The sequence below is a fragment of the Triticum urartu genome, chromosome 6 (genome assembly GCF_003073215.2).
Source record: "Triticum urartu cultivar G1812 chromosome 6, Tu2.1, whole genome shotgun sequence".
In the NCBI taxonomy this organism is placed as follows: domain Eukaryota; kingdom Viridiplantae; phylum Streptophyta; class Magnoliopsida; order Poales; family Poaceae; genus Triticum; species Triticum urartu.
Genome location: NC_053027.1, coordinates 7,680,498 through 7,752,099, shown reverse-complemented (window position 1 = coordinate 7,752,099; position 71,602 = coordinate 7,680,498). Strand labels below are relative to the sequence as shown.

At 45.8% G+C, this 71,602-nt stretch overlaps 4 protein-coding genes and 1 pseudogene across 9 annotated transcripts; 3 read left to right on the top strand and 2 right to left on the bottom strand.

Annotated features, from left to right (window-relative positions):
- Positions 1-21,520: 21,520 nt before the first annotated feature.
- On the bottom strand, positions 21,521-25,516 carry LOC125516289 (activating signal cointegrator 1 complex subunit 2 homolog). 3 transcript variants are annotated; one of them, XM_048681770.1, is made up of 5 exons: positions 25,303-25,516; positions 25,156-25,204; positions 22,517-23,876; positions 21,984-22,431; positions 21,521-21,904 (listed from the first exon to the last, which is right to left on the bottom strand). In XM_048681770.1, exons 3-5 carry the CDS (start codon positions 22,763-22,765, stop codon positions 21,639-21,641), a joined length of 963 nt encoding a protein of 320 aa, XP_048537727.1. In that variant the 5' UTR covers positions 22,766-23,876; positions 25,156-25,204; positions 25,303-25,516; the 3' UTR covers positions 21,521-21,638. The 3 variants fall into 3 exon arrangements, with proteins under 3 accessions (XP_048537727.1, XP_048537725.1, XP_048537726.1); XM_048681768.1 differs by having other exon boundaries at positions 24,357-25,204; positions 25,307-25,516; XM_048681769.1 differs by having other exon boundaries at positions 25,307-25,516.
- A 4,045-nt stretch (positions 25,517-29,561) lies between these two features.
- Positions 29,562-30,410, top strand: LOC125516138 (receptor-like protein EIX2). The gene has a single exon (XM_048681615.1). It carries the CDS (start codon positions 29,562-29,564, stop codon positions 30,408-30,410), a length of 849 nt encoding a protein of 282 aa, XP_048537572.1.
- Positions 30,411-31,281: 871 nt separating this feature from the next.
- LOC125516137 (receptor-like protein EIX2) lies at positions 31,282-32,421 on the top strand. The gene has a single exon (XM_048681614.1). The coding sequence runs from the start codon at positions 31,282-31,284 to the stop codon at positions 32,227-32,229; it is 948 nt and encodes a 315-aa protein (XP_048537571.1). The 3' UTR covers positions 32,230-32,421.
- Positions 32,422-34,271: 1,850 nt separating this feature from the next.
- Positions 34,272-46,338, top strand: LOC125512210. Of its 4 annotated transcripts, none has more exons than XM_048677295.1 (14): positions 34,272-34,435; positions 34,508-34,727; positions 34,856-34,900; positions 34,996-35,047; positions 35,192-35,240; positions 36,248-36,318; positions 37,430-37,488; positions 37,599-37,697; positions 38,218-38,275; positions 38,598-38,734; positions 38,821-38,877; positions 45,522-45,619; positions 45,789-45,970; positions 46,086-46,338. In XM_048677295.1, exons 2-14 carry the CDS (start codon positions 34,686-34,688, stop codon positions 46,154-46,156), a joined length of 1,020 nt encoding a protein of 339 aa, XP_048533252.1. In that variant the 5' UTR covers positions 34,272-34,435; positions 34,508-34,685; the 3' UTR covers positions 46,157-46,338. The 4 variants fall into 4 exon arrangements, with proteins under 4 accessions (XP_048533252.1, XP_048533254.1, XP_048533253.1 ...); XM_048677296.1 differs by having other exon boundaries at positions 34,277-34,435; positions 34,514-34,727; XM_048677297.1 differs by lacking the exons at positions 45,789-45,970; positions 46,086-46,338 and having other exon boundaries at positions 45,522-45,623.
- A 10,261-nt stretch (positions 46,339-56,599) lies between these two features.
- On the bottom strand, positions 56,600-62,500 carry LOC125512143 (annotated as a pseudogene).
- Positions 62,501-71,602: the final 9,102 nt, after the last annotated feature.

Below are 71,602 nucleotides of genomic sequence, written 5' to 3'. Positions count from 1 at the left end.
TTCGAAGGTCCACAAGGACACGTTCCGCACCAAAGTGGTACGGCAACCCTGTCTAGGAAAGCATGTTGTTAGACAACAGTGAACCTTCGAACTATGAAGAAGCGATGGCGGGCCCGGATTCCGACAAATGGCTAGAAGCCATGAAATCCGAGATAGGATCCATGTATGAAAACGAAGTATGGACTTTGACTGACTTGCCCGTTGAACGGCGAGCCATAGAAAATAAATGGATCTTTAAGAAGAAGACAGACGCGGATGGTATTGTGACCATCTCTAAAGCTCGACTTGTCGCTAAGGGTTATCGACAAGTTCAAGGGGTTGGCTACGATGAGACTTTCTCACCGGTAGCGAAGCTAAAGTCCGTCCGAATCATGTTAGCAATTGCCGCATTCTACGATTATGAGATATGGCAAATGGACGTCAAAACGGCATTCCTTAATGGTTTCCTTAAGGAAGAATTGTATATGATGCAGCCGGAAGGTTTTGTCGATCCTAAGAATGCTGACAAGGTGTGCAAGCTCCAACGCTCGATTTATGGGCTGGTGCAAGCATCTCGGAGTTGGAACATTCGCTTTGATGAGATGATCAAAGCGTTTGGGTTTACGCAGACTTATGGGAGAAGCCTGCGTTTACAAGAAAGTGAGTGGGAGCTCTGTAGCATTTCTCATATTATATGTAGATGACATACTTTTGATGGGAAATGATATAGAGCTTTTGGACAGCATTAAGGCCTACTTGAATAAGAGTTTTTCAATGAAGGACCTTGGAGAAGCTGCTTATATATTAGGCATCAAGATCTACAGAGATAGATCACGACGCCTCATAGGTCTTTCACAGAGCACATACCTTGACAAGATATTGAAGAAGTTCAATATGGATCAGTCTAAGAAGGGGTTCTTGCCTGTATTGCAAGGTGTGAAATTGAGCTCAGCTCAATGTCCGACCATGGCAGAAGATATAGAAGAGATGAGTGTCATCCCCTATGCCTCAGCCATAGGGTCTATTATGTATGCCATGCTGTGTACCAGACCTAATGTAAACCTTGCCGTAAGTTTGGTAGGAAGGTACCAAAGTAATCCCGGCAAGGAACACTGGACAGCGGTCAAGAATATCCTGAAGTACCTGAAAAGGACTAAGGAAATGTTTCTCGTTTATGGAGGTGACGAAGAGCTCGTCGTAAAGGGTTACGTCGACGCTAGCTTCGACACAGATCTGGATGACTCTAAGTCACAAACCGGATACGTGTATATGTTGAATGGTGGAGCAGTGAGCTGGTGCAGCTGCAAAGAGCGTCGTGGCGGGATCTACATGTGAAGCGGAGTACATGGCAGCCTCGGAGGCAGCACATGAAGCAATATGGGTGAAGGAGTTCATCACCGACCTAGGAGTCATACCCAATGCGTCGGGGCCAATCAAACTCTTTTGTGACAACACTGGAGCTATTGCACTTGCCAAGGAGCCCAGGTTTCACAAGAAGACAAGGCACATCAAGCGTCGCTTCAACTCCATTCGTGAAAATGTTCAAGATGGAGACATAGAGATTTGTAAAGTACATACGGACCTGAATAGCAGATCCGTTGACTAAACCTCTCCCTAGGAGCAAAACATGATCAACACCAGAATTCCATGGGTGTTCGATTCATCACAATGTAACTAGATTATTGACTCTAGTGCAAGTGGGAGACTGTTGGAAATATGCCCTAGAGGCAATAATAAAAGCATTATTATTATATTTCTTTGTTCATGATAATTGTCTTTATTCATGCTATAACTGTATTATCCGGAAATCGTAATACACGTGTGAATACATAGACCATAATATGTCCCTAGTAAGCCTCTAGTTGACTAGCTCGTTGATCAACAGATAGTCATGATTTCCTGGCTATGGACATTGGATGTCATTGATAACGGGATCACATCATTAGGAGAATGATGTGATGGACAAGACCCAATCCTAAGCATAGTACAAAGATCGTGTAGTTCGTTTGCTAGAGCTTTTCCAATGTCAAGTATCTTTTCCTTTGACCATGAGATCGTGTAACTCCCGGATACCGTAGGAGTGCTTTGGGTGTATCAAACGTCACAACGTAACTGGGTGACTATAAAGGTGCATTACAGGTATCTCCGAAAGTGTCTGTTGGGTTGACACGGATCGAGACTGGGATTTGTCACTCTGGATAACGGAGAGGTATCACTGGGCCCACTCGGTAATGCATCATCATTATGAGCTCAAGGTGACCAAGTGGTTGATCACGGGATCATGCATTACGGTACGAGTAAAGTGACTTGCCGGTAACGAGATTGAACAAGGTATTGGGATACCGACGATCGAGTCTCGGGCAAGTAACATACCGATTGACAAAGGGAATTGTATACGGGGTTGATTAATCCTCGACATCGTGGTTCATCTGATGAGATCATCGTGGAGCATGTGGGAGCCATCATGGGTATCCAGATCCCGCTGTTGGTTATTGACCGGAGAGTCGTCTCGGTCATGTCTGCTTGTCTCCCGAACCCGTAGGGTCTACACACTTAAGGTTCGGTGACGCTAGGGTTATGAAGATATGAATATGCAGTAACCCGAATGTTGTTCGGAGTCCCGGATGAGATCCCGGACGTCACGAGGGTCCTGGGGGCCCACCGGGTGGGGCCACCTGTCCCGGGGGGCCACATGGGCTGTAGGGGGTGCGCCTTGGCCTTCATGGGCCAAGGGCACCAGCCCTACTAGGCCCATGCACCTAGGGTTTCCACCAAGGAGGAGTCCAAGTGGTGGAAGGCACCCCGAGGTGCCTTGGGGGGGAGGGAAACCCTCCCCTGGCCGCCGCACCTAGGAGATTAGATCTCCTAGGCTGCACACCCCCCCCTTGGCCCTCCTATATATATATAGTGGGGGAGAGGAGGGATTTCATACCTCAGCCTTTGGTGCTTCCCTCTCTCCCCGTTACGTCTCTCTCTCGTAGTATAGGCGAAGCCCTGCTACTGTGACGCCCTGCATCCACCACCACGCCGTCGTGCTGCTGGATCTTCATCAACCTCTCCTCCCCCCTTGCTGGATCAAGAAAGGAGGAGACGTCATCCGTTCCGTACGTGTGTTGAACGCGGAGGCACCGTCCGTTCGGTGCTAAGATCATCGGTGATTTGAATCACGTCGTGTTCGACTACATCATCCCCGTTCTTTGAACGCTTCCGCTCGCGATCTACAAGGTACGTAGATGCATCTAATCACTCGTTGCTAGATGAACTCCTAGATGGATCTTGGTGAAACCGTAGGAAAATTTTTGTTTTCTGCAACGTTCCCCAACACCAAGTAACTGAATGGTAAAGCACCTAATTCGCATCCAAACAATTGTTTGTAAATATGTTCCTCGTCTTTGGCCTTCCCAAAACAGAACACCTCGCTCTTATGGAAATTGATCTTTAAGCCAGATAATTGTTCGAATAGACAGAGGATGAGTTTCATATTACGTGCCTTAGCCATGTCATGTTCCATGAAGAGAATAGTGTCATCAGCATATTGTAGAATGGACACCCCTCCATCAACAAGATGAGGAACTAGACCTTCTACCTGACCACGTTGTTTGGCCCTGCCAATAATGACGGCCAACATATCTGCCACAATATTGAACAGCAGGGGTGACATGGAATCCCCTTGTCTCAGCCCCTTATGCGTCTGGAAATAGTGACCAATGTCATCGTTCACCTTAATTCTGACACTACCCTTCTGGACTTGAGTATCCACTTGGTGCCTCCAGGTTTCACTAGAACCCTTCATGCGCATTGCCTGCTGAAGAAAAGACCATTTAACTTTATCATAAGCCTTCTCGAAATCCACTTTTAAGATAACCCCATCTAGTTTCTTCGAGTGAATCTCATGAAGAGTTTCATGTAAGACAACTACTCCTTCGAGTATGTGTCGTCCCGGCATGAATGCTGTCTGACTAGGTTGAACCACTGATTGAGCAATTTGTGGCAATCTATTAGTTCCAACCTTTGTGAAGATTTTAAAACTCACATTCAGCAAGCAAATGGGTCAAAATTGTTCTATCCGGACCGCCTCATTCTTCTTTGGTAATGAAGTTATCGTACCAAAATTTAGGTGAAACAACTCCAAATGGCCATCGAAAAAATCATGAAACATAGGCATAAGATCATCTTTAATGATATGCCAACATTTCTTATAGATTTCAGCTGGAAACCCATCTGGTCCCGGTGCTTTATTCGGCTTCATTTGAGTGATGGCCAAATGAACTTCTTTTTCAGTAAACGGTGCAGAGAGAACATCATTCTCCGCTGCCTGTAGTTGAGGTATATCATCAATCACAGACTCATCAAGAGACACCGTGGAAGTATTAGGAGGTCCGAACAGACTTTTATAATAGTTGGAGATATATGTTTTCAAATTTTCATGCCCCACGATTGTTCCCTCGTCCTGTTCAAGCTGTATGATTTTCTTCTTCCTGTGTTTACCATTTGCAACCATATGGAAGAACTGTGTGTTGTCGTCCCCTTGGACAACCTTAAGCGTTTTCGCACGCAACGCCCACTTGAGCTCCTCCTCTTTCAGGAGAGCACGTAGGGCCTGCTCAGCCTCAGACTTGGTTCGATGTTCATTGACTGAAAGAAGAATGGTTTCAGCCTTTACATCGAGTGCCTCAATTAGTTGCGTGAGGCGCTCTTTTTTCTGCTTATAAATCCCACTCTCATTCCTGGCCCATCCTCTCATAAATTGTCGGAGATGTCTAATCTTGTTTTGCCATCTCTCAATATATGTCCTTCCCGTAACCGGCCTGGCCCATTCACGTGCAATCATCTCCATGAATCCTTCTCGCTCAAACCAGCTTTGCTCGAAAGAGAAGGTATTTTTGTTTGCAACATGGGTAGCCTCTCCCGAATCTAGAAAGAGTGGTGTATGATCCGAGATCGCTCTTTGCATCGCATGAACCATCACCAACGGATATTTTTGTTCCCACTCCACACTAGCAAGTACCCTGTCCAGCTTTTCATAAGTCGGAACAGGTAACGAGTTGGCCCATGTGAACTGTCTACCGGTGAGCTCAATTTCTCTCAAATTGAGGCTCTCGATAATCATGTTAAACATCATAGACCACCGTCCATCGAAATTGTCATTATTCTTTTCTTCTCTTCTCCGGATTATGTTAAAATCCCCCCCGACTAGTAGTGGCAGATTTTCACCTCCACAAATCCGCACTAAATCGGCAAGAAAATCAGGTTTAAATTCAGGTTGCGCTGCCCCGTATACCGCAACTAGCGACCATCGGAACCCATCCAATTTCGATCTCACCCTGAATTTAACTGAAAAATCTCCCTGGACCACATTAAGCACCTCTAGCGTTTCACACCGTACTCCTAGTAAAATCCCGCCGGATCTTCCTCTAGGTGGTAAAATGTGCCAATCAAAGTCGATACCACTGGAAAGGGTTCGAAGGAATTGGGATGTGAAATTATCTCGTCCAGTTTCCAAAAGTGCAATGAAATCTAAGTGATGTTCTAATGTTGACTCTGCTAAGAATCTTTGTTTAGCCAAGTCTGCTAGACCTCTGCTATTCCAAAAGAGTCCTTTCATAAGTCATCATGGAATTTTTTTCTTATGTTTAACTCTAAGACTTCGGCGCACTGCCGAAGCGAGATAAATTTTCCGCTTCCAGGGTCTTTTGGGCTTCTCCCCAACACCCTCTGGAACGATATTAGTATCCATAACAGACACTGCCTCCTCCGTCAAGGAAGGCTCTACTGTATCTGTGTTCTCAACTTCCTCCTCATCTTCAGTCTCGACAGTAGGCAATAGATTATTACAGATATTGGCAAGCTCATTAATACCTAAATTATTCATGTCATTGTCATTCATAGGTTGGATAGAGGCAAGATTACGAATGATCTCGGAAGCTCTCTCCGCTTCCATGTCTAAAAGATCATTAACGGATTTGACGACCTCGGTTTCATTTGTTCCCAAAGAAATGCCTAAGTCATTTGCCTTATCAACTAACTCTTTCTCAGAGAAGTGTAAAATTGAACAACTTATATCAAATGACGTACCTGCAGTAGTCTCAGCATGACGAAGCATGGCAGCCCTCTTGGCCCGCGCTAGCTGAAAGTCATCCGCATCCGGCTGTCCCTGGATCCAGTTGCTGACACGCCTGCCAGCTGTCACCGGATCCGTAATCCCACCAAAAGCGATGAGCTCCTCAGTGGTCCTCTTGCGTGGGGTGCGGTTAGGACTCCCACGCCCCTCCGGTATCGTCGGTGAAGGAGGAAAGGGCGTGGTGGAGTGAGCTGCCGGTGTGGGTGACAAGGGGAAGGATGACCGTGGAGCCGCCTGCTCACTGATCTCGTCCCCCTTATCATCCGTGGAAGTCATCGTACCTCGGCGACCTTGCTCGGTGCCAACTTGCAGAGGGGTTACAACACGGGGCTCCTGCCCGCATCTCACCCCCAACTCGGCCGGAAGCGTAGAAGTGGACGGCACGCCATAAAACTCCTGTCCATGCGCCGCTCCCGCCGACGAAAGGTCAGGCAGTGGTGTCTGGGTGTGGTAGATCTCCCGCCCAGGGTCTCCCAAACCTGCGGCCATCTCAACATCAGCCACCATCGCACCGGGAGTAGGCTCCGTGGTCGTCACATTGCCGACTAGACGTGGCACTGGTGGCAGCTCAAGCTCCGTCGGGTCGTCTGTCTCGACCCTGGCGCTCCATAACCGACTAGGAGCGGAGCTCGATACAAAAGAACCAAAGTGAAGCGTGTTCATCGGAGTGGTGGACGTGGGAGCCACTTTGGTAGAACTATCTACCTTATCAGACTGCTTAACAGGCCTCTTATCCGACTCCGGCATAGTGTCATCGGGCCCCTTCTCCTGGTCCCTAGGTGCACCGCCCCCTTAGTAGTATCCATGTCCTGTGTCTCATCTCCAGCCTCGGAAACTGCAGTATCCTCATTCTCAAGCTCTAAGAGATAAGTGACACCAGCATGTGTCCATCTGACAACATCTGGTATGTGCTCAACGCTCACCACACTGACCAAAAGCCTCGCAGCGTTATGTGCGCGAGTGAAAGGCATGTCCACCTTTTCTATCTTACCAATCAAACCACCCAAACTCCAAGCAATCAGAAAATGTTTTACATATTTAGGTGGCACTCCATAGAAACGAACCCACACCTTCTCCAAAGGTGTTCCCTCAGGATCCTCCTGCTTCCACTCGTCGAAAGCGATAACAGTGTTTGTGCTCGTAACTCTACATAGACCCCACTTAAGAACATGCATCTGATCCTCCTTAGTGGGAAAGTCAACCTTGTAAGACTGGCCTTCTAACTGCTCCAGGTTCCACTGATAATTACCCGGCACTAGCTCACGTAGCTGTCTGACGATCTGCGCCTCGGTCAACTGACCATTAGTAACTTTGATAACTGCCGGGAAGGAGCTCTCAATCATCTGTGGTAGAGGATCCACCTCCGGGGTCTCAAAGAACATCAATTCCTTACAACAGACCCCAAAGATATTAATGCCAGGCTTAGGACCGGAAAGAAGAGGGCATTCCCCGGTCACATGCTGAGAACGGAGGCAGTAATCACAAAGCTCGTTCGTACACTCTGCCACAAAATGACCCGGTTCACCACATCTATAACAGGGCAACTTTTTCTTTTTAGCTGCCCATTTAGAGAGCTTTTCGCCCTCCGCTTTCTCCGACCCTTTATCAGACGCACTATCCTTAGGCTTAACACCACCTGTAGTCACCGGAGCTTTCACTGCTGCGAGAGCCCGAACCGTGTCCAGTGCCACCGCGGGTAGCGTGGATGTGCCACCCACCCCCTCAGCTGCATGCTAAAGCTCCTCCTCGGAAGGCATCTCCGAAACAGGCGGTGGTGGCGGTGGGTAATGGCGAGGCGGTGGTGGTCATCTCCCTCTCCAACCACGACGATAGCCACCTCGGAATCGATCGTTGGGTCCGGCTACACCTTCCATAAAATTACCCAGTGGACCTTGAAAATGTCCCGTGTTATCAGGATTGTACCGATTATACCCACGGCCGCCACCGGACGAAGATCCACGGTGCAGCCCCTCACCATAAGCATCATAGCCGTCGTCTCCCCACTGACCGTATCGGTTGTAGTTCTGACCATCCCTGCTGTAACCAGTGTATCCATCACGCCCATGCCCGCCACGACCCCTTCCTAGGGCCATCGCCTTGGCGGCCGGTGGCTGCGCCACTTCGTCCGACCGGTGCATGTTGTTCTTGGGCACAACGGCCCCCTGTCGCTCGGAGAGCTGGGTATCTCGAGCAGTCCCGGCGGGAGGTTGTACCCCTGTTGTCACCGGTCCCGTTGCCATCTGCTTTGGAAGAGGTGCGAGACCCCTTCCACCACCACCACCCTGGGCTGTACGTCTGACCGCTCCCGCCGTAGCAGTGTTACTGGTCTGGCCAGGAGCCGAGGTGCCGCGGCCAACACCAGCAGCGGCAGCGGCATTCGGTGCTGCACGGGCGGCCGCGCCCGCCGCGTTAGCGATCGGCAAAGCGCCACGACCAGCACCGCCAGAAGCCGGGGCGGCAGCGGTGGTAGGTGGCCCGCGCTTAGACGGCGGCAAACCGCGACCAGCCATGCCGGCGGCTGATGAGATCCTCCTCGCCCGTCCCGTTCCCAATGAAGGAAATCCTGGACTCCAAGCCCTAGACCCAATCGATGGATGGACTGTCGAGGGTAATTCATGCACGTACGTCCGCACTGGGCTGCGCGAGGCTTGGGCCTCTGGTTGGGACTCGCCCGCACCATGAGAGCCCACGACCGTCGCCACACCCAAAACCCTATCCAGCTCAGGCCCACAGCCCAATAATGCATTCAAACGAGCCCGTCTGGCCGCTCGAACATTATTCGCCGATCGCACCACCGGCGATCTTGGCAGCGGCGGCGGCCGGCAAAGGTTGCCTTTCTTCTTCTTCCGCGTGACAAGAGTCCAATTATCCGGCAAAAAATCAGACAAAGTTAAAGGTTCTCTCATCACCTTAGGAATCGGGCCGATCCACGGCTTCATAACTGACTTTGGATTCGAAGTTTTTGAACGACGCCGATCTCTTGTGCACTTGGTTGCCGGCAATGGACGGACATCCGGTGAAGTCGAAGGCATTCCGGTGACCGTGGTGGCGGTGGGGATGTGGCAGTCCACCTGATCTTCGTCGTCACTCTCCAAGAGTGCCCAAAAACGTCCACCCGGTCGTGCATGTACCTCCGGTTCCGTCAGATCAATCATCGCCGGTTTCTTCGTTCGCAAATCCAGCTGCACACACTCGCCAACAACGACGTCAAAAACATCAAGTTTGAAATTCAATCCTACCTCAATCATGCCGCCTTCCGGTAGATAGTCGCCGGCGAGGATATCGTTCTCCAGATCTAGAAGAACCAACCACCGCGAGTGTGGTGTGAATCGAAGCCGTCCGTCGATCCAGACGCCCGGATCCGTCTCGTCGGAGAAAATCACATGCCATTGTGTCCATCTTCCTTCTCTGAGCCCGATCGCGCCGTGCGGCAGATCTCTCCGCGCGCCGTCCGAACTCGTCGACCCTCCGTCACCTCCCAAAGGCACCGCCGCTCGGATGCCTGGAGATCGCGGATGGGCCAGATGCGGCTCCCCTACGATTCCATCCAGTGAGGGTGGAGGGAACGGCGGTGATATTCCGGCCGCCTCGGGCGGCCTTGTCTCCGCCTCGCTCTCTCTCATGCCTGTCACATCACTTGGCTCCTCATGACAGTCTCCTTCTTTAAAAATGGGGGAGAATTTCTCTTCCCCGGCCTCTGCACCAACTAGGGATGCATACAACCATTTTAGTATGAGTACCAAGATAAACATGATCCTCTTTCTAAGAGGTATGCTTCTATCTCAACAATTGATTTGCATCGGAAGGCGTAAACCATTTTCTGTCAAAATCCAAATAATCTTGTCAAAAATCCTCAACGCTGGCAAAATTTCAATCAACATCAAGTAAACTTTTCCAGTTGGTGCTTTGCCAAAATACAAACTTAGATTTCCCGCCAAAAAAATACAAACTTAGATAAATGATTTAAAAAAATTCAGTGGTGTCTAAAATATTTTTGAAACCGAGATTAGAAACCATGCTTACATTTGCTGCAGAACAGACATACTAACTTCTGATTTATGACTTGACAAGCAACAAATCTGAAAGCATTATAAGATACATGGTTCCGTTTACAGAATTTCACAACAACGTATACGCAAGCACAAAAACTGCACACTCGTGCAATTCTAGCGACGACACAAAGCTTATTGCCTTATTAGCGATACCAGCAAGAGAGCACCATACAAATCAGTGGTGTGATCCCAGAATACCACATAACACCTACAAATCATGCCTTTGGTGGAGCCAAGCTTGCGCTGAGCTTCTTGATTGACGGCCTCGCCATCAGTCTCTCCCACCATGCCTTCACGTAAGGATACGAGTCGAAGAGGACCGCGTGAGGCGTCGCCATGAAGGAGCAAGTGTGGGGAAAATGGTTGATATCAGCAAAGCTGATGAAATCCCCCGCCAAGTACTTGTGCTTGGACAAATGCGCCTCGTAGACCTCCAGCACCTTCTTCAGCTTCTCCAGGCTTTCGTCCACCACCTTCTAGTTGGTCGGTATGGAGTTAATTGCTCAAAATCACCAGATTTGAGGCTAGGGTACTCCAAAACTACCGCTTATGACAAAAATTACAAAAAACCACCAACTCTGTGGCAAGTGAGTAACAAATGCCACTGATTTGCATATTTGCCGTGACTAACAGCAAAACTGACAGGTTAGGCCCACACGTCAGGGTGACATGGAAGACCTATGTGGATAAGATGCTGAGGTGGCCACGGGACCCACATGTCATCCCCACTGTCTTCTTCCCCTTTCTTCCTACCTCATCTCTCTCTCCTCCGCTTCCTGGTCGCATCGTGCCGCTGCTGTTGCACCCTCCTATGAACGCCGTCCATCTCCTGGTCGCGTCGCGCCGCCATCCCTTCTAGTCCACCGTTCAAGCGCCATGGCCGGCGAGCCAGAGGTGGAGCTCGCCTTGCCCGGCCATCCCCTGCTCGATCCGGTCGCCGACCTGGCCGCCGCTCCTAGCGCGCCCGTCCCTCCTGGTCTGACCGCGTCGGCCTCGCCGCCACCTGCGCATGCAGTTCCGCTGCCCGGCGCTTGCAGTGCTGCCACCCACCGCCTGCAGTTCCGCCGCCCGGCCCTTGCAAGCGCCGCCGCCTCGTGCTCGCCTCTCTGGCAAGCCCCGCCCTGCACCCGCCTCATCCCGCGGCTGAGAGCCCGGATCACGCTAGCAGGGGCGCGGGCGTGCGGGGGCTCGGCCTCGCCGCAGGGAGAAAGGGGCACGGGCACGCGGGGGCTTGGCCTCGTGGAGCGGGCAGGGGCGCGAGCACAGGAGGGTTCAGCCTCGCCGGAGCGGGCAGGGGCGGGTGTGGGGGGGAGGAGGCTCGGCCACGGCGGAGCATGCTGGGGCGCGGGGGTTCGGCCTCGCCGAAGCTAGCAGGGCCAGCCGCTGCTGCTATTCCTCCACCGCTCCTGTTGGAAGGAAGGAGGAGAGGAGATAAGAGAAGGAGAGAAGTGCTGACAGGTGGGACCCCCGTCCACATCAGCTGGTCAAAGATCGACTAGGATTAGTCTTTTCCATATCGGCGGTCCCACCCATCAGGTTTGCTGTTAGACGCGCTCAATTTCGAATCCGTGCGATTTGTTATCCACTTGGCACAGAAGTGGTGGTCTTTTGTGATTTTCTGCAAAAGCGGTAGTTTTGGAGTACCCTAGCCTCAAATCTGGTGGTTTTGGGCAATTAACTCGTCGGTATGCCGAGCACGAGCGGGTTTATGAGGCATTTGTACACGACAGGCAAGATGGCTGGGTTGTACACAAATCACAAAGCATATAATCTCTCCCCCCTGATTTCAGGTGGGGGTGGATAAATGCTTTGTGATTTGTGAATGCCACGTGTCATCCATCAGGATGAGTCTCACCTGCTAACCCTGAGACCTGGTCTCATAGAATTATTTTCCACTAACTACTCGGTCCTTTAAGAGCTAATTTTTTTAAATAATACATTTTTTTATTAATTTGCACAAATATTACACCGAAACAATAATTTTCAAAAATAATACACCGTCGGCCCGCTGCTGGCCGACTGGACCTAGTCGGCCCACAGCAGGCCGACTAAGATCCTATCGGCTAGCTGCTGGCCGATTGGCCTGTCGGCCAACAGTTTGGGCCCAGTCGGCTAGTAGTGGGCCGAGAGGGACTAATCGGCCTACTGTGGGCCGACAGGGACTAATTGGCCTACTGTGGGCCGATAGGGACTAATTGGCCTGCTGTGGGCCGACTAGTGCATGCCATCATTTTTTTCCCGAACGATCCCCTGATTTTTTTTTAAACTATGACGTATTCCGCACAACCCTTTCCCGCAATATTTTCCCGCCATATGTTCCCGCCAACTCTTTCCCGCCATATGTTCCCGCCAACTCTTTCCCGCCATATGTTCGCGCCAACTCTTTCCCGCCACCCGTTTCCCGCCATATGTTCGCACCAACTCTTTCCCGCCACCCGTTTCCCGCCACCCGTTTCCCGCCAACCCTTTCCCGCCATACCGCAGTCGTTCTTTCCCGCCATTTCTCCTCTCTACCTATAAAACCCCCTTGAGACAGAGGTGGATAAGCATTCCAGTGTAGTGTAGTTGAGATGTCCCATTATCCTTTCGATCGTAGTTTTCACCCTGGGATGAGCACGACTCTTCTGAGGCTAGCTACCGATTTCAGGATGGACAATAGGATAGTTCCATGGGACGAACTCACCGGTAGTGACACCATAATGAATGAGTTGGCTCACTAATTACGTAGGTCTGGGTGGCCTGAAAGGACCTATGTGTTGGAAATATGCCCTAGAGGCAATAATAAATTGATTATTATTATATTTCCTTGTTCATGATAATCGTTTATTATCCATGCTAGAATTGTATTGATAGGAAACTCAGATACATGTGTGGATACATAGACAACACCATGTCCCTAGTAAGCCTCTAGTTGACTAGCTCGTTGATCAATAGATGGTTACGGTTTCCTGACCATGGACATTGGATGTCGTTGATAACGGGATCACATCATTAGGAGAATGATGTGATGGACAAGACCCAATCCTAAGCATAGCACTAGATCGTGTAGTTCGTATGCTAAAGCTTTTCTAATGTCAAGTATCATTTCCTTAGACCATGAGATTGTGTGGTGCAACTCCCGGATACCGTAGGAGTGCTTTGGGTGTATCAAACGTCACAACGTAACTGGGTGACTATAAAGGTGCACTACAGGTATCTCCGAAAGTGTCTGTTGGGTTGGCACGAATCGAGACTGGGATTTGTCACTCCGTGTAAGCGGAGAGGTATCTCTGGGCACACTCGGTAGGACATCATCATAATGTGCACAATGTGATCAAGGAGTTGATCACGTGATGATGTGTTACGGAACGAGTAAAGAGACTTGCCGGTAACGAGAGTGAACAAGGGTATCGGGATACCGACGATCGAATCTCGGGCAAGTATCATACCGATAGACAAGGGAATTGTATACGGGATTGATTAAGTCCTTGACATCGTGGTTCATCCGATGAGATCATCGTGGAACATGTGGGAGCCAACATGGGTATCCAGATCCCGCTGTTGGTTATTGACCGGAGAACGTCTCGGTCATGTCTGCATGTCTCCCGAACCCGTAGGGTCTACACACTTAAGGTTCGATGACGCTAGGGTTATAAAGGAAGTTTGTATGTGGTTACCGAATGTTGTTCGGAGTCCCGGATGAGATCCCGGACATCACGAGGAGTTCCGGAATGGTCCGGAGGTAAAGATTTATATATGGGAAGTCCTGTTTTGGTCACCGGACAAGTTTCGGGGTCACCGGTATTGTACCGGGACCACCGGAAGGGTCCCGGGGGTCCACCGGGTGGGGCCACCTGCCCCGGGGGGGCACATGGGCTGTAGGGGTGTGCGCCTTGGCCTATATGGGCCAAGGGCACCAGCCCCAAGAGGCCCATGCGCCAAGAGATAAGGAAAGGAAGAGTCCTAAAGGGGGAAGGCACCTCCTAGGTGCCTTGGGGAGGAGGGACTCCTCCCTGGCCGCACCCTTCCTTGGAGGAAGGGCCAAGGCTGCGCCCCCCCTCTCTCCCTTGCCCCTATATATATGTGGGGGGTGGGAGGGCAGCCATACCAATGTTCTGGTGCAGCCCTCCCCTTCTCCCAAGTACTTCTCTCCCGTGGTGCTTGGCGAAGCCCTGCAGGATTGCCACGCTCCTCCACCACCACCACGCCGTTGTGCTGCTGCTGGATGAAGTCTTCCTCAACCTCTCCCTCTCTCCTTGCTGGATCAAGGCGTGGGAGACATCGTCGGGCTGTACGTGTGTTGAACGCGGAGGTGCCGTCTGTTCGGCACAAGGATCTCCGGTGATTTGGATCACGACGAGTACGACTCCATCAACCCTGTTCTCTTGAACGCTTCCGCTTAGCGATCTACAAGGGTATGTAGATCCACTCCTCCCTCGTTGCTAGATGACTCCATAGATTGATCTTGGTGACACGTAGGAAATTTTTTGAATTATTGCTACGTTCCCCAACAGTGGCATCATGAGCAAGGTCTATGCGTAGTTTCTATGCACGAGTAGAACACAAAGTAGTTGTGGGCGTTGATTTTGTTCAATATGCTTGCTGTTACTAGTCTTATCTTGATTCAGCGGCATCGTGGGATGAAGCGGTCCGGACCAACCTTACACGTACGCTTACGTGAGACCGGTTCCACCGACTGACATGCACTAGTTGCATAAGGTGGCTAGCGGGTGTCTGTCTCTCCCACTTTAGTCGGATCGGATTCGATGAAAAGGGTCCTTATGAAGGGTAAATAGCAATTGGCATATCACGTTGTGGTTTTGCGTAGGTAAGAAACGTTCTTGCTAGAAACCCATAGCAGCCACGTAAAACATGCAAACAACAATTAGAGGACGTCTAACTTGTTTTTGCAGGGTATGCTATGTGATGTGATATGGCCAAAAGGATGTGATGAATGATATATGTGATGTATGAGATTGATCATGTTCTTGTAATAGGAATCACGACTTGCATGTCGATGAGTATGACAACCGGCAGGAGCCATAGGAGTTGTCTTAATTTATTTATGACCTGCGTGTCAACATAAACGTCATGTAATTACTTTACTTTATTGCTAACCGTTAGCTGTAGTAGTAGAAGTAATAGTTGACGAGACAACTTCATGAAGACACAATGATAGAGATCATGATGATGGAGATCATGGTGTCATGCCGGTGACAAGATGATCATGGAGCCCCAAGATGGAGATCAAAGGAGCTATATGATATTGGCCATATCATGTCACTGTTATTTGATTGCATGTGATGTTTATCATGTTTATGCATCTTGTTTACTTAGAACGACGGTAGTAAATAAGATGATCCCTCATAATAATTTCAAGAAAGTGTTCCCCCTAACTGTGCACCGTTGCGACAGTTCGTTGTTTCGAAGCACCACGTGATGATCGGGTGTTAGATTCTAACGTTCACATACAACGGGTGTAAGACAGATTTACACACGTGAAATACTTAGGTTGACTTGACGAGCCTAGCATGTGTACAGACATGGCCTCGGAACACAGAAGACCGAAAGGTCGAGCATGAGTCGTATGGTAGATACGATCAACATGAAGATGTTCACCGATGTTGACTAGTCCGTCTCACGTGATGATCGGACACGGCCTAGTTGACTCGGATCATGTAATCACTTAGATGACTAGAGGGATGTCTATCTGAGTGGGAGTTCATAAGATGAACTTAATTATCCTGAACATAGTCAAAAGGTCTTCGCAAATTATGTCGTAGCTCGTGCTTTAGTTCTACTGTTTAGATATGTTCCTAGAGAAAATTTAGTTGATAGTAGAAATTATGCGGACTAGGTCCGCAAACTGAGGATTGTCCTCATTGCTTCATAGAAGGCTTATGTCCTTAATGCACCGCTCAGTGTGCTGAACCTCGAACGTTGTCTATGGATGTTGCGAACATCTGACATACACGTTTTGATGACTACATGATAGTTCATTGCGTAATGCTAAATGGTTTAGAATTGAGGCACCAGAGATGTTTTTTGAAACGTCGCGAAACATATGAGATGTTTCGAGGGCTGAAATTGGGATTTCAGGCTCGTGCCCACGTCAAGAGGTATAAGACCTCCGACGATTTTCTTAGCCTGCAAACTAAGGGAGAAAAGCTCAATTGTTGAGCTTGTGCTCAGACTGTCTGAATACAACAATCATTTGAATCAAGTGGGAGTTGATCTTCCAGATGAGATAGTGATGTTTCTCCGAAGTCATTACCACCAAGCTGCTAGAGCTTCGTGATGAACTATAGCATATCAAGGATAGATATGATGATCCTTGAAATACTCGCGATGTTTGACACCGCGAAAGTAGAAATCAAGAAGGAGCATCAATTGTTGATGGTTAGTGAAACCACTAGTTTTAAGAAGGGCAAGGGCAAGAATGGATACTTCATGAAACGGCAAATCAGCTGCTGCTCTAGTGAAGAAACCCAAGGTTGAACCCAAACCCGAGACTAAGTGCTTCTGTAATAAAGGGAACAGCCACGGGAGCAGAATTACCCTAGATACTTGGTAGATAAGAAGGCTGGCAAGGTCGATAGAAGTATATTTGATATACATTATGTTAATGTGTACTTTACTAGTACTCCTAGTAGCACCATGGTATTAGATACCGGTTCGGTTGCTAAGTGTTAGTAACTCGAAATAAAAGCTACGGAATAAACGGAGACTAGCTAAAGGTGAGCTGACGATATGTGTTGGAAGTGTTTCCAATGTTGATATGATCAAGCATCGCACGCTCCCTCTACCATCGAGATTGGTGTTAAACCTAAATAATGGTTATTTGGTGTTTGCGTTGAGCATAGACATGATTGGATTATGTCTATCGCAATACGGTTATTCATTTAAAGAGAATAATGGTTACTCTGTTTATTTGAATAATACCTTCAAATGGTCTTATACTTGAAATGAATGGTTTATTGAATCTCGATCATAGTGATACACATGTTCATGCCAAAAGATAGTAATGATAGTACCACCTACTTGTGGCACTGCCACTTAAGTCATATCGGTATAAAACGCATGAAGAAGCTCCATGTTGATGGATCTTTGGGCTCACTCGTTTTTGAAAAGTTTGAGACATGCGAACCATGTCTATTGGTGTATATGCATGAAGAAACTCCATGCAAATGGACCGTTTGAACTCACTTGATTTTGAATCACTTGAGACATGCAAATCATACCACATGGGCAAGATGACTGAAAGCCTCGTTTTCAGTAAAATGGAACTAGAAAGCAACTTGTTGGAAGTAATACATTTTGATGTGTGCAATCCAATGAGTGCTGAGGCATGTAGTGGATATCGTTATGTTCTTACTTCACAGATGATTTGAGTAGATGTTGAGTATATTTACTTGATGAATCACGAGTCTGAATTATTGAAAGGTTCAAGTAATTTCAGGGTGAAGTTGAAAGATCGTCGTGACAAGAGGATAAAATATCTATGATATGATCATAGAGATGAATATCTGAATTACGAGTTTGGCACAGAATTAAGACATTGTGGAAATTGTTTCACAACTAATACAGCCTGGAACACCATAGTGTGATGGTGTGTCCGAACATCATAACTGCACCCTATTGGATATGATGCATACCATGATGTCTCTTATCGAATTACCACAATAGTTTATGGGTTAGGCATTAAAGACAACCACATTCACTTTAAATAGGGCACCACGTAATTCCGATGAGATGACACCATATGAACTATGGTTTAGAGAAACCTAAGCTATCATTTCTTAAAAGTTTGGGGCTGCGACGCTTATGTGAAAAAGTTTCAGGCTGGTAAGCTCGAACCCAAAGCGGATAAATGCATCTTCATAGGACACCCAAAACAGTTGGGTATACCTCCTGTCTCAGATTCAAAAGCAATAAGGGATTGTTTCTGAAATCGGGTCCTTTCTCGAGGAAAAGTTTCTCTCGAAAGAATTGAGTGGGAGGATGGGGGAGGCTTGATGAGGTTATTGAACCGTCTCTTCAACTAGTGTGTGGAAGGGCACAGGAAGTTGTTCCTGTGGCACCTACACCAATTGAAGTGGAAGCTTATGATAGTGATCATGAAACTTCAGATCAAGTCACTACCAAACCTCGTGGGATGACAAGGATGCGTACTGCTTCAGAGTGGTACATAATCCTGTCTTGGAAGTCATGTTGCTAGACAACAATGAACCTACGAGCTATGGAGAAGCGATGGTGGGCCTGGATTCCGATAAATGGCTCGAGGCCATATAATCCGAGAGAGGATCCATGTATGAAAACAAAGTGTAGACTTTGGCAGAACGGCTCGATGGTCGTAAGGCTGTTGAGTACAGATGGATTTTAAAAGGAAGACGGACAATGATGGTAAGTATCACCATCAAGAAAGCTCGACTTGTCGTTAAGATGTTTTCCGACAAGTTCAAGGAGTTGGCTACAATGAGACTTTCTCACTCGTAGCGATGCTAAGAGTCTGTTGGAATTATATTAGCGATTACTGCATTATTTATGAAATCTTGCAGATAGGATGTCAAAACATTGTTTCCTCGATGATTTTTGAGGAAAGGTTGTATGTGATACAACTGGAAGGTTTTGTCAATCCTGAAAGATGCTAGTAAGTATGCAAAGCTCCAGCAATCCTTCTAAGGACTAGAGTAAGCATCTCGGAGTTGGAATGTATGCTTTGATGAGATGATCAAAGATTTTGGTGCATACAAAGTTTATGAGAAACTTGTATTTCCAAAGAAGTGAGTGGGAGCACTACAGAATTTCTGATGAGTATATGTTGTTGACATATTGTTGATCAGAAATGACGTAGAATTTCTGGAAAGCATATAGGGTTATTTGGAAAGTGTTTTTCAATGGAAAGCCTGGATTAAGCTACTTGAACATTGAGCATCAAGATCTATAAGGATAGATCAAAACGCTTAATAGTACTTTCAAATGAGCACATACCTTGACATGATCTTGAAGGTGTTCAAGATGGATCAGTCAAAGAAGGAGTTCTTGCCTGAGTTGTAAGGTATGAAGTTAAGACTTAAAGCTCGACCACGGCAAAATAGAGAGAAAGGACGAAGGTCGTCCCCTATGCTTAAGACGTAGGCTCTACAGTATGCTATGCTGTGTACCGCACCTGAAGTGTGCCTTGCCATGAGTCAGTCAAGGGGTACAAGAGTGATCCAAGAATGGATCACAGGACAGCGGTCAAAGTTATCCTTAGTAACTAGTGGACTAAGGAATTTTTCTCGATTATGGAGGTGGTAAAAGAGTTCGTCGTAAAGGGTTACGTCGATGCAAGCTTAACACCTATCCGGATAGCTCTGAGTAGAGATACCGGATACGTATAATGGAGCAACAATTTAGAATAGCTCCAAGTAGAACAGTTATTTGGAATGGCTCCAAATGTAGCATAGTAGTTGCATCTACAAGATGACATAGAAATTTGCGAAGTACATACGGATCTGAATGTTGCAGACCCGTTTACTAAAACCTCTCTCACAAGCAACATGATCAAACCTAGAACTCATTGAGTGTTAATCACATAGTGATGTGAACTGGACTACTGACTCTAGTAAACTCTTGGGTGTTAGTCACATGGCGATGTGACCTGTGAGTGTTAATCACATGGCGATGTGAACTGGATTATTGACTCTAGTGCAAGTGGGAGACTGTTGGAAATATGCCCTAGAGGCAATAATAAATTGATTATTATTATATTTCCTTGTTCATGATAATCGTTTATTATCCATGCTAGAATTGTATTGATAGGAAACTCAGATACATGTGTGGATACATAGACAACACCATGTCCCTAGTAAGCCTCTAGTTGACTAGCTCGTTGATCAATAGATGGTTACGGTTTCCTGACCATGGACATTGGATGTCGTTGATAACGGGATCACATCATTAGGAGAATGATGTGATGGACAAGACCCAATCCTAAGCATAGCACTAGATCGTGTAGTTCGTATGCTAAAGCTTTTCTAATGTCAAGTATCATTTCCTTAGACCATGAGATTGTGCAACTCCCGGATACCGTAGGAGTGCTTTGGGTGTGCCAAACGTCACAACGTAACTGGGTGACTATAAAGGTACACTACGGGTATCTCCGAAAGTGTCTGTTGGGTTGGCACGAATCGAGACTGGGATTTGTCACTCCGTGTAAACGGAGAGGTATCTCTGGGCCCACTCGGTAGGACATCATCATAATGTGCACAATGTGATCAAGGAGTTGATCACGGGATGATGTGTTACGGAACGAGTAAAGAGACTTGCCGGTAACGAGATTGAACAAGGTATCGGGATACCGACGATCGAATCTCGGGCAAGTATCATACCGATAGACAAGGGAATTGTATACGGGATTGATTAAGTCCTTGACATCGTGGTTCATCCGATGAGATCATCGTGGAACATGTGGGAGCCAACATGGGTATCCAGATCCCGCTGTTGGTTATTGACCGGAGAACGTCTCGGTCATGTCTGCATGTCTCCCGAACCCGTAGGGTCTACACACTTAAGGTTCGATGACGCTAGGGTTATAAAGGAAGTTTGTATGTGGTTACCGAATGTTGTTCGGAGTCCCGGATGAGATCCCGGACGTCACGAGGAGTTCCGGAATGGTCCGGAGGTAAAGATTTATATATGGGAAGTCCTGTTTTGGTCACCGGACAAGTTTCGGGGTCACCGGTATTGTACGTGTGTTGAACGCGGAGGTGCTGTCTGTTCGGCACTAGGATCTCCGGTGATTTGGATCACGACGAGTACGACTCCATCAACCCCGTTCTCTTGAACGCTTCCGCTTAGCGATCTACAAGGTTATGTAGATCCACTCCTCCCTCGTTGCTAGATGACTCCATAGATTGATCTTGGTGACACGTAGGAAAAATTTTGAATTATTGCTACGTTCCCCAACACTATGAGGAGGTACGTAAAGAACTTCTTAGGTTGGATGAAAGGTGGAAGAAGGTAGTGGTGCCGAAGAGTGAAACTTTCAGAAGGACTGCAGCAAATAATCCATGTTTATGGACTAAGGAGAGCGAGGATGAAGATGATATCTTCATGCCACCGCTTCCGGGTTCTTCATCGTCGAAGGGCAAGGTTTCTGCTTCGTCGAAGGGCAAAAGTTCTTCATCGTCGAAGGGCAAGGTTTCTGCATCGTCGAAGGGCAACAGTTCTGCATCGATCGAGGATGACGATGATGACTTCATGTAGTTATTATGATGTACGTTGTGAGTTCAGTCGTACGTACCATTTAATTTAGATGTAGTTCTATCCAGTTGTTTGTAATGTGTTGTTGTATGAGCATTATGTTCTATCTAAATATGATCGTGTAGTTCGGATAACAGAGTACTAAAATAGAGTAGGCATATGTCTCATACATAAGTACATAGTCATTTGTCTCATACATAGAATAGACATAAGTCTCACACATAAATAGATGGTAATGTCTCTACTGATAGATAGAAGCGTCAGTGACGACGTCTGGCCTGGCGGGGATGCGGATCTGGAAGCGGCGACCATCCCCACCTGTCGGGTGGCCTAATGTGACTAGGAGGAATCTCAGACTCTACCTGGTCATGCTGTGCATCCTGTGTGGGGCCTGGTGGAGGAGTCGAAAACATGTTCATCCACTGGGTGTGCTGCGACATCTGAGCCTGTATGTTCTCCTCGGGATGTTGATCACTCCCCCACGTATCATGTGATGCCGACATAGACGCCTGATATCCGTAGGCTCCTGCGTGATGGAACGTTTCATCATGAAGAATGAGGTCGCGTCAATTAATATTGAAAACAATAAATATGAAGACACATACCTGCTGGCTGTGACGGCTGCTCTGGCTCAAACACGAAGCTAGACGAGGGACCGTGCTGCTGTGGCTGTGGAGAAAACACGAAGCTCGATGATGGACCGTGTTGCTGTGGCTGTGGAGAAAACATGAAGCTCGACGTGGGACCATAGTGCTGTGGTTGCTGCCACGTTGAACTGCCAGGTTGATCAGGACGGGGTGGCCTGGTTGTCGGTTGAAGTGCTAGACGTGGACGTGGTTGATGTCGGTGCGTGGAGTGACGCGGCTGCTGCTGCTGGTGCTGAACAACGTCGGTTCTCCGGGTGCACGTGATAGCCTCGTACACAATCCGTATCTTGTTTTGAATTCGTTCCAAGAAGGGTTGTAGCAGTGGACGGTGCTGAAGAAGAGGTCCAGACGACAGTGATCGTCCAAAGGTGGTCATGTCGTTGTAGATATCGTGTGTCAAGGAAGCCTACAAATTTCCATGACGATTAATAATGTCCGTCTCTTGCACGTCAAAGTATGTGATAACATTACTTAAAGAAAATATATCTTACCGCGTACTGCCTAGAGCCCGAAGTGTCATAGCTCGGGTACATATCCCACGGAGTAGGATCCGGTATCTCCTCTGGGTGGGAGTGCTCAACAATGCGTAACCGTGTTCCGGTCATGTAGCGCCGCAAATAGAGATTGAATTCATTGAGATCAAAATTGTGATTCTCGTGCCATAGATTTGTGTTTGCTGTCTCCCATTCTATAACATACGGCTCTAGTCTAACTAGCCAGTCAGCAGTTGTCCTGTTCATGCCCTTCCTTGTCGTCCTAAAATTGTGGTGTGTGTTCAACAATTACCTAAAGCTTCGAATGGAGTACTATGAAAGATAATGCAACATTGAAAAACTGGTTAATACATGATCTTGAGGGATGCAGGGAATAAGACAAGTGTGATTAACTAAGTCACTTATCACCCAACTTGTGCCATACTTAGGGAGAAAGCCGTGCACCCTGGCGGGACAATCTGCGTTCTTGCATACCATTGTCAGGAATTTCTGACTGGACACCTGAGCTGTGAAAACCCTTTGCGTGGACATTGCCCAATTAATTATTGCATCCTTCAGGGCTTGCTTGTTTGGATACATAGCACCCGTTGCAATATTGTTCTGGTGATATTGCCAAGCTGAATCATGTCCATCATTCACGGTCATTGCAGATGAGAAGTCATGATTCCACCATGCAGGATTCGGGACCTCCTCTGCATTTTCTTCTTCATCTGACTCGTCAGAATCATGGGCATGACCCCTTTCAACATCGGTGTCTTCTTCTTCCATCTAGTCCTGCATGTGCCCATCTACCTCGTCAGCGTCCACCTCACCATTGTAATCACCATCGGCATTTCCTCCTTCTACCTGACTACTCTGCCCTGGTTCATAACCATAAGCATTTCCTCCTTCTACCTGACGGCTCTGTCCTTGTTCGTAACCATCATCTCCAGCATTTGACATAAATAACTGCCTCCCTACACTGCTATGACCAGGATCGTAGCCACCCTCGCCTTCATGTGCAGTGACCTCCTTCACGACGGGAAGCACTAAAGCAATAGGATTGCATCCCCTTCGTTCACAACCTTATAACCACCGCACCCAATCGGAGTCTTGCTCTATCGGCCTCAAATAAAAGTAAATTATTGTACTTGACCGTGTCCATAATGCATGAACACCGATGGTGTGTGTTTCAGTATCAAGACCTAAACTTGCTGCAATCCATTCTTTCACCTGACTGACTGACCATGTTTGAGGTGCGCTCATTGGCACCTCTATGTGAGTAAATTCACTCAGATCTGCTCCCATCTCAGTTGTTTGGACAGTACCAGGACCGTAGTAAAATCTGACCTTCACTACATCAGACATCCCCGCTCACCTATTTTTTTTCAACAACGAAATACAATTCACTAACAAATATTAGACATGTCTATATATATATATATATTACAGAATATTAACGGAGCAACTAATACAATTCACACACCTACAAGTATATTACAAATATTTGCCGGAGCAACTACAAATATTTACAGATTTTAATATTTGACTGCCTACATCTACAACTATATTACGGATTTTACCGGAGCTACTCCAAATACTGACACTCCTAAATACGGATTTTACCGGAGCTACTGCAAATACCGACACTACTAAATACTTCACATCCACATATAGTACGGAATATCACCGAAGCAACTACACATTTTTACATAAATAATTAGTTGACATCTAAATATGTTTACGTATACTACGGGGCAAATAACAATAATCGCACACCTAATTTATTTCACATCGAAACATATTAACAAATACTACCGGAGCACCTATGAAAAATAAAATGTTTGCTGAAATATACCCTTGAAGCGTGCATGCGAACGAAGAACGACGAACGGCGGCCAACAAACTGCCCGTGCTCCGCCTCCAACGACGAACGACGAACGACGAGCTTCACCTCCACCACACTGCCCCAACTTCACCACCACCACACCGCCCCAACTTTACCACCACCACCTCCACCAAAATGCTCACCACAACCACCACGAGCTACCCCATCAGTAGATCGACACCTCTTTTGGCTGCCCTAACTAAGTTGAATCCATTCACGGTGCCAAAACCGCAAAAAACTGGCTTATTTAGGTGTAGAAATTGGTGCTATTTCTTTACACAGAGAGGAGAAAGTAAGAAAGAAGAAGAACAGAAGAAGAGCAGCAGCTTCGGCGTGGAGCTGAGAGGATAAGGCCGCAGGGAGCCGGGCCAGCGCGCGCGAGGTGGGGCCGCACCCTGTCGGCCAGCAGCAGGCCGATCGGCCCGCGGCAGGCTGACAGGGGCGCGCCCGCGCCGACAGCTCCCTCTCTCCCCCTCGCGACGTGGTCAGCCCAATCCGAGGCCGACACGTGCCAGGCAGGCCAGCTGTCGGCCGGCTACTGGCCGACTGCTCCCACTCAGCTCGCTGCGGGCTGACTAGGCCCAGTCGGCCCGCTGCGGGCCGAGGTGTATTATTTTTGAAAAATAATTTTTTAGCGTAATATTTGCGCAATTTAATAAAAAAATGTATTATTTAAAAAAAAATAGCCCTTTAAGATGCCGCGAAACAGAGCTGGCCTCTGCACCAAGTCACATTTATTTTGACAAGGACAAAAGCAAATTGATCATACCGAAGAGAATCAGATCCCCATCCTGGAAAGCAGGGGTTTGCCCGAACGGCTGCAAGAAATTAAAACGTCCGTGCAAAAAACATCAGTTGAAAAATGGCCGAAATCAAGGAAGAGGGAGCAGAGGATTTGAGTCGCCGGGGAGCTTACGTACGTTTCTGGTGAGATGCTCAGGGCTCTTGTGCTCCAGGGCCTTCAAATCCATGTCGACGACCTCGTACTCAGCGCCAACCTCCTCCAGGCACACCAGCACCCGGGCCACGTTCCTCGACTTGGCCGGCCCGAACACCTTCACCGGCGCCATTTTTCTTGGCCTGCAGGCGAGAGGGACTGAGAGACGATTGTGTACCGGCGTCCTAGCGGTGTGCAGCATGACGCCGACACCTTACCTCTTTACTCGGCATCTTCTCGGTGGTTGGTAAGATTTTGACGTGCGAGCTGTGGTGCTCTCCAGAAGAACGAAGATAAACCATGAGGTGATCTTTTTCCCAACAAGAAATATACGCGGTCGTATTCATCAAACTGTAAAAGTGCAAAGACATGTACAGATATGAGTACATGTAGACCGACATAGCATGGACAACAGCCATCCCACTATGCACAGAGAACCCGCAACCTTTTTTTTTTTAGAGAAAAGGCAAATACCTAACTTTATAAATAAAGCCATCAGGTAGAGTTCAATCAATCAAACAGCCCTGCAGGTGATATAAACAAACAAACATAAGTTCTTAAAGGGCACGCAGGCCATAATCATATACCTACTCCCAGAAGGCCGATACAAGCAACACCAGCCAGTAAGAGACGATCCTCAGGGACCTAACAACCGTGCAAGGGACTAGGAAACTGTCGGTTTTCAAAGGCGATCTCGGTTTGCCCAGTGCGACCAGCCTTCCAACGCCACTACTGGAATCAATATTTTTAGCCTAGTGCCTGTAACTTCGCTGAGTTTTTTTATCGAAAACTTGGCGAAGAAAAACAATGTCGAGTGCCCTCTACTGGAAAATCGGTCATTGTCGAGTTACACGGTCTTTGCCGAGTTCAGTTCCACGGGATCACAGCGAACACACTACTTGAGAACAAAAGCCGCCAAACATGCAAACTCGGCAGATACTAAAGTTTGTCGAGAGTCGTCTGAATCGAACCCGTCGTAATAAAAATACTCAGCCAATACGCAATTTGCCGAGAGCTCAACACACCAAACTCGGCAACAAGGTGCCACGTGGCATGACCATTCGGGATTGACGGCTCTGTTACGTCGGCGATGCAGTTGGCGAGTACCCCGCACACGTCACTCGACAAAGATTTTTGAAAATTATTTTTCTTCATGCAGAAAAGATTTGCCGAGTCCTCTGATAAGGAACTCAGTATAGTTGTAAAGGTGTTTCCAGGTGCCGCCACGTGATCTGTTTTGCTGAGTGGCGTGACTCGGCAAACAATTATATATTTTTCAAATTATGAAAGACCTTTGCCAAGTTCCCGCGACGAAAACTAGGAAACTCTTGTTGAATGTTGACACTGAAAGTCAGGCGCCGCATCTACTCGGCAAAAGTTACCGGAAGTTCTTTCAATGATTGGATTTCTCTTAAGCCTTGCAAATAAAAAAAATTATCGACAAGTTCACAAGTCCATACCAACAACAAGTTCACAAGTTTGATATTCATACCAACGAATCCACATACCAACAATAAGTTCACAAGTTTGATATCCATACCAGCAACAAGTTCACATACGAATAACAAGTTCATAAGTTCCGCAAATTGGTTTGGCATCCGTACCAACAAGTTCACAAGTCAAAATCACAACAAGTTGTCACAACTTCAACAAGTTTGATAAGAAGTTCACACGTGACATAAAACCAAATGGATCATACAATTTGTCAACACGACCTCTCGGCCCTGAACATCAACTCCATGGATCATGAACACTACGGTTGTGGAAGAGGAGTAGGAGGGGCATGGATCATAGCTTCCCGAAAAGCCCATAGGAAGACCTCCTAAAACATAGTTCAGAACCCCCTTTCCCCACCCCCGCCGCCGCTCCCGCGAGCGGGCCGGGGGAAACTTAGCTCCGCCCTCAGGCTCCCCTCCTCCGGCTTCCTCCTCCCTCGCCGCCGCCTAGGGGTGCCGCCGGGCGAAGCCCGGTCGGCGTGGGCGGCGGCGGGGTCGCTCCCTCTCCTCCTCGTGGAGCTCCTGGCCGGCATGGGACGGCAGGCTGCAGGAGGCGTCGGGCTGTGGCGGGGCTCGGCGGCGCGGATTCGGGAGCTCCTGGTGGTGCCGGTGTGTCGGCCCCGCTGGTGCTTCGTGGTGGCGCGGCCGCTGCCTGGTGGGGCGTGCGTGGGCATGACTCAGCAGCGGATCTGGCCAGGCGGCGCGGGCCGCGGGCGGTGTAGGCGGCGGCTGGGGTCCGGCTTCGGGCTCCCGATGGCTGCGATGGTTCCTCTCAGCCGCGGGCGTGCGGCGGTGGTGCGACTCGGTCGGTGGCGGACCGACGACCTGGTGGTGGTGGCCGGCGGTGCACGTGGTGGTGGTACTTCTACTTGGCGGCTCGCTATGCGGGGAGGCAAGGGAGCGGCTTGGACAGGGGCGGCGGCGCCGACGGTGTGCTGGCTGCAGCGCAAAGGCGGGAACTTCACGGGCCTCGGAGATCCCGACCGGGCTATTGCGTCCGGTCAGCTACCGTCGTCAATGGTGGAGGTGGGGCCCTCCCGCGTGCCGACGGTGCTGCTGCCCTAGTCCCGGCTCCTCTTCTTCATTGTGCAGGCCATGCTTCGGGGTGCCGTGGTGAGACAGCGCGGGAAGCTTCATGTCCGGGTTGGCGCAGGGTGGTGGTCGGTTTGGTGGCGAGCTCCGGAGTGCCGGAGGTGAAGGTTGGGATCGGGAGAAATCCCTGTTGGCTTGGCCGACATCGACGCGGTGGCGCATGAGGGTGCCGCCGGACCTTCCCGGAGGGCGTCGAGGCTACCCTTCCTCTCTCCTCACCGCGTACCGGGGGAAACCCTTGGCAGCAGCGTCGTCATCGTCGCGTCCCTTCTTGGAGGTGTTGATTGGTACCGGCGCTTCGGAGGCTCGGAGCTTGGTGGGCGATCTCCGGTGGCTGCAGCGGCCACGAGGATTCTTCTTTTTTGTCGATCCGCCGTTGTCGGCATATGTTTCTCTTGTATTTTCTCTTTCATTTCTTTTGAGCGTGACTGTGCTGCTTCCGCCCCAGCACTTATTGTTGGTTGTCTCGGTTGGTTGCTTTGTATACAAAGCGGGGGAAACCCTTTTTCGGCAAAGCCCATAGGAAGAGGAGGAGGGACACCTCAGCATTGTATCACAGTGGTCGATCGGTTAATATGGTGCTTATTATGGGAAAATTAGCCTTGAACTCATCTTCAAGCCTCTCTCTAGCTGCCACTTCTGCCTGCAGCCGTGCCACCTGTGCGGCCTCAAATTCCTCCATTTTCTCCTTTCTTCTTCCATCTCTATGGTCTGTGCGGATTTTTCTGGTTCCGACGCGGCCTATAATGTCACTAATCCAAACAAATGGAACTATTTTCTAAACTGTTATATGTAGTTATACATGGTTCATGCATGTCACTTATATTGATGAATGTGGCAAATATTCTCACTAAGAGATCCATTAAAATTTGTAGTTCTTTCGACTGATATGTCAATGGTTTAAGACATGGTTTATTTCATTTTAGTTATTCTTGGTTGCAATCATTTTAAGTCACTCTCTTACATGAAAATAAGAAAAAACTCAATATCACTGCATATGCACATTTATGTTTGTGGCTCATGTTAATTTTTCAATATTGGCATCGTCATAATTATAATTGTGTCCGTTGCGGTTGACACCGACATGGTGAACCAACTTTAAGCGGAATACATGCTATATCTTTACAAAAAAATGTTAATAATAATCATGATGGTCTTCCAAAACAAGCAGACACGGCTGGTCAGAGGACGAACAACGCATCCCTATTGTCTGAAGGAAGTCCCGCGACTGAACGACGACTCCAAGTTCTGAATTGCCGCAGTGCCGGCCGGTTAACTAATTCGAAGGTGCACCCTGATGTCAAAAAAAAAAGAAAAAAGAAAAAAAAGAATCGAAGGTGCACCCAAGCCTAACCGCACTTAACTGCTAGCTACATGAAAATTAAAGAAGGACCAACCGCACTTAGCTACAGGAAAATTATAGCCGGACCAACCGCAGTAAACTAGTACATACAGTAGCTAAGTGCCTAATTAAGTGCACCGTCACGTACGCTCCTGCCCATGCCTTCTTAAGTGCACCACACCATCGATCGTGCTACTCCAACTCGCAGCAACCGAAACCCACTCCTTGAAAGCCACACCGATCTGTGTGATCAGATCATTACCACCAACGCCATGGATCACTCGCCCGCCAAGTTCGTCCTGCTCCTCATGGCGGCAGCGGCAGCGGCAACCTGGAGCAGCGTCTTCCCCGTCGCCGACGCGCGGTCGGCTCGTGTAATCACCACGGGTTGCACACTGCGCGAGCGGGAAGCCCTGCTGGCCTTCAAGAAGGGCATCAACGACACTGAGGACGACCTCGTGTCGTGGCACGAGGGGAACCAAGATTGCTGCCGATGGGAAGGCATCACCTGTGACAACGCAACCGGCCATGTCGTGGGGCTTGACCTAGGCTTCTGGACTTCTTTCTTGGCCGACCAGATAAGTCCTTCCTTACTTTCTCTTGAGCACTTGGAGAGCCTCAGCCTCCAGTACTCGGGGCTGTGCGACGATGCACATCATATTCCAGAGTTCCTGGGTTCTTTCAAGAATTTGACACATCTCACTCTCTTCGGCATGCTTTGCCATGGCGAAGCGCCTCCTCACCTCGGCAACCTGTCGAAGCTGGAGCATCTCGTCCTCTCCGCCCCCGCTACCAGCAAAGAGAGGGACCTAAAAGATATCTCATGGTTAACCCGTTTACCTCTCTTGTCATATCTTGACTTGAGCTATTTGGACCTCAGCTCAGTTGTTGATTGGCCTCTTGTGGTGAGCATGATCCCCTCCTTGGAGTACCTCGACCTTTCTAACTGCTCACTTCCAAGTGCAGCCCGGTCCCTCCCACACCTAAACACCACAAATCTTAAGCACCTTGACCTCTCCCGTAACTACTTTGGCCATCCGGTTGCATCCTGTTGGTTTTGGAACATAACAAGCGTCGAGTACCTCGACCTCTCAAATACCACTCTATATGGTCCATTTCCTGATGCACTGGGAAATATGACCTCCTCCAGTGGCTAGATTTGAGCAACATGGGTAACAGAGCAACAATGACAGTGGAGTTGGGAAACCTATGTGATTTGGGAACACTACGGCTAGACCGGAGTCTCTCCTATGGAAACATAATAGATTTTCTGGAGAAATTGCCAAAGTGTTCGTCCAACAGATTGCAAGAATTGACGTTGAAGATCAACAATATGGTTGGAAAGCTGACGAATAGGATGGGACAATTAAACAACTTACCTATGCTTGACCTTTCTTACAATAACATTACAGGAGCAATACCGCTAGGCATTGATAAGTGCTCTTATTTATGTCACTTTGACCTTTCTTACAACCATCTTACTGGAGCTATACCATCATGGTTGGGGAACTGCACTAGATTGTGTTATTTTTGCTTTCCAACAACCAGCTCACTAGAGCTATACCCACGGGGTTGGGGAATTGCACTAGTTTAGAGCAACTTTATCTTTCAAGTAACCATCTTACTGGGCACGTGTCATCCATGATTGGTATGCTCTGTCATTTGTGCGATCTCGACCTTAGCAACAATAATCTTGATGGCATGATCACAGAAGAACACGTGTTAGCTCTAAAGAACTTAGAGTACATGGATTTATCACACAACTCTTTCTCGGGACCTCTACCATTACGTTTTGGATCTCGATGGTTACGAGAACTGACTTTGTCCTTCAATTACTTCAATGTCCATATTCCTAAATATATTTGTTAGTTAAAGTTCCTATTTGTGTTGGAACTATCATACAACTTTCTAGACGGAGAACTCCCTCAATGTTCTCACGCGCCTAGCTTGGTTTTCCTCCTCTTGAGTAACAACAACTTTTCCGGCAAGCTTCCATCATCACTCCGAAACTACTCGAGATTGAATTTCATGGATCTTTCAAGGAATAATTTCTATGGTACACTGGCGTCGTGGATTGGAGACTTGGTAAATTTAAGATATCTGCAACTAAGCCACAACTTGCTGCATGGAGATATTCTACCGAATATCACCAATCTATATTGCCTTCGTCATTTGAATTTAGCCAGAAATAGTATATCTGGAGTTATACCATCCTCTTTGTCAAAATTAACTGCTATGACACAAGCAAACTCAAAGAAACATGGGACCGACAAGTCTTGTAGGTCCAACAACTACGGAGGTATGACAAAAGAAGTTTGGCTTGTTGTAATGAAGCGCCAAGAACTTGAGTATGGCATTGGATTTTTTGATGTGCTTAGTATTGACCTATCGCTCAACAAATTAGTTGGTGGAATTCCAGACGAGTTAACTTCTCTTAATGGACTGTTGAATTTAAACTTATCATGGAATCACTTGGCTGGTCAAATTCCTTCAAGGATTGGGGCTATGGAGTCAATTGAGTCACTGGACCTCTCAAGGAACAACCTTTGTGATGAGATCCCGACAAGCTTGTCAAATTTGACATATTTAAGTTCATTGGACTTGTCATATAACAAGCTTGCTGGAAGAATTCCCCCAGGCAGTCAACTTGACACAATCTACTCCGAGAACCCGTCCATATATACTGGTAACATTGGCCTGTGTGGCCCTCCTCTCGAAAGGAATTGCTCAGGAAACAATGGCGTTGAGCATGTCAATCAACAAAACAGTGAGAAGATCTACGACCCGGTGTTATTCTTTTACTTTGGACTTGGGTCTGGGTTTGTGGTTGGCCTCTGGGTCGTATTTTGCACTCTACTATTCAACAAAGCATGGAGAGTTGCCTATTTTCGACTCTTCGACAAGTTGTATGACAATGCATATGTGTTTGTGGTTGTTACTTGGGGCATGATAAATGACGAGGAAACTACAGGTTGAGCACTCTTAGATGACAAGCAGATGGTGTTGTCATCATAGTATGTAGTGGGCTCTATGAATAAGTGATGTTGACCATGTATTTTCTTAGTAGTTGGCACTAGTAGGTGCTTTTTTTTATCCTCTAATAGTTCATGTAATTGATTGTTCTTGGTTTGTACACTGAATAAGACCCAACAGATACAACAAAATAATCATCCATCACTTTTTGGCCGTTTGCATGTACTCCCTCCATCCCAAGATAAGTGACTCGACTTTGTACTAATTTTAGTACAAAGTTGAGTCACTTATTTTGGGACAGGGGGAGTAGTTAGGTTATCCCAAAGAAGACTATACATCTCTTTTTGTGTAAGAATTTTCAAATGAAGCACGAGCACAACAATTTTCCATCGGTTTGCAAACGAACTGCACAACGTTTTGTGTGCAATCATTTTGTTTGTGACCCATGCCTTCTTGCACGAGGGCCATCATCGGGGCCGGTCCTGTGATTTCAGGGGCCCGGGGCGAATCCAAACCTTGGGGCCCCTAGTATAAATGTCATATAACAACAATAAGCAAAATCTATGTATACGATGTTACCGGTAATTTTTTTATCACTGATGTATATACATGTTCTTCGAAGCACCAATGATCCACATGCAGTTCCCTTCCCTTTATTTTTTTTTCTACTAGAAGCATACTTTGTAGATGACATGATGACAGATGACAGAAGCGCTAGGATTTTTGTGCATCGAAAGGTTGCACAGTCTTGTAAATTACTACTCCCTCTGTCACTATTCAGTAAGTACGTACTGTTTTTCATAGACAAAATCAATGCTGCTTAGCCTGTTACCACGAGGCTATGTATTGGGCCAGGGTCATGGGCTAGCTGCTGCATAGGGCCCCCTGGCGCGGGCCCTGGATTTCGGGAGCCGGGGCGGCCGTCCCCCCCCCCCCCCCCCCCCCCCCCCCCCCCCCCCCCCTCCCTCCCCTCTCCCTCGCAGGACTGGCCCTGGTCATCATGTACCAACAATGTTGTCATGCCTTAAAAATTGGGAAAAGCTTCCAAACAACCGACTGATTTTACATATGCGCCCATCACGCGCTGTGCCGTGCGATGACACTGATCACATCTTTTATGTTGGGCAGTGCAGGTAGGAATTTGGATTGCAGCGTTGTCAGAAAGTTTTTCTATGGCATCACATATGTTTCAAAAGTTCTTTCCACAACAATACCTATGTTGCAAAAGTGAAGACTACAAGCAGAAATTTTGCAACATCACTTATGTTGCAAAAAAAAATCTACAACAAAACTCTGTTGCAAAAAAAAATTCTGCAACAAGACGTCTATTGCAAAAAAAAATTTGCAACAAGGCATGTGTTGCAAAAAAATACGCAACACAACTGATGTTGCAAATGCTTCTGCAACAAGATCTCTGTTGCGAAATAGGGAAAACCGTTCACCCATTAGATTGCGTTAGGTTCGACGGCTTTTAAAAAATCCGCCGACCGATGCGTAGCAGCCCCCTCCTAATATTTTTGTTCTCAAAGTCATAATTGCTTAAACTCTCAAACTTTTTGCAAATTCGGAAACATCTGTTCGATTTCACAGATTTTTTTTTCAAGTTTGCAAACAATTTCAGAACTCCTGGGAATTTTCAAGCCCACAAGCCTTTTAAAGTCCATGAATATTTTTTTTTGTTTCTCCAATTTTCCCCAAAATCAACAGAAAAGGCCTGCCAATTTCGCACGAAACAAACAGAAAATGCCATCCGGATTTTTTATTTTTTTCCAAATGGAACACTTGTACTCCATCTAAGGCACGGCAGAATCGCCGGTTACAACACGGGTTACATCAACAGGGAAATTATGAACCCAGAAACAGCAAATGCCATCCGGATTTTCCTTGGACGGATGGCGCAGCAAAAGACGAGCGAGAAACATTAGGAGGAGGATTACTGGGCCGAGCGAGCGGGATTACTGGGCCGATGCAATTTTCTTTCCGAGTTAGGCCCATTAGGAGTCGGAGCTCCCGACTTGGCCCATCTCGTATCATAACACTGAATCTCTCTGTAGCTGAATCGGCGTCCCCCTCACCCCTAACCGGCGGCGGCGGCGCTCATCCCTAACCGGCGGCCACCGGCGACGCCCCGACGGCCGGTTCCCCACCTCAGCCCCCGTCCACCGTCTTCACCCCGGCGGCCGTCCATCTCTCCCGCCGCGGCCGATAGGTATGTGGAGCACAACGCGGCCTCCAAGCCCTAATAATCCCACAAATTGCCGTCCTAAAATCTCCCCTGCAGCTGCAGGTCCGCCACCGCTGTGCCGCCGCGCCGCAGCTCCGCGTCGCCGCCGACGGCTCATCATCTCCGCGCCTCGCGCGCGTGGCCGCCGTCGCCCGTCCCCGTTCCGCCCCGCCGCGCCCCTGCTGCCTCCGCCCCGGCCATCTAGATCCGCCGCCCCTGTCTGGCCTCGGACCGGATGGACCTCTCCGTCACGCTGGCCCTGAGCTCCCCCACGGAGGTACGGCCGGCCGGAAACCTACCTGCCTCCCGCTATTCAACACCGCGTGTTGCTGCATTCACCGTGTCTAATCTAGCTGAATTAATGCATCATGAACTTCAAATTTCACGATTCTTCATATTTTGCAGCATGGGGAGCAGCTGAGGAGGCGCCAGCACTCATTATCAGAGCTGGTATACTATCATTTACATATATGGTTTGGTTTTGTAAATCTTCGTTGTATATGTTTTGGCTGGTGTTAATTGCCTTGTCTTTCCACAAACTGCAGACTTATGCAAGAGATGAAGACGCAACAAAACTTGAGACCACGCGTGCACGGCGTAATAACCTTTCTCTTCAGTAGTTGTAGTAACTATTAATATCTCTACTCTCAAGGAACCTTGTACCCCTTCCCCACATGTTATCGATTGTGCGAAGCATCTTGCCCTACTATCTTACCCATAGTTGCCCTTTTATTTTTGCAGTGTTAAATGTTCTCAAAAGGCATGAAGATCTGAAAGAGCGCCTCTCGCGGTACTCCTTTCTCTGCTCTTTTTTTTTTCTGTCCAAGCGTTTGGATTCTAATAGCTTGTCGGATGTCGACTCAGCTGGCCAACTGAGTGTTTATCGATTTACGATAAATACTGTACAGATTCCTTAGCATGTGACATTTTGCATAATCAAAATTTCAACAACTCTGTTCAAACTGCTAGCTGATTGCTTGCACACTTATGATTCCTCTTTTATGATACTTGATCAGAGCATTAAGCCTTTCAACAGTTTCCAATGTGGGAAACTGCGACGTCATCCTTGTGTAGCTTTCATTTAAACTAGAACAGTTACAATTTCCTTGGCCCTTTTCGTTGGCAAAATTTTATGCTCCCAATATCTTTGCAACTGCATCGAATTCTCTGAATGATCCTTACTGTTTAACTTCCTATGGATGTGCTCAACTTGAAGCAAATAATAGTGGTCGAAAAATGATACATGCAAAAGAAAGGGGGGAGGAGCTCAAGTTTATCTAAATTCGACATGTGCAAATGCATTTTTTCATTTTTCTGAACTATAGTACCATTATCGCGATACTAAAGAGATTATGTTTCAAAGAAGTTAAAGTGAAGTTACGATCTAAAAGTACCAAAAGGTTAAGGAAGGACAGTACTGCTGATTGCTAAGTTCCATAATGAGCCTGTTTTCTAATGCAATATTCATGCGCATCTGCTGCAAAATTGCAGAATAATGATTCTACCAGATTTTTAAAAACACCTATATTCTATATAAGCAATGAAATGTGTTTTCAGATATGTTAGTCTGCAAGTTTAAAAACACATATATTCTATCATCTTATCCCTAGCATATTCGGGTCATATCTGAGATGATTTTTCCTGAAGTATAGTGGCATTTCTGTTAGACATCTGCATCCCCCCCCCCCCCCCCCCCCATTACTGGTTGTCTCATACTGTTATATGCAGATGTTATCTTCAAATATGTGGACGCATGATTAGTAAAACATTTTTTTTACATTTTCACTACTATTTTAGGGATTCTGATAAGCTGATTTTTGAGCGTCTACAGAAAGAATTTGAGGCTGCACGAGTTGCACAAACCGAAGGTACAGTTTGCTTCAGCACCTTTGGTGTTTACCTTCTAGAAAAATACGATTGTCAGCAACTTCCAGTACCAAATAGTATGTGGAACTTATTTGTTATATTATCTCCTTCTGCAATTTTTCGGGAACTCAGGAGCCTTTGTTTACTTTCCATGCTTAGACAAACTAGTTGTCATTTAAAAAATTATATGCGGCTTTAGCATCAAATTGATAACTTGTTAACCCACACAAAGTCTCCACCATTTTTGCGAAAACACTCACAGATCTTTAATGATTATTTCCAGTTCTATTCATTGTTGAGGAAATCGTTAACTGGTAGCTGCTCGGTTTGCTAGCGAGTAGGGGATTAATCGGCTAATCGGCAAGTTAATCGGCCATTTAATCAATTAATCGGACGATGTTTTGGTTTATCGGCTACTCGGTGACCCTATGAGTAGGGATTAATCGGCAAGTTAACTGGTTAATCGGATGAATTCTTGAACAAGGGTTCTATTTGACCAGAACTAGCGTTCATTATGTAGGAACTTAAGCAGCCTTAGCTATTTACTAAATGCATAGCATAATTAATACTCCCTCCATCCCAAAATAAGTGTCTCAACTTTGTACTAGCTCTAGTATAAATTTATACTAAGCTCAAGACACTTATTTTGGGACGGAGGGAGTACTATGTTAGTAGTACTTTGATTCTCTGAAATTGCTGCCTCTTTTCTTTAACGATATATGTACTGAAATTCATAGATCTACTTTGCTGGAAAAATCTAAAACCATATTTGGGTTAACATGAACCAAAACCTTTCATTCCACACTTAGTTATAAAGTACTCATCTGTAATTAGTTGGAAATATTTATCTGACTGATTGTTTCACACTTACGTATGTGTGGTATGCTGCTTTGCACATTGCTGCCTCTTTTCTTGAGGATAAAATGGCAGATCCTTTATTTACTATCTTGTATTTCTTAGAAGTATTTTCATATTCTTGTATTGTGTCGTTACAGCCAGTATGACACATATTTAGTCTTCTCATACAGTCTGATAGAGTGATAGTAGTATAATTTTAATCAGTTTTTATCCTACAGCTTCATTTCTCAAACTTAGGCTTTTGCATTTTTGTAGAGATTTCAATAGATGATGAGCAGTGGAATGATGGCTTGCTGGCAACTATCCGTGAGAAGGTACTTAATCTAAAGTACCATATTGTTCTCATATTGATTCCACATGAAACGTACCGTTCACTCTATGCATTTTGAGTTTATAACAAGTTTGCTTTTATCTCATAGACCAGGTCCATATAGAGGCTGAAAGGAAGGCGATGGTCAACCTGGCAAATGTTCCAACAGACTCTCAATTTCAATCAAGGACGACTTATAGAATCAGAAATAAGGTAACCTTATTCTCTAGATTTCAGCTTTGGCTACCATAAAGACTACTCTTTATACTGTAGTTTATCATTGGGTGGTTGATATTTTCATCTGCTGCCAATGGCTTGTGTGTGGGTGGGGGGACCAGGGTTGATGTTATTCCAAAATGGTTAGTTAATCTGGATCTGAGATGTAGTTGGTATATTATAGTGTTCTGTGATCAGTTCATTCCAGTTCACCTAACTCTTTTTGCTACAACATGAATGACAGACCAATAGTGTCGGTGAGGGCCAGGGTGCACTGTGTCACAATTTCTCATTCTTGTTCTCTTCCTAGGATTGCTACAACCATACAAGTGACCACCAAAACTAAATTTAGCATTCAGATCATGTTTCATCTACCTTGTAACATGGCATTATGTTGTTGTCTTCCTTGTAATGAAATTATGTTCATGACTTGGCATGTTATATTGAACTAATGCACCTATTCCATTACTTCTATTATTTTGTCAGTTAATCTGACTAATTATTTTCTATTTTGTAGGTTATCTATTGTTTGGATGGTGCCAGAATTGGTATACAGTATGAGACATTCTTCGCTGGTGATTATGCTTAACGTTTTCAGTATCATATTTTTTTCATGAAATGTCTGAATTGTACCATGCAAAGCTTTGTGTAAGATATGCGCAGGCAATGTTTTGCAAATCAGTCAGTATGTAAGCACCAGTATGTTATTTCATAGAATTAGTTTGTTTCAGATCAGAACATACTTATTTCACTGTGCAAACCCTGACATTCTGAATAATGCTATTACAACATAAGCATGATAACTTGATAAGTTATCAAAAATTACGAAGATAAGAACATAGAAACTCTAGACACATGGTTTGCTGCACTAAATAACATGCACATCATATTTTGCAGGAGAGCCTTGTGAAATTTATCATTGTGTTTTGGAGAGCAAGTCATTCCTTGAAAAGATGACTGTGACTGAACACACCTTACCTTTCTTTCTGCCGATTCGAGAAGTAGAAACTGATCACCTGTCATCTAACGCCATCGTAAAGTTTCCTCATGGGCCCCTTGCATTTTCTTTTCAATTATTCAAATAGTTATATCTACTTACATGGCTCCTTTTTCCTTGCAGAGGTTTATTGATCATCTTGAAGAAATTTTGCAGTCGTATATTGACAGGAGAGAACAGGTCAGTATCAGATTTAGGAATTTCTCCCAAATGTAAATTGCCTGTACACACTACCTCCATTTTATTATATTATCCATTGTGAAATGCAAGAAATCAGGTGATAAAACCTTGTATGCTTATGCTTGAATTATAGGGCTGTAGTTATGATGTACTCATGTTGTTTAAAAACAGATCTTGGACATCATTGCGTTATGTGAGCTGTGAAGCAAACTTATGCCGTATCCATATTCCTTCTATTAGAGATGGAAATTTCCATGTACTTGAAAGACGCCCACTGCTATGTGACCTTTAATCTTTCTATATGTTGGGAATAACAACTCATCGCTGTTTTCCCATCCAAAATCCAAAAGGACCATGGCAACTCTGCACTTTGGCTAAGGTGACCCTCTCCAAGACTAGCTTCTCACACAGACCCTCGCTTCAGTCGCTTGCAACACAATGCTTCCTGTTGAATCGGGAGATGGGTACCTTCAGACAGCGCCTCCCTTCCTGTCTTGTTGCCTGCGTGAGTGTGTGTCTCAGATGTGGCGGCTCACTCGGGACAGGGGAAGAGGGGCTCCTCTTCTAGGTCAGCACCTCTCATGGGCTTGGGCCCAAGAGATAGATCTTGATGGGCTAGGGCCCATACCGGTTCAACACTCCCCCTCAAGATGGGTGGCAGATATCTATCATCCCCATCTTGTCACACGCCAAGTTACAGTCCTTTGTTCCCAGTCCCTTTGTCAAGCAATCCGCAAACTGCTGCCCAGAGCTGACATGAGTAAGGCTGATGATCCTAGCATCAAGTTTCTCTTTAATGAAGAAGCGATCAATTTCCACATGCTTCGTCCTATCATGTTGAACTGGGTTATTAGCAATGGCTATAGCTGGCTGATTGTCACACCACACCCTTAAGGGTCCCTTTCTCAAAAGTTTCAACTCGCATAGTAGGTGCTTCACCCAGAGCATATCACACAACCCTTGAGATAATGCTCTATATTCAGCTTCTGTTGTTGATCTAGACACAACAGTCTGTTTCTTGCTTCTCCATGACACCAAATTTCCTCCCACAAACACACAGTAGCCTAAAGTTGATCGTCTATCATCTTGACAGCTAGCCCAATCAGAGTCACTATAGCCATCCACCTCAAGATGTCCACTCTTCGCAAACCACAACCCTTTACCCGGAGTCCCTTTAAGTATGTCAGGATTCTATGAACAATATCAAGATGCCCACTCCTTGGTTCATGGATGTATCTGCTCACCACCCCCACGGCATACGTAATGTCAGGCCTGGTATGACACAAGTACAATAACCTCCCAACCAGCTTCTGATAATCTTCCTTATTCAGTAGCTCACCTGATTATGCTGTTACTTGATGATTTTGTTCAATCGGAGTAGGGGCTGCACGACATCCCATCATGCCCATGTCACTCAAAAGATCCAAGGTGTATTTTCGTTGGCACAAAGATATTCCCTTCTCTGTTCGAGCCACTTCTATGCCAAGGAAGTACTTTAGATTTCCCAAGTCTTTTACCTCAAACTCCTTGCTCAGACACCCCTTCACTCTCTTTATTTCCTCCTCATCATCTCCGGTGATGATGATATCATCAACATACACTGCAACAGTGGTGATCTTCTTATCAGTGTGTTTATAGAACACCGTGTGATCACCATTACATTGGCCATACCCCATATTCCAAACAACTCATCTGAACCTATCAAACCATGCCCTCGGCGATTGCTTCAGACCATACAAGGATTTCTTCAGCCTGCATACCTTCCCCGTAGTCTGTTCTGTGCCAAAACCTGGCGGTATCTCCATGCATACCTCTTCTTTCAAGTCACCATGTAAGAAGGCATTCTTGACATCTAACTGGTGCAATTTCCATCCAAAGTTTGCAGCACACGAGACCAATACCCGTATTGTGTTCATCTTTGCAACCGGAGCTTGCCTATATCCTCTGGCGACCAATCTAGCCTTATACCGTTCCACCTTGCCCTCAGGATTCTGTTTCACAGTAAAAATCCACTTACAACTCACTGCTTTCTTTCCTGCCGGCAATGTGGTTAGCACCCATGTCTTGTTTTTTTTCAATGCTTCTAACTCCTCTATCATCGATTCACGCCACTTCGGATCTTGCTTTGCAGCCTTCCAATCCTTAGGGATAGACACAGTTTGCAGATAGGCAACAAATGCCTTCTATGATGAAGGTGACAAAGCCTTGTAAGACACAAAATTGCCAATATCAAGGTCATCACAAGCATCATCCTTTGGCAGAGCCTTCCTTGCTACCTCACCCTTCCTTGCCGCTTCACGTGTAGGTTTTCGCAACGCAATGGGCAGCTCCACTGTGTCAGATGAGCTTGCCTCACTGCCTTGCTGCTCCCTCTGCACTCTTGCCTCACTGCCTTGCTGCTCCCCCTGCACTCTTGCCCCCTGCCTTGCTACCCCCCTGCACTTGTGGTTGCCGTTGAGAGTACACCAGGGTATTCGTCTGCCATCGATCCCGAACAGGAACCTGGAGAGCACCAATCTTAAGTGTATCGACAGTTGGCTCAACATGAGCTTGCACATCATCATCAGTGGTGGTACTAACCGGAATTGTACCCACTATTAGTTGAACCTGAGCCTGCACACATCATTATCAGTGTTAATGTCCACAGAATCACCGTGAGTATGAGACACATCCCTCTCCCCCTCTTGACCATCATGCACAGGGTGTGTAGGTGGTCAAGCTCTGCAAACAGCAGACTGAGATCAGTCGGCTCACCATAGAATGGCTCAAACTCCCTGAACGTAACGTCCATACTTACAAACCTGTGTTTTTCAGAGGGACACCAACATTTATACCCCTGCTGACTCGACGAGCATCCCAGAAAGACACACTTCACTGCCCGAGGATCAAGCTTGCCAACTGATGGTTGGTGATCACGAACAAAGCAGGTACTGCCAAACAACTTTGGGGGAACAACAAACTTATTATCTCCAATGAGCAACTCAGACGGAGATTTCATGCCAAGTATTTTGGAAGGTGTCTGGTTGATCAAGTATGTGGCTGTCATAACTACATCATCCCACAAGAACTTAGGCACATTCATGGTAAACATCAACGACCGAGCAACCTCAAGAACATGACGATTCTTCCGTTCGGCCACTCCATTCTGAGGGGGGGGGGGTGTCCGGACATGAAGTTTGATGAAGAATCCCATGGTCAGCCATGAAAGCCCCAAAAATGTTGTTCAGATACTCCGTTCCATTTTCCGTCCTGAGCACCTTGACCTGTACCTGAAACTGGTTCTTTACAAGAGCATGGAAGTTCTGAAAACAGCTAAACACCTCATCCTTGTGACGCATCAAGTAAATCCAAGTCATGCGAGAATAGCAGTCAATAAAGGTAGCAAAATACTTCTTTCCATTCAATGACACCACTGGGCTAGTCCATACATCCGAATGAATAAGCATAAAAGGAGATATGCTCCTGAGCCCCTTACTCACATATGAGGCACGCGTGTGTTTTGCATATTCACAAGCATCACATGTCAGCTTGCCTTTGCCTATTCCACACATAACATCCGGAAATATTCTACTCATCTTATCAAAAGATACATGCCCCATCCTACAGTGATGGATCATCGCCTGCTTCTCCTTATCCTCCATGGTCGCAGCACACACCAAGTCCGGCTGCACCTCCTGATCCATGTACCAGAGCCCCCTACGCCTGGTGCCAGTCCCAACCGTCTGGCTCGTTTGGCGCACCTGAATCAAGCAACTGAACTTGTCAAGGATCACCTGACAGTCCATTTGATCAATGGGCGCACTGAAAGAGACCAAATTGACAGGAAAGGCTGGCACATGTAAAACTGACGATAGGGAAATGGTCGGAGTACACTTTACTGTACCAACCCCTATGACTGGTTGTTTTGTGCCATCAGCCGTTTGTATAGTGCCCGTGTGAGAGGGAGGATGCTTAGTGTAAGATTCGAACACACAGGAGTTACTAGCAACATGCTTAGATGCTCCAGAGTCAAGAACCCACTCTGGAGCACTCTCATTAGTAGCAAGAGATGCTCTTTCCTGATTACCTTCATCAGTGGAGGCCCAGCGAGCAAAGTCTCCATAGACAACATCATCCACATCTTTGCCTTTGGACGTCCCAGTGTCTCCTGCAACGGCCATGTGAGCCCTCTGACCCCCTGAGTGTCCTGAGTAGCCACCTCTGCCTCTAGAAGCCTGGCCCCATGAGGTCTCTGAGTATCCACCTCTGCTCTAGCACTTATACCTCTGCCTGTTCCCCCTCTGTTATATCCCCTGCCTCTGCCACGAGTTGGACATTCTCTCTTCCAGTGACCTACCTCCCCACAGATATGACATTTGGTGGGATCTCCCCACTCCATGCGCTCAGTGACTGCAAATGTCGAAGCTGGCACAACCTTCACGTCTGCATGCTCAAGGGATAGGCGCACCTCCTCTTGAGTCATCGCTGCAATAGCCTCGGGAATGGTAGGCAGACTAGGTTGGTGCAACAGGGAAGCCTTCCTGCCATCAAAGCAACCTTTGAGGCCAGCCAAAAATTTCAGCACACGCCTGCGTGCCATCCACTTATGCCCTGACTCGATTGAAGCCGCGTCATAGAGTTCCAGGGGATCACAGTTATCCTGGTCAGCCCACAAAGCCTGCAGTTCTGCCACGTATGTCATCACTGACATGCCATCATCTTGGCGCAGCAACCTAATCTTGTCCTCAGTCTGAGCAATGAGCATGACATTGCCCTTGCAGAGTATTGAGTGGACAGAATCTTCCATATCTTAGCAGGTGAGGATAGCCCCTCCACAGAGCGTCCAATGGAGGGCACCACGGAGTTCAACAACCACACCATAAGTACAGAGTGGATGACCTTCCACCTCTTGCCCTCTGCACTACTCTTGCCCCCTGGTTCTACAACGGTGCCCAACAAATATCCGTCAAGCTCCTTCTGCTCCACAGCCCACAAAGCCCTCCTGGACCAGCTCAAATAATTTGTTGCCCCCTCTAGCTTCATGTCCAAAGGCGACATTTCAAGCTTTTGAGCCACTTCCTGTCGAGGAACGATGGCCCCAGAGTTGGACTCCGCGAGGATCTTAGCGAGCTTCTCCAAAGCCTCGGCAAGACCAGTTGGTTCAGCCATCGTTTGGCGGGATAAGCAGCAACAGCAAAACTCAGCCTCAGAGAGTCTTCTTTCCCAAGCAGCAGCAGCACCACCACCACAACACCAAGCTCACAACAGCAAGTCCACAGAGAAAAAAAAAACTCTGTAAAGCACACAAGCGGTCCAGCCCAGGCTCTTCCTGTTCCAGAACGAGCAGTCCAGCAGGCTGCACCTCTTTCTTCCTCTGCCGCAGCACCAAGAACCAGCCGCACAAGCACCAGCAGCTCAGCAAGCTTCCAGGAACAGCACAAGGCAGCAGCAGCAGCTGCAGTTCCTCCTCTGTTCAGCAGCACCAACAGCAGCAGCTCCCCGCCGCAGCCTGACTTGCACACAGCCCAAATCCGCCACCGCCTTCTTCCTCCTCCTTTTCTTCCCGCCGCAGCCGCCTGCACAGCCTGCAGCAGCCCTCCTCGGCCGCCCCCTTCGCAGCTAGCCACCCCAGGGACGCGAAGCAGGACAAGAGGAAGCAGCTCCCTCCCGGCCGCGTCGTAGCTCCTCGAGCCCAGCCGCGCCTCCGCCGCACGCACCACAGCAGACCCGCCGCCTCGCGCACGCAGCCTCCTTTCTCGCCTAACCCCGCTGGGCCCCATTCCGCCTCTCCGGCGAGGGACTACGCCGCCACCGTTGTCGCCTGGCTCGATACCATGTTGAATCGGGAGATGGGTACCTTCAGACAGTGCCTCCCTTCCTGTCTTGTTGCCTGCGTGAGTGTGTGTCTCAGATATGGCGGCTCACTCGGGACAGGGGAAGAGGGGCTCCTCTTCTAGGTCAGCACCTCTCATGGGCTTGGGCCCAAGAGACAGATCTTGATGGGCTAGGGTAGCCTGCATACCGCTAAGGGGAAGGGGCCCCTGTCACTGGGCTAGGGGTGTGAGAGGAGAGCGTTAATTAGTCCGGTGATGAGTGACCCTTGTTGTTTGGCTTGTCGTTTTGTGGGATGTGGCCGTTGGGCTGAGTAAGGGATCTAGCCGAGCAAAATGGCCCAAGATTGCCTTCTTCCGGGGGGCTGGAGAAGAGCTGAAGAAGAGAAACCAATTGGGCCATGGACTAAGATTATAGGGGGATATATACTGTGGGTTAACTAAGATTATTTTGGGCCGGGGCCCACAACAGTCCAACTAACCTCCCCTACTGCTTTGGTGGTATTATTTCCATAGTTACACCTCATCGAGCTAATTTACCTACACATGACGTATACATGTAATTCTTAAGTACCTTCCGCTGTTAAGTGTTTCGGGCACACAACTTTTGCTTCACCGCTAGACTAGAGAAGAGAGAACATCCTGGTTGAAACCACAGGTTCTAGCTGATAACCTGTAATAATGAACTTTGAATTGAAATTAGGTGAATAAAATATATTTATTACCCGTGATTCTACTTTGAAATTTGAAACAGCTATATTGGCCTTCATGACCTTTGCGTTGGTCACAGTGAAGTTTATAATTCGAATGCTTTCCATTGAATTCATGTTCAAGGTTCGTCTTATCAAGGAGCTCTATGGCAACCAAATTGGGGAATTGTTCTACAGTCTTCCATATACCTTGATAGAGTTTACATTGGAAGATTTTGAATGGTAAGGCCACACTCTACTGCTAGATTTTGCTTTAGTACAACCATGCTCATACTAAAATATACTAATCCACACACTGCTCTCCTTTATATTATCTGTAGCATTTATATACTGAAACTGCGTACTGTACACTCTAGAGACTGAAGTTTCTTCTCCTGTATGACTTGAGCAGCAAGGTTACAGTGAGTATCCGATATTCAGATCTAATCTTGACGCTGCCTAGTCAGGCGAGGGTCTTGGCGTGGCCGCTTCGCTCTGCAAAGAGAATATCCGCAGCAGACCGTCGTGCTCAGCCTGTACCATCTCGACTCTCCTATGCCGAGAGCGCGTTGAAGACCTTGAGTTTGCCAGAAGGTTCCTCCTATCTTAACCATTGCCTCTCTCTTCGTAGTCAAGGCATACAACTCTGTGCTGAGCTTGTTCTGATCTATATGTACTTTTGCTCCCCAAATTTTTTTCTATGTTTCAGCATACGCGGAGATTGTCCTGGAGCTGCCCCGTGCTCTGAAGCAGATGTTCTACTCTCAGGAAAGCGACTGAAGCGAAGCGTGCGTGTAGATAGTTTATTTAACCTTACGGATGTGCATGTGGGTACCGAATATTCGACAGCAGAGTAGTAGTTTGATTCTTCGCTAGGTGCCTGTCATTCACGCTGCCTAATGATCGTCTGCCTGAAAACTTGGGCTATGTTGCCTTGCAAATTTTCACTATGAATTGTTTGAGTTTTCAGGTTGAAAAACCTCGAAGCCTTTTTTTTGAACAAGAAAAGGCGCTCAAAGCGCCAATATATCCAGCTCAGTAGCAGAATAGAGCATGAAGTACAAAGCCCTGTAGAGGCAAGGTACAGATGATAGAAGTTACAGGGCATAGCATGTTCCTGTGAGCTGAACCAAAGCAGCTAAAGACAGGTTCAGTAGCACTACTAAGAACCTGGTGATCATCATTGTGAGCAACTCCATTTATCTCCCCAGAAATGTGAAACACCCGTCAATGGAGATCATCTGTAATCCTAAAGAAATCTGCAAGTGGCGCTCTGATTGCCCATGGAGTGGAGTCAGCAGAAACACTTCTGGTCGCAGCCGCCTTTGCCAAAGAAATGTTGTCGGTCGGGAAAGTTGGCTTTGCCACCTGCAAGAGTTGGGTAATTTTGACTGCAAGGAGAGCGAGCGCTTCTGCTTGAAGTGGCGAAGTAGTGATTGGGGCTGAGCTTGAGCTGTACGTCGACATTCTTGTGGTTTTGCGCGAATTTGTGAAAGACACCAATGCCATTTGGTAAACCTGGAACTTTTCAGCACCTAAAAGGAGCATCAGAATAAGTCTTAGCACCATCAAGAAGAAGATCAGTTTTAAGAGTGCTTTCGTGTGGTGGCAACATAATAGCAGTATCAGGGGAACTAGTATTAGTAACGATATTGCGATCATCTAAGGAGGGAGCCACTTGAAACTTTTGCTGGTCGTCCAAACTAAGGCAGCCACGTGTAGCTGATGTGGGAGTGATCACCTCCTATCAAAAAGACAATCACATGGACTTCCATATGCACCACAGAAAATTAAAAATATTGGGTACAGTAGCATATGGACGGTCCATATTAAGCAAAGCTGAAATAACACTTTGCATAGAAAGATGATTTTTTGTTAAAAGATCACTTTTAAAGTATCAAGGATGAGCAAACCATGCTGCTCTAGCAAAGTCACAAAGAAAAAAAGAAAATAAAATATGTGTTTGATTTTTGTCTTGTGCACATCGACAACACTGTATCGAAATATGGATGGAGATACGACTAGCTCTCAAACCTGTTGGCAGGGCTTTCCGAAGCAACCTTCATGCAAAAGTTTGGACCTTTGGGGCCATCAGTTTTTGTTTCCAAACTTGCTTTAGAAGAGCTTTAACCTGATGAGAAACCAGAAAAGGCCGATTCCTCGGTTGTGCTTGAATATCTTGCAAACATAACTTATTAGTAGACTTTAAGCCAGACTTCCCATTAGGAGCAAGATCCCAAACAAGAATATCTCGGCAATTGTCCTGGATGATGGTAGTGTGAATGATTGTTGACGCCGTGGGCTCCTCAAAAAGAGAATAGATAAGATCATTGTTCCATGCCTTTTGCCCCGGCAGCCAAAGGTCACTAACTTGAGCAGGATAGATGAAACTAGGAGGTTGGATAATAAGGTGATTATGAATATTGGTCCAGGCCGAGCACCAAGGGGTACTCCAAATGGAAATGTTACATTGGTTGATGTGTTATAAGCAATGAGCTTTGAGTTTAGGGAGCGTTCTAAGAATGGGTGACTAGAAAGCTGATTTCGGAGGGCTAGAAGTAGCAGTCCATATGGAAGTATCAGAAAAATACTTAGATTTGAGCACGAGAGAAATGTGAGTTGGGAGAATTAACAGGTCTCCATGCAGAGGCAAGAAAAGACCTTGGTTCATGGCTTGAAAATTTCTTATTCCCAAACCTCCCTCCTTAGACGTACATATACCCTTCCATGCCCTAAGGCAAAGACCTCTCGAAGAATTGTCCTCTTCAATGCTTGTCCACCAAAACGTTCTGATAATAGAAGTGAGTTTGGAAATAAAAAATTTTGTGACAAAAATATTTGACATGTAATAGACCAGAATGGAAGAAAAAACAGACCGAATAAGCTCTAACCTAGCTGCATGAGAAAGCATATTAGCCTTATAGGTAGGAAGCTTGGCCATGAATCTATCAAGGACAAAGTTGTAAGCAACAACTCTATTTTTGGCAGGAAGAATTAAAGGGTGGCCCAAATGAATAAAATTGTCGTCCATGGAAGGAACAGGGAAAATTCTCTTAATATCTGCAGTGACCGTTTGATAAACATGAGCACTAAACAAGATGGCCGACTTGGACCAATTCGGAGTTTGACATGAGAGAGCACAAAAATGTTGAATGATGTGAGCGATCGTATGAACTTCTTGCAAATTAGCTTGGCCACATACCAGAAGATCAGCTGCAAAGAGCAAAGAGTGGACATGGGGCGATTTGGCCCAAGCAAAGTACCTTGAAGGTGGTTAGCATCCATATAATCATTGAGAGCGAGAGAAAGTACATTAATGCCCAGCACAAAAAGATAGGGGGACATAGGACATCCTTGTCTAATACCCCTATTACTTTTAAATCAATGAGTTGGCTAACCATTGATAATGACTGTGAACGAAGGCGTGGAGATGCATGCATAAGTTAATGATTTTCCATTCAATACGATCAAAAGCTTTTGCAAGATCAATTTTAATCATAAAAGCATTGTGATTCCAAGACTTAGGATCAAAGGAGTGAGTTATTTCTTGGGAAATAATAATGTTATCACAAATTCTATGATCCTTAATAAAAGCTTGCTGAGCGGGATCAATATAATCAGGTAGATGAGTTTTGGATCGAAGGGTGCCATTTTTGCATACGTCAAGCCTTTAATCTGGGCGGATCTAGGAGGCACACATTTTTGCCTTCCTGTTCAGCATACCGCTTTGCCGGCGCGGCCCCATTTGAAAGAGTAATGACTTGGCGTGTGGCACGAGCACATGGCAACTCCGAACGCTTTATATGGCAAGTTTAGTGACACGAGGGTGGCAACTTTAGTTAAGCATGACAACTTTCGTGCTTTAGTTTATTTTTGACAGAAACTTGCCGTGTGTCACTGGAATTTGTCATCCTTACATGACTAGAATTGCACAAAAAATGTCAGGACCGGAGTGCCCTGGACATGACTTATGGCAATTATCATTTGAGAGGAGTAAAGGTTATGACAATGCAAACATGGGGAGAATTGACACAGATTTTTCTCGTGGTTAGAATAGTTGGTGCTATCCTACATGTTGATGGAGGCTTTGAACCACGAAGAAGGTTTTATGATCACCTAGAGACGCGTTTAGTTGGACACGTGTAACATCTAAAGTACTGTATAAGGAGAATACACCATATTAGGTCATCTCCAAAGCGGATCCTCAAACCGCCCATTACCTTCTGGACTATGCTGTCCGAATGTATTTAGCCATCCAACGCGAATCTGTATCGGTCCACTGAGAGGTCCGGATGTACCTTTTCCCGACATCTGCCATGTAGGACTTCGACATCCCCAGCCCACCCAAACCCCACTAGGAGCCCGCACCTCCATCCTCCCATTTTCTCTCCTTTAGTTTTTCTCTCTTGCCTTCGTCGCTGGTCCACACCCCAGCCGCCATGCCATACCCCTGCCGGAACTCGATGAGTCTGTCACATCCAACGGTACACCCAAGCTCCACGAAGCTTCTCCTCCGCCGTCATTCCACACACGTACTCCGACCGCCACGCGGGTATCATCTGCTCCTACGATGCTCCCAAGCCCGGCAAGTGTTTGGTAAATTGCCCAAGATAATTTTTTGTGCCCCTTCTTCTTTGAAGCAATGGATTCGGATATGGAGTATGTATACGCGCATTATGTTGAGTTGTCCGGCTCGTCCGATGAGGAGGACTACACGGATGAGACGGCGATGATGCAAGTGGTGCTTGTAGATGCGGAGCGTGCGGATGAGCATGTTCTCAATTTCAAGGAATAGATCAAGGGTCATGGAGTGCTCAAACGCAACCGGGCGTGCGACCACCTGACGCTGAAGGACGACTACTTTGCCACCGATGCCCTTCTTTGCTAACAATTTCTGCCGGTGATTTCGGATGCGCGAAAATGTCTTCGATCTCTACAATGGCGTCTGGTCCTTTGATGAGTACTTCATCTTGAAGAAGGACGCCGTTGGAAGGATTGGGTTCTCTGGTTACTAGAAGTGCATGGCCTCACTGCGGATGCTTGCGTATGGAACGATCGCTGATTCGTGGGACGAGTACCTATGGATGTCCGAGAGCACATGCAGAGATGCAATCGTCAGGTTTGTAACTGCCATGGTCGAGATGTTTGAACCTTAGTACCTGAGAGAACCACCTATGACAGCCATCGACAAGATCTTGGCATTCTCGGAAGCAAGAGGGTGGCCAGGTTTGCTTGGATCTCTTGATTGCGTGCATTGGAAATTGAAGAATGGCCCGAAAGCTTTACAAGGGCAATATCAGGGTCATGTTAAGAAGCTCACCATCATTCTTGAAGCACTTGCATCACATGTTCTTTGGATTTGGCACGTTTTCTTTGGCATGCATGGGTCTTACAATGACATCAATGTGCTGCAGCGATCACCATTGTTTGCTAGGCCGACTGAAGAAAACGCTTCTCCTTGCCACTATACTGTCAATGGTCATGAGTACAACATGGGCTACTATCTGGTTCACGATATCTATCACCCGTGGGCTACCTTTGTGAACACCATCTCTAACCCAGGTTGCCAAAAAATGTTTCACTTTGCCCAATGACGAGAAGCGGTTAGAAAGGATGTTGAGAGGGCATTTGAAGTTTTGCAGACATATTTTGCAGTTGTTTGTGGACTTGCTAAACAATGGGATCTCGAGACCTTGTTAGAGGTGATAACCTGCTGTGTGATCTTGCACAACATGATCTTGGAGGATGAGGGTGAGGATCCTGCCGTGGGTCTTGAATTTGAGAACATGGGTAATCCAATCGAACTTCCAGACCATAATCTGGCCACATTTGAAGTGTTTGTTCAATGGTATCAACAAATTTGGCATCGAGCAACTCACGAGCAACTAAAGATAGATCTGATTGAGCTTCTGTGGGCGATTAATGGGGACGACAATGTCGAAGTGTAATATTTGAACTTTTTTAAATTAGAACTACTACTACATTTGGACATTCGGACTATTTTAGACTATATATGCGGCTATTTGAACGTGCGTACTTAAATTTTTCTTGGATCGGATGGGTAGCATTGGATGGCTGGCTCCCTTATCCGTGTCTCAACGTCCTCTCGCGGGGTGTCGGGCAGGTAACCTGCCCCGACAATTCGACACACTTCGGTTCCTCCAACCTCGAAAATTGAGCCATCCCTGAAAAAGGAATTAGGCAAAAATACTTTCATCATAACCCCAAACTGGGCCTCGTAGACAAGAAAAGCTCACAAAGTGCAATGAACCCCGAAATATGGATAATAGAATTTGGGGAGATATGGTGGAGTTGCATCCGGTAAAACTCTCTAGAAGGCCCCTGAGAAAAGGGTGGATCGGAAAAAAGGCCCCAGATAAGGAAGGGAATGAAGCAAATTCACTCCCACCCATTAGGCGTTGGGTATCGATCATTGACCACCTTCTTGTCTATAGTCACCCGCCCATGGCAGGCAGGTGTAAAATATGGATTTGGTAAATACCCTTGAGTCGCAAGCTTGTTTACCTACATTGGGGTAACCGAGCGTCTCTTCCATTCTCCTTCAAGGGGGCCATTGGGTCGCTTTGACGAGCCAAGGGCGTTTGCCATTGCTGAAGCTCTAGAAGCAAGGATGAGAGGACGAGTTGCATTGGGGCAAAGGAAGAAAACCGACAGGGTGGAGAACAAGTTACCTCCCCTGTCTCCTTATACTTATCATGATGAGGCGGGTTGCGATGGGATGCTTGAGTCCCCAATGGTAGATCGTGTGTTACCCAGGTTTTATGTCTGGAGCACAGATTGAGGAAAAGAAATTAAACTACCATTAAAGGTGGATCACCGGGCCCATCATGATTCATTTTTGTGGTTATGATAAGTTGTAGGACCGTGAAAATTACCAAAGGTCGTCGAGAGTCCTCAGAGAATAAAACTTTACTTGCAAGGAATCAACTTCGACTGGCCATCCTCGGGCCAAGCTAGGATATATCCTGAAGCAAAGGGTCTTACAAAAGGGCACCCGGATTATCGAAGCATTTCGCTGCTCTGATCCATGTCCGAACACTTAAGACCATCGACCGAGCATAAAAGGAGGACCTCGTATCTGGAAGCCAGCGTGGAAGATAAAACTCGCCTACGAAGCCGAAGACCACAAGACTGAAGTTGTTCCGATGATAGATCAAGTCCTCGGCATGAAGAGCAGTTTAGGCGTTACTGACAGTGTCCTGGATTAAGGGTGCACATCACGTCAGCTCGCCAACCATGGGCCAAGCCGAGAACGTGTCCATGACTAAAGAATGGGCCTCATGAGCCTTGGCCCTCGGCATACTCAAGATGGAAACCTCTAAAGCCTTGGCATACACTTCAAGGCGTATTTGAATGATCAACATGTTTATCCCTAGATTGTAACCGACCATGTGTAAACCCTAGATACCCCCGGTGCCAATATAAGCCAAGGGTTTTAGTGTGTAGAGGACACACAGAGAGAGAGAGAGAGAGAGAGAGAGAGAGAGAGAGAGAGATAGAGAGAGAGAGGTAGATACACATTCAAGGCTTAGAGGTTAGAACTCATTCATACCATCCTGAGGTAGATCGTCTGTACTTTGTACCCCATCCATAATCAATACAATTTAAGTAGGGTTTTACTTTTTAGAGTGTCCAAACCTTAGTAAAACTATGTCCCTTTAATTTTTGTTCACCATCAAGCCAAGATCGCCAGCTCGGGACCCCCTACCCGAGATCTGCCATTTCAGCACCGACACTTTGAAAAAAAAGATTACATTATGTGATCATGGTTACCTACAGGGCCGATGACCGGGAAAGAGACAAGAGACAACTATGATGCAATGTTATTTCACACATATATGAAGTTCATTCAAAGTCATTCTGTTGGCCCCTCATACAAATACATCGAGTTGCGAGGCTATGCCTCAACCCATTACCTTACCGAGTTACTTATACATGGCGATTGGATCGAAAGAAGAAATTATTGGACAAGACATAAAGATGAATGCTTTATTGATAATATGTCTTACAATGGTTGCCTGGTCCGAGGCACGATTAAAATTAGGGCAATCTTGGAGGTGGATTGCTGCAGTGATAGTAATGGTGATGGCGATGGTGTGGCTATGGAGCTGACATGAGAAATGTCGGCGGCTAGGGTTGGAGAATAGCTTCTCGTGCGGACATAAAGGGTTTCGCCGATGCTCCTTCGCGATTCTGGTGCTGGACCCTTATAAAAGTGGTGGGGTTGGATGCCACGGCGCCGCTGGCACCTTCTACAAGCGCTGGTACGTGCGCTCGTACCAGACGTTGTCTTCTGCTCTGTTTGTACTATTGTGCCTCCCATTTAATTCCTCCTTTCTCCATTATTCTTCTTTCCTTATAAATGATGAGTTTTATCCATGTATGGCCTGTTTACCCATGGAAACAACCTAAAGAGTGGATTTCACAGCCTCTTGCATTCATTGGTCATGAGTGGTAATATGGGAGGGAATGTCTAATATTTTTTAAGATAAACCGGTTAAAGAATAGTGTGATGAGCATAAAAATAACACTCATCACACGCCTTGTTATCGGACATCATCAACAACAAAGACGCCTAGCGGCCCGTGTCCAAATGGGCAATTGAGCTCCTATCTTTCGGGATCACATACAAACCTGCTAGGCTATCAAAAATCTCACGCAATCACCGTCTTCACCGTCCAGTGGATAGAAGCTCAACAGATACCAAAAAACGTTGACCTCGTGTACTGGTTATTGTACTTTTAAGGCTCCATGATCGTAAATGAACTGGGAGCTGGAGTGGTCCTAATCTACCCTCACGGAGATATAATGAGCTACATCCTGTAAATACACTTTGCCGACTTAAAAAACGTTGCCAAATATGAAGACCTTCTACAAGGGTTCCATATCGCAACTTTCATGGGAATTCAACGGCTTATCTGCCACAGCGACTCCGACCTCGTCGTCCAGTAGGTTATGAAAGCATTTGGCACAAGAGAATGCAAAAATGACGGCCTACTACTTAGTGGCTCACCAACTGGAAGAAAAACTCGAGAGCATAATTTGGCGGAAGAGACTCTAGACCAAATGGGCGCGGCTCGCAAACCTATCCTAGATGACAACTTCCTGGAGATACTTCACAAACCATCAACGAAAATCCAGGAGGTCCCAACAAACACCTCAACCTATGGTGGTACGAAGGCCGTGGCAAACACACATGAAATTGTAGAAGAACACAGCTCGGAGGAAGGTCTCGCAGTCATACCAGCATGGAATCAACTGCTGCTCACATACCTCATCAATAGGTCACTCCCGTAAGACTGAAATGAAGCACGATTTATACTTTGTAGGTCAAAAATTTACAAAATCATCCAGGTGAGCTCCACAAGGGAAGCCTTACAAGAATCTTCCAACGGTAAGTATCGAAGGGCGAAGGTCGCCAGCTGTTGCAGGAGATACACGCCGGGGCTTGTGGTAATCAGGCGGCCCCAAGGACGCTAGTCGGCAAGGCTTTTCGCCATGGGTTAACTGGCCTAATTGTTCCCATGACGCCGAGGGAATAGTGCGACGATGATCTAGCTCGCAGCAGCTTGTATAGAAATCCCACATGCCAGCCACAACTCCGAAAACGATCCCTATGACTTGGTCATTCGTCGTCTGGAGGCTCGATATTGTAGGGCCACTCGCCATGCCAGTCTATCTCGACAATAGTATTTCTAAATGCATGCAAAAAAATGCGATGGAAATGTTTACAGCAGTAGCTAATAGGTAGACGGGTGATTTTAGGTGGAAGACGATGGAGGGAGGTATCCATGGTCGGGGGACATTTCATTGATGAGGTGGTTATCAAATGTCTCGTAGATCATACAGTTGTGTGTTCACCATGGGGGCGAGCAGGGGAAGCCACCTCAGGTCTCCGGTGACGGAGCAGGGTAGTTCATGCCAGTGCCATACCCAAGGCGACCAGCAGTGTAACATGGTCGAGCTCCAGGTCGACATGTTCTGTTCCTGCAGAACTAGCACGGCCGGTTGTACCGCCACTGTGGAGGTTGCTAAAATTAGGAGTAAAGCTGTGGGATAAATTACATGACAAGTAAATAAATAAGAATAATAACAATGGATCGCATAACGAAGAACACAATTTTGTTCTGTCCAACATTATCGGTTTATCTCAGTTCACAATAAAAAAATCACATCCAAGGCAAAAGAATCAGATTATACAGGTACTGAAGCTGATCAGCATTTATACAGGAGCAAAATTGAGATTTTTCTTCTTCTTCTTGGTTCTATGTGTGCCTTCCTCTAATTTCACTTTGCTCCTGTGAGCTCCTCCATGCCTTCAGACCTACAATTATTTTCAAAAACTTATCAAAGTGCAATAAAGATAAGAACATTCTGAGTTGGCACTCGAGGACCATTCTAAGGTCCTATGTAAAATCCCATTTGTGCATGTGCCATTAATTCTGGTGTGTTCTACAGTAGCACACTAGTGCTAGCATCATTATGAGAAAGAGGCAATGTTAGAGAAGACAGGCACAAGGAAAAGGTAATGACAGTACATAACCCAAAGTATTAGTCTAGGCGAATAAATGTTCAACTTTGGCAAGAACCTTAATTATTCTATCCCTTTATCAAATATTTTCCTGCATTTTATACTGGAAGGCTGTAATATAATAGGTAGCTTCAGCCAGTTTTTGCAAAAGAATGCTTATTGCTTGGGAGAGCACAGATCGAACCATGATACATTTCTAGTCTCAGTGTTTTCTTCCTTGTAGCATGGACACGTGTTCTATGAGTAGATACATAATCCCAAGTGAGGAGAACATATAGTGAATACGCGGTCACATAATATTTTACTTGTTTCGAACATCGTGATGTGAACCATATGATAAGGTACCCTAAGATGCTTTGCCTTTAACATGTCTGACGGTGAGCACGAAAACATGTCTGATGGTGAGCACAGTGAAACTTTTACAGTATACGTTAAATACTCATATTCCCGTAAGCCGTGAAGTAATATCTAAACTAATCAGAAATGATGATCTTCACAAAGACATGAGCTGCAACTGAATATTATTCAATGCAAAGTACGTACAACAGATAAAATGTATGCAGCCACACGCTAAAAGTTTTTGTATCATTATTTTACAAAATTTAGTTCTCATATGTCGTAATGAAATAATAGTGCTCGCATATTTATTTTAGTACTACCGCGACAAAAATTTAAGTTCTCGCAAATTTTAGAAAGACAATGAAATAGAAAAATGCAGGCATGCTAATACTGAGAATAGTACATACCTTCTCACTCAGAAATTTGTTAAATTCATCCATATTTATCCCGTGCATCATCTCATCTGTTCCTAGTCCACCTGCACCTGATATGCCGGCTGTTTCAACAGTAGTACTATCCCTGCTGAAAAACTCACTGCCGAGGCCTTGAAGCTGCATTGCACCGGTCTGACCAGCAGCACCATCTCCTGAATTTTTTTGGGTCATCTCCACAGTTGCAGAATTCGTTATTCCTAGTGTAATGGCCATGGTTACAGCATTCTTCATTCCATGGGCCATGTCCGTGGTTGCGGTGTTTTGCATGTCCTCGCTCTCACCAAGGTAGCTTCTGAGGAGGTCTTCACCATCATCTAGAGGTGGAGTCAACATCCTTATCCCTCCAATGCTACAATCATAGATGAGTGGATATAACTGTGGTAGAAGCTCCTGTTGCCTTATATGGTTTTGATTATCCATGGCAAGCATCGTATTGCTTGGAAATAAATTCAAAGTGGGCATTGGCTGCTGTGCTGTTCGTGCAAGATTGGACGGTTGTGATGCACTAACCATGCTTCCATTTGCTAGAACTCCAACATGAGCACCATTACCATTAGTATAACCGTGACCATTATTAGTATTAGATGCTGGTTCCCTAAGAGCACCTCCACAAAGACTAGTCGTGCTGCCGTCATTTCCATGAAAACCATAACCAACTGGTGTTGCAATATTACTTAGCTGACTTGTTTGGTTAAGATTTATAGCTCCCTCAGATCCTATATTGAACTCGAAAGTTCCCTCACTATATTGAGATTTCGGATAGTCATTCAAAGAATTGTTATAGTGTGTTGGGATTGTGGGCATGGTTGAAAGCCAATCAGTTGAGCAGTCACCTTTGTTTTTCTGAAATTTCAAATATAGTGAAAACATTAATAAAGTATATGTATGGTAGTGGGGGTGGTGGTATAATTTCATGATCATATAGATGAAGCTAGGTTTCAGATTGAAGGAACATCAACTTGAAACGTACCTGCAGATGGATGCTGTCTTGATCTGTAGTTGCATTTTCACTATTGTCCTCCGTAATAAGTTCTCTCATATTTCTCGGAGTATAGTCTGCATTGTCGAAAGCAAAATATGCCAAGAGAGCTGAGCTTAGAAATTTGGAATGATCAATAGCACCAATACATGTGATTTGCTTATTTCATCCTAACATTCATAATTATTCGTAAACATGCGCCTTGACTGACATCCATGCTAATTATAATAAAAACATCACAACATTCTGAAGTGGGCAAAGAATAAGATAAAACATGCAAGGGCAATAGGTATATATTATTTTAAAGGCATGCATCGAACTTTGTTCTACTAAAATTAAATATTAAAATCATAGCAAAACGTTAGTGTTCATATTGTCACAGTATCATTTTGACTATACTGTGGTTACATGATATAGTGAGTTAGAGACAAATGTCGAATAAGGAAAAACACCAGATCCATCATATAGGGTGGTGCCCTCAATGTGCTATGAATGATGAAGATGCCTTCTAGGCCTTGGGTATATGACCCCATCACCTATACACTTTGGAAGGTTTTCGAAAGGGGTCAAGCAATTCATATAAATAAACAAGACATCGACTAACAAAAAACATACAAGTCTAAGATACCACACATTACAAACTAGTAGTAATCTAATTGTGCTTATCCAACCAAGCTCGAACATATATTCAAACCTAATGCCTCAAAGTGGTGATATGCATCTCGTGCACTGTATGTCATTGGTTCCTCCATGTCCTCCACAACAATTTTCATCTCGCATTGCTTCCACAAAGAGTGCACTTGTAGAGAAAGACATGTGACCTATTTGTGCTATATCAAGTATATGTCTCAACTAAATGAGACCAAAATAAATACTCATTTCATAATATATTTTGAATATCAACTACTAGATATTCACCTAATGTGTAGATCAATTGCCTCCGTCCATGGTATGCATCATCTTATATATGAGGAAACTCCACATTGCAACCCTCTACATGCCACTCAATTTAGGATTCAACACTCAACTCCAAAACCGGTTCATGCACACCCTTTGCTTGCCAATTGTTTGACGAATCATCTCCCTGTTCGGTGGTCACTTGTTTTGATTGGGTTGTGCACTGACTTAGCGTTTTGCAACTATTTACATGTGGAACACACCCAACAATAGCTTATCCTCGAGCCCCATCAGCCTCCCTGCTCCCGTGATCACTACTAGGTGCATGAAGATCTACACGAATCCGAGGTGAAGATGCACGATGCCACAGATGCTCATGTTCTTCCCCACCAAGGGGAAGAACACATGTGTTCACCAACAAGAACACGACCAGTTTGATGCAGGGGACATTGCCGCCCTATATTATCAGCAGGGTCATCATGTGCTTGCTTGCCCTGCATATATCACAAATAACAAGGACATCACCGCCACGATCGCCAGGACCCGCCGCCTATGTTGTCGGCAACCTGACTGGGCTCACCATTGACTCTCTCTTTGGTTTGCGTGGGCAGCCGGAGTGGGTGGATAAAACTGGGGAAGAATGAACGTTCGGTTCCACCATTGAATGAAACTGCAGATCCAACAAGGGAACAAGCAATGGGCATGTATATTGTCCAGATCCAAGGAGGAAGGAGAGGAGGAGGATGTCAGCAAAGCAGAGAACAGGGCGGAGGACTACGCAGAAGAGGAGCAGAAGGACAATGAGAGAGAGAGAGAGAGAGAGAGAGAGAGAGAGAGAGAGAGAGAGAGAGAGAGCAGGTACTCCATCACAATATGGTAGGCGGGGCATTGGAGTTGAGGGTTGAATCCTAAACCGAGTGGTAGGTTGAGAGTCATAACTTGGACTTTTCATATATTCGTCATCCAGGGTGAACTCGCTAACATCAATTTGCATGCTCGCATGTAGTAAATGTGTATGCGGGTAGAACAAGTAGAAATAAATTATGTATGACACGATTACCATATATATGCCAACATGGAGGTATTTGAATAATACATTTTAATTAAAGTCACATACCTTTTGTTTCATTGAATCGGTTGGTGGCTCTGTGGAATAGTGCATGCTTATGTGCACTCCAGTGGAACTTGATCCCATTGGTGATCCTGCCCTCATAGCCCCCCTCATTGGAGTCGTCCAGTTCTATTGGTCTTTTCCCTGATTTGTCATCCCGATGGACAATGTGGTTGCTGTGAGAATCGGTGTTCATGGGGACAGCGGTAGGGGCGGTGTTGAGCCTCCGCGGGTTGACATGATGACAGATGTTGCGCATAACATCATCATGCAGGGGCTTGGTCAGGAAGTCACATGCACCTTCAATGAACCCCCTCCTCACCGTCTCTGTGGTCGCGTCGCCAGAGAACACTGTACAACGAATGCAAGTCTATTAGTACATATGTACAAACATGCGAGATTGATGAATATATGTGTGACCAGCGCTTTTCATTGTACGCATATATTAAGTACCAATAATCCCACACCTAGGTAAACTTACAAAATGTTTTACATAATCCTTCTCACTAATTTTCTCTCCCCTGAATTTCGCGCGCGGGGGCCCGTTAAACATGCAAAATATATTATGTACATCTAGCATTGCTCATTAAGTACAATAGTAACTTCTCCCTCGCTAAAAAAAGTAGTAATTGCTGGGAGCAATCCTACATCTACAGATGACTGCTGCAGAATTATTTTACAGGCTGTGTCAAGTATCAATTATACATCATTAGAGAGGGAGGGGACCTCTCTGAAGTTCAGGGGAGGTTAGTCCCTACGCAAAACTTCTGTAGGATTCGGATTTTCGCGCCCAATATGATCATCATTAAGGGCAAACACGTCATCATCAAGTCGATAGCTATCATCTTTCCTGCATCTTTGTCTTTTGGGACATCTAGTTTAGTCGTGTGCAGCAAGGCTTGACTCGCGAGCGTGCACGTATGTGATGGGAGCATGGGACAACAGCACTCATCTGCCATCAAAGATGGAAAGGTGAAAATTACCACAACACTCATCCTGCTTGCATGGATGGCAACAGGAAGAGGTACGCAACAAAAAACCGGGATGCTCGCCAACGAGAACCTGGTAACTGCAGTGCAGCCGTTACTGCTGGCAAAACAACAAAATGACTACAGCTGTTACTGCTGGAACTACGTTGGAGCCGACTCGTACGTGTCACGGCACCTTCAAGAACACCACTAACACTGAGTACATGCCTCGTTGGTTCTAGACTCTAAACTCCGTATGTACGTGCAGAACTTTCATGGCTTCCTCCCCTTAGGCCCAATCCTAATCTTCCACATATGTCTGCCAGTTAAACACTCAAAATATATTTACGTACGTCTAGCATTGCACATTAAGTACATTAGTAACTTCTCCCACACTAAAATAAAGTAGTAACTGCTGGGAGCAATCCTAAATCTACGGATGACTTCTGCAGAATTTATTTTACAGGCTGTGTCAAGTAGAGGGAGGGGACCTCTCTGAAATTGTGGGAGGTTAGTCCCTAGGCAAAGCTTCCGTAGGATTAGGATTTTCGCGCCCAATAGGATCGAGGCAATGCCAAAATTACAAGGGCAATCACGTCATATCATCATCCAATAATCCTAGACGCACGGAGCAATACAGGGTTTTCTGAGTGCCTTTTCCAGCTTGCCTTCCATGCAAGCAGGATGAGTGCTGTGGTAATTTGCACTTTTCTCTTTCACAGCAGAAGAGTGCTGTGGTCCGTTGCCCCCATCACCTACGTGCACACTCGCAGAGTCACCTTACTGCACAGGGACACGGCTAAACTAGTACGTCCCGAAAGAGAAAGATGCAGGAAGAAAGATGATAACTATCGACTTGATGATGACGCAGTGACTATATAGGGAGCAAAATGAGTGAATCTACACTCTAAAATATGTCTATATACATCTGTATGTGGTAGTCCATTTGAAATCTCTAAAAAGACAAATATTTAGGAACGGAGGGAGTAGTAGTTTAGCCGTGTCCGTGTGCAGTGAGGCTTAACTCTGCGAGCGTGCACGTAGGTGCTGGGGGCAACGGAGCACAGCACTCTTCTGCTGTGAAAGAGAAAAGTGCAAATTACCACAGCACTCATCCTGCTTGCATGGAAGGCAAGCAGGAAGAGGCACTCAGGAAAACCCTGCTGGGTGATCGAGGAGTCTCCTCGGCAGTGGTGTAGAAGTTGCTATCGGAAGCGGCCAGCTGGGTACTCACTGCTCAGCTCGGCAGAGGTCAATTCTAACCCGGAGGTTCGCCAACCAAGCTGGTAACTGCCGCCGTTACTGCTGGCCAAAAACAAAAGAAGAAAAACTACAGCCGTTACTGGTGGAACTACGTCGGAGCCAACTCAGAACATGCCTGTATCCATTCAAACTCTAAACTCCCTCTGTCCATGGATTGATCGATCTATTCTGTATGTTACGTGCAGAAAATATCATCAGGTGAATACATGTGGAGGACTTACATATGACAGGGTAATGATCCCTGGCCTGCTGGAGGAGGGTGAAACCATCGATTCCGTCCCCCCGGATGTGCGCCACCGTCAAGACGAGGTCAATCCCGTCCGGGTTCTCCTGTACCTCTCGCAGTGCTTCGGCCGGCGAGGCTTTTGTAGTCACTGCACGCACCAACAATGTGAGGTCGCCGGTATAGATATTGCAAAACCAGAAAAAAGAAACTGCAGCGATGACAAAGCGGACGAGGTACCTTGGTAGCCGCACCGCCTCAGTGTTTGGCTCATGGTCTCGAGGTGGATGGGGTCTTCATCCACAACGAGGACCCTAATCCCCTCGCCGGCGCCGGAGCCCAAGGCGGCGTTGTCCATCTCCGCTGCCGGTGTCACACTCGGTACCAAAGCCTCGGTTTTGCTTGTCCGTAATGAGTGGAGGGCATTCAGTAACTGGTGACTAGCTACCTTACTTTTATATACTATACTCCATACGTTACTTCTCTGATGAGGGTAAACCGGGTGGATGCAGCTAGGGCAGGCAGGACCTTTTGTGGTCCCGGTCACACGCGCACCACATTGTTATCTTTAAATCTTTTACTAGCAAAAGTGCCCATGCGTTGTAACGGGTGAAAAAAATCAATTCCATTTTATGTCCTAGCTCAATAAATTGATTTAAAACAATGCTTAACATTGAATAATTCATGTTATAATAAGGTCTGAAGCAGAGCATCTCCACACTTCCACCGGAAGCCTGCCAAGGAGGGTCTCTTGTTTGTTTTTCTTCCCCATGAAAAGGTGCAAATGAAACATACAACTACTTGCAGTCACGAATCCTCATGGTGCTAATAATATTTCTACTTCTACACAGTAAAATCATTGTATTTCTTCAACATGAAACTACATAATAATATTTCGGACGCGTCTAGGCAGCAACTGAGTGCTGGGTAAGGATCCCTCGCAATCTGCCAGATTTGGAAAGTTCTGGTCCCCCCAGCAAAAAAGGAAACTTCTGGTCCCCCCAATGTATACGCGCGCGCGATGGGAGGACGAGACTGGTGGCCACCATCTCTCCTCCAACCTGCCCCTCCCTCGCAATCACGTGCTTCCCCTCCTCTTCTGCCCCATCTTTCTCTCCCAAGGAACCATTCTCTCCACCTGCTCCCCCATATCTCCCCTTCTTCTACTCCAAGGAAACCTCCTGCCTACACATCGCCATGGATCTGAAACACTAGAGCTTCGAAAAAAGATCAACTGAAAGATCAACTGTTTTCTGTGAATAGAGGTGCGTTTTTTACCCTTCTCCCTGTTCTTTCTTCATGGTGGATCTCCCACAACCTTCACCCCCAACCCCCTGCCACTCCCCTCCCCCTACCATATGTCCAAGATAAGTCTTCTCTATGCTCTGTTGTTCTTCTGTAGAGAAGGAGAAAGAGGATAAAAAAGTAAGCAACGAGATCTGTGATGAGTAGGCAAATGTATTGCAAAGCACGAGCAAACAAGTTCAACATATTTAGGGCAAACAAATCTGGTGCACATTGTAGGCAATAAACACAGAAAGTGCAAAAACCAGAATAGTTTTCTAATTCTTGAAGGCAAAGTAGATGTGATAGATGTATTTCTTAGGATTTTTTGAGCAAGAGTATGCATCAATGGTAGGCAATTGTTGTTTAAAATGTAAGCAACTAGGAAAAAATATTAAGACTAGCGTTTCTGTTTCGAGCAAAAAAATAACATGGGGACAGCATGTCAGGTTGGTGGGCAATTGTTGTTAAAAATGCAATCAACTAGGTTCATGTTCTTACTAGCATCTTTGTTTCAAGCAATTGTGTGTCAGGTGAGTAGGCAACTGTTGCCAACAATGCAAGCAACTATAGAAAAATGTGTCAGTATGAGCAAGATCAGGACTGTCCAGGCATGCCACCTGTTACCACATTACTCATGGCAAGTATGCATGTGCTTAGGCAAAAGTAATGTGCATGGTGAGCAAAGTGTTTGTTGTTTGTTCCCTTGTGCTTGTGCTTGTGCTGCCCAACTATGATGGAAAAATGCTATGTTCAAAGATTGTGATAACGGTACCTTGAGCTTGTGGTTGGTGCCACCTTCTGCTGCTCCAGCTCACGACCTTAACGAAGTGGAAAAAAACAAGGCGAAAACCATGGGACGGTTGTGCTCATGACATTGAAACACATGGGGTGAAGAACCCCAATTAAAGAAGCAGAACTGGTCATAATTTGAGGAACAAAAACACAAAACAAGTCATTTAGTAGTTATACTACTACAAATATATCAACACTTTCCAATACATTTGCAAACTAGAGATTCACTGGGATTGTCATCTTATGTTCTTCTGATAATACTCCCACTCAACATTCATCTGCACCTCTTTCCCCCTTACCCTGATTTCTCCACCTGAAAAAAAAGAAAAACATTTATTTGTCATCTCTGATTCTGTTGTATTGATTGGTGCATGCAAAATATGAAATAAGACATTGTGTGTTGATTGATTTTGTTGCCTGAAGTTGATGTATTATTCCTACTTATTTCGTCAGTAGTTGATTCCATCTTCTAACTTGTGTGTTTGTTATTTGCCAATTATGCAGGAGATGATTGACCTTAACGAATTGCCGGATGACCTTAATTGGGACTTGCCAGCCAATGTTGGAGTGAACAACATTGAGCCCATGTACTGCACACAACCTTCTAACCATGAGTTCGTGTCTGACTCTCCAAACCCTCCAACCATGCAGAATGTTGCTGACCCTGCCATGCAAGCAATGCACACAGAAGAGCACACACTTGATGACACAGATACTTTGGGTGCAACAGGTGGGACTGCTGGGCATGAGGGTGCAGGGGGAGACGCTGACAACGATGATGAAGTGTGGTCCCAGCCAAAGGAACCTTCATTAGGTACAAGGTTTGATACTTTGCAAAGTGCAAGAGAACACTATAATGCTTATGCTCAGCATGTGGGTTTTTCAATCAAGATGAACACTTCCAGACGGTCTACTGTTACTGGCGAAATAGACAAGTACCAGTTTGTTTGTAACAAGTTTCGCAAACCCAAAAACGATGACCACGGTACTGTGACCGCACCTAGCGTTGAAATGCTAGAAGATCCTTCTGAAGGTGGGAATGATGATCATGGAGAAGACAATGTAATTGTGTTTGCTGATGATGATGCTGATAAAAAGAAGAAGAGGAAGAAACGGAAAAGAGAAAAGATAATACAGACTGGGTGCAAAGCCAAGATGATAGTAAAATTGATTGATGACCGTTGGGAGGTCACTTATTTTATTGCTGATCATAACCATCCATTGATTGAGAAACCTTCATTGACTAAATATTTGCGATCGCACCAGGGCATACCACCAGAAGAGAAGTTGTTCCTAAAAAACCTTCATAATTGCAACTTAACTACAGGTGAGTGGGTGCCAGTAGAAAAAAGTTGCTTGGATTCAGTGTTTTACTGCTTTGCATATGATAGGCGATAACAATATTAGTGCAACGAAAACTAGTTACACAAGTTTCTGATTATTAAGTCAGACTATTTGTGGATGGTAGACAAATTATTGGCTGGTTCTTGATGCTCTTTCTTTTTCAAGATTTCTAGCAAACTGTTGTAAAAAAATGCAAGCAACTAGATTTGGTTGAAAAGTAGATATATTTCTTAGTGATGTTTCTGTTTTTCTGTTTTGAGCATGAGTATGGAGCATGAGTAGGCAATTGTTGTCACAAATGCAAGCAACTAAAAAATTCAGTGTTTTATTGCTTTGCATATGGTAGGCGACAAACAATAGTAGTGCGACAAAAAACTAGTTACGTAAGTTTCTCATTGTTGAGGCAGGCTATTGTGGATGATAGACAACTATTGTCTGGTTCTTGATGCTCTGAGTTTTTTAAGATTTCTAGCAACTGTTGTAAAAAAATACAAGCAACTAGATGTGGTTGAAAAAGTAGATATATTTCTTACTAACGTTTCTGTATTTCTGTTTTGAGCATCAAGAACTAGCATGAGTAGGCAAACTGTTGGCACATATGCAAACAACTAAATTTTTTTTGGTGGCAGTTATATATTTCCTACTGGCATAACTGCTTGAATTCAAAAAAGTGTGTGTCAGGGGTGGTAAGCAAAATGTCGTCAAAAAAATGGTTTCTGATTGCCTACATATGCTGTGAGCAGAGACATGCATTTCATTGCGGTTACATATCATGCCATGTTGGCTGTTAATAAAACAAATTCAACTAAAAATGCCTGAAAAAAGACTAGTGGTCTCCATTTTCAGCGAGTCTTGTGCCCTAGGGTTTTAATTTGCCTATCATTTTCCTATTGGGGAGGTTCTAAATCGCCCAACCTTGTTTTTGTTTTTTGAGCAGGCCGAATGATGCACATCATGTCGGATTACTATGGCACAGAGTTGATTGTTCCTTATACTGACAAGCACATCACAAACCTGAAGTCAAGCTTGAACAGGGATGCAACTAAAGAAGGCGATATGATTGAGACAGTTGCCTATTTCAAAGATATACAAAAGACAGATCTAGAATTCTTCTACAAGGTCAAGTATGATGCAGAAGACAAGGTTGAGAATATATTCTGGGTTGATGGACCAGCACGAAAAGCCTACAAAGAAGCCTATCATGATTGCATATGCTTTGACACGACATACATGACTAACATGTATAACATGCCGTTTGCTCCATTCATTGGGATAAATCGTCATGGGCAGACGTTCATGTTGGGGTGTGGCTTTGTTAGGCAGGAGTTAGAGACAAGTTTTGATTGGTTATTTGGTACATTCCTTGAAGCAATGGATGGTCTAGCACCAGACAACATAATCACTGACCAAGATTGGGCGATGGCACAATCCATTGAAAACATTTTCCCTACTTCTGTGCATTGTCGATGTCGGTGGCACATAATGAAGAAAGCTTAGGAAAAACTTGGCGGCTTAGTTGGAAGGAACCCAGGATTGTCAAAAGATTTCAATGATATAGTTGACTTTAGCTTCACTCCAGGAGAATTTGAGACAAAATGGACAAGGTTCAAGGATAAGTGGCCTTTTATTGCTGGAACCCACTTTGATAAGCTGTATGAGTACCGGGCAACATGGGTGCCTTGTTACTTCAAACACACCGGTTTTTTCCCTTCTTGCAGTCTACCCAGCGAAGCGAAGGTTTTAATGCAGTTCTTAAGCGTTATGTGAACCCACACAACTCTGTGTTGAACTTTGTTAAGCAGTATGAGAAAATACAGACACATGTGCTTGTCCGTGAGGGCGGAAATGACTATAGGATAGACCACTTGGAGGTTGAGTTGTGGTCTGATTTCCCAATCGAGAAACAAGCCTATGAAGCCTACACTAGGGACATTTACCTCAAGTTCCGAACCGAGTTTGAACTAATTGGGAAATACAATGTCCGTCCGCATGGTGCTAGTTTGTTTGAGCTTTACCCAAATAGAGAAGGATGGGTTGCTAATTATGGTTCTATAAGCTATTATGTGACAGCAGAAGTCGAAGCTGGTGACTACAAATGTGACTGTTGCAAGATGTCTAAAGATGGAATGTTGTGTTGCCATATTTTGAAATTTTTTACACACATTGGTGTCAATGCAATTCCTGCCCAATACATACTGAGAAGGTGGACACAGCAAGCAATACCAGGTGCTGGACCTTCTATTGAGGCAGAGCCGGATGAGATGCCACCGCAATCGAAGAAGCTAGTCCGTCAAGCGAACTTGTCAATGGATTTTGCTAGTCTAGCTCGAGTTGCTTCTGGGTCAGATGCTGGTGCGGCAATTTTGAGGAAGCACATGAGGGCGGCGCGTACAGAGCTTAATCATTTCAACAAGACCAAGAAAAAAAAACAAAAGGTGACTCCTCTGCCCATGGCTGGTCCTGCACCACCTCAGAGTCGTAGTACGGCACACCCTGGTCACATACCACCAACTACCACTGGTCCTATGGCAGCCAATTCAACTGCTACAACAACACCAGGCTCAAGGTGGTCTACGCCAATTACGGGGGTTCCTAAGGATCCACCTAAATCAACAACTAAAGGTCGTGCGAAAAGTAAATGGTTGCAGTCAGCACTGGAGTTGCATCTGAAGAGGAAGAACAAATGCTCCTTCTGCAATTCATCTGAACACAATGCAGCAAATTGCCCTGGTCGTTTGGTTTGAAGAAGGAAAAAACAGATGATAGCAACTAGATTCATGTCTTGGTGTTTGGGGCAAACTCTTCCTAAATCAAGAACTAGATTCATGTCTTCTTCTGCAATTACCATAGATCATATCCCCCACCACCCCCACCCCATGTTAGGACACTCATATATGGGTTTTAGACAATTTAAGCTTGGATGTCTGGCAACTCTTGTGTCGTATGAGATGTAATATTTAATTTTTGTGACCTTTGTACTAATTCCTATCTTGGTGTTTGGGTCTTTGATTCCTTCTTTTTTCAAGACAATAAGTTGGACAATAACTTGACAGTGTAATTTTTTTTAAAAAGGTACTACAAACTATCTTATTAATGCTAAAGAAATATATGCTGCTGTGTGACAAACCTCTACCAAGTCAAAGCTTCAAAATAGCCTGCCATGGTGCTTTGTTGGCAACTGTGTTAATTAAAGAACTCGTGATGTTCTTCCTGATGTTGGGGATGTCTTTCGGACCGAAGTTTGGCAAGTTCCTCGCTTCCCACACACTCGCTATTGTCAAAGTGAAAATGCCGCAATCATAACTTGCAAAAACATATAGAAAACATGGGTGTAAACTTCTGACCATTTTATGAAAAAGCATATATAAAAGCACGAAGAAGTCATGTTTCTGTGATGGAGACAGTGCAACGATGAAAGGAACTCACTCATTATCTTGTTTTGGAACATCAATTTCCTTCAAGCGAAAATCATCCAAGCTTATGCGTGATTCGTGGTAGTGCTGTTCCCACAATGAACGCACTGTTGCAGCAATCAATCTAGCGTTGTCGTTAAGAGTTTTGCTGTGTGCCAGGCTCCTCCATGAATCAAACACCTCGAACCTGCGGTCCCTAATATTGACATTGAAAAGCCAATAGTGGTTCGCTGATACAAGATTTGCTCTGTCTAGATTCTCTAGAATAGGGAACATGATCTGCATGACAAGTGTGTGATCAAAGAAAAAAGAGCAATTTAGGAAACATTTTGCTATATATATGCCAAATGTAAACAAGACAACAACATTGTACTTGGTACTGACCATATCCTTCCGATCCAAATGATTTGATTTGTTGAATCTGGCATTTATCTCTTGAGTGTTCCAAATCATTTGCTGCAGCCTTATCTGCCATAATTATGAAGAATAAAAATAAAATAAAAATGCAAATGCACATCGTAAGAGGGCAACTTGTTTGTTAAGGTTCTAGCAAAAATGGAGCTACCGGCCAGTTTTTGTTGAGCTTGTTGGTGTTGTGGGCAACTTGTTAGTAAAAGTCTAGCAAAAAATGGGAGGGAGTCAATTTTTTCAATCTGAGGGGTTTTTGGATATCCTAAGAAAATTGGCTGGTGTATGTAAAGATAATAAGAAAGGGGTTATAGCAATTCTTACAAAAGAAAGGGGTTATAGCAATTTTTGTTTACTTCTGGAAATTCTTACAAAATGCAAAAAAGAAAGGGTTATAGCAAGTGGAAAAATGCTGCTCAAACTGCTTAAGAGCAAAAAGTGGTAGTTCTACCAGCGAAAGAAGAGAAAGAGGTTATGTACCAAAAATCTTACGGGCATGATTATCTTCTTGGAATTTGCAGGCAAGTCCCGCATTATAGCATTGATAATTAGTTCGAACACGTGCGACTTGACATGACCGGTCTTATTCATTGAGTCAGCGAGTTCTCTGAGTGAAACATGGTAACCGTCGTAATCAACAATAGTAGGGCTGCATGAAAAAAGCAACTCATATAAGTCATATATCGTATGGGTAATTAGGTGTAGTAAAGAAGAAAAACTACATAAGAATTGTGATTTCACTATCCCTTTTAGCTGCCTATGTTTCATTCATATATGGTGTGCATAAAAGTTGCCTACATTTTACACATCACTTGCCTAGAATTTTGGTTGGTGTTTGCCTGCAACATATATTTGTTTTGCTTGCCTTCCCGTAAAATAAAAAGGAATAGTGAGTGTAAGACAGGCAGTGATAGCACTGTACCTCATGTCTTTAAGTCCAGACTCCCCACTCAATCTTGCGTGTAGAAGGACTGCAGCATACAGCCTGTTTACTACTGGGGTGCAGTGAGAAAGCCTATTCTCGTTGTAATCCAGAAAAGGTGACCTCTTGCATGCTGGTGGCTTGATGATGCGTCTCTCAAATTTATTCGTGATTTCTCCTGAGCTGCTACTGGAACCAACTTCTCCATCCTTCCCACATGTTTTCTCTGGCGTTTGGAAGTTGGTAGGTGATAAGTTCTCAATGCTATACTGTGTCCTTCTGCCTTGAGCCCTTTTCTCTGCTTCTTCACACGCTAAGTCAATTTCTTCTAAGTCCCAAAGCAAATCATCATCAGGGATTTCGATGACCATGGATGTTTTTCCTTTGCTTCCGGGTACATGTCAACAATGCTTCTGCTTGCCCTGTTGATTTGCTGTGACAGTTGAACTTCCAACACACCTTCATCAGGGATTTCAATGACCACGGGTGTTTTCCCCTTTGCTTCAGGACACATGTCAACATTGCCACTACTTGCCCCGATGATTTGCTTTGACAGTTCAACTTCCAACACACCTTCATCGATGCTTGTTCCCGGAATATCAACAGACCCCAACTCATAACCATTTGGTTGGCAACAGTCGTCAAAAATCCCTGCAGGCCTTGCCAATTCTTCAACCATGCTTGATCCAAAAATTTCATCAAGCCCTATACTGAAAGGAGGTGCAGGGCAATATTCATCCCACGAGCTTTGCGGCCTTTGAGCATGTGTTTGATCAGGTGCATCATGATCTTGGTGTGCAACTGGTATTTCTGGTTGTTGGCATCCAGATTTGCTATCCCCCATGCCTATGGTACTGCCCAGCTGACCTTGATCCAACTTGCTTCTTGTAACAATGCACTTTGTACAGATATCATTGATATTTGCTGCTTCACTCAATTCTACCCTAGGCATTTCTGGTGGCTGGTTTTCCTTGTTTGCTGGTGTTCTTGTAATACTCTTTTCCTTCTTCTCGATGGCATGTTGTTTTTGTTGGCCACAACCATTGAGATCCCCAAGTGTTTCCCTCTTGTGTACCATTGCTGGGTGATGCTTAGTGCTTGGTGACTTCTTCAAAATAGTAATTGGGGTAGAGGCAGGTTGTTTCACTATGGCCTTTGGTTGAATGTGCCCCTCACTAGCCTCATTATTGCCCTTACTTTCCAAAACTGGAAGGAGTGTTTCATTTGCAGTTTGCTCCACTATATGTGTGTGAATTTCCCTTAAGTGTTCCTTCCTCCATCATAAGGTTTGTTT

Bases quoted from the DNA above. Each gene is read 5' to 3' on its own strand.
- LOC125516138 (XM_048681615.1), top strand. From the start codon at position 29,562: ATGGCGGCAGCGGCAGCGGCAACCTGGAGCAGCGTCTTCCCCGTCGCC.
- LOC125516289 (XM_048681770.1), bottom strand. From the start codon at position 22,765: ATGAACAGGACAACTGCTGACTGGCTAGTTAGACTAGAGCCGTATGTT. The intron at 22,432-22,516 runs GTAAGATATATT...GGAAATTTGTAG, and splicing joins CGGGCTCTAGGCAGTACGCG to GCTTCCTTGACACACGATAT. The intron at 21,905-21,983 runs GTATGTGTCTTC...TCCATCACGCAG, and splicing joins GCAGCCGTCACAGCCAGCAG to GAGCCTACGGATATCAGGCG.
- LOC125512210 (XM_048677295.1), top strand. From the start codon at position 34,686: ATGGACCTCTCCGTCACGCTGGCCCTGAGCTCCCCCACGGAG. The intron at 35,241-36,247 runs GTACTCCTTTCT...CTACTATTTTAG, and splicing joins CTGAAAGAGCGCCTCTCGCG to GGATTCTGATAAGCTGATTT. The intron at 37,698-38,217 runs GTAACCTTATTC...TCTATTTTGTAG, and splicing joins CTTATAGAATCAGAAATAAG to GTTATCTATTGTTTGGATGG.
- LOC125516137 (XM_048681614.1), top strand. From the start codon at position 31,282: ATGGATCTTTCAAGGAATAATTTCTATGGTACACTGGCGTCGTGGATT.